The 72,089-nt window shown below is 42.6% G+C and overlaps 2 protein-coding genes across 4 annotated transcripts; one reads left to right on the forward strand and one right to left on the reverse strand.

Moving 5' to 3' along the window:
• The first annotated feature begins 6,910 nt into the window (after positions 1–6,910).
• Positions 6,911–13,093, forward strand: hvcn1 (hydrogen voltage-gated channel 1). Of its 2 annotated transcripts, none has more exons than XM_081611657.1 (6): positions 6,911–7,051; positions 8,718–8,930; positions 10,686–10,790; positions 10,877–11,108; positions 11,207–11,319; positions 12,771–13,093. In XM_081611657.1, exons 2-6 carry the CDS (start codon positions 8,757–8,759, stop codon positions 12,825–12,827), a joined length of 681 nt encoding a protein of 226 aa, XP_081467783.1. In that variant the 5' UTR covers positions 6,911–7,051; positions 8,718–8,756; the 3' UTR covers positions 12,828–13,093. The 2 variants fall into 2 exon arrangements, with proteins under 2 accessions (XP_081467783.1, XP_008417952.1); XM_008419730.2 differs by having other exon boundaries at positions 6,914–7,051; positions 8,715–8,930.
• tctn1 (tectonic family member 1) lies at positions 13,094–35,621 on the reverse strand. 2 transcript variants are annotated; one of them, XM_008419728.3, is made up of 14 exons: positions 35,250–35,618; positions 35,007–35,130; positions 34,477–34,610; positions 33,354–33,502; positions 31,631–31,733; positions 30,849–30,961; positions 28,637–28,657; positions 27,840–27,974; positions 27,109–27,237; positions 14,914–15,002; positions 14,644–14,781; positions 14,404–14,557; positions 13,558–13,689; positions 13,094–13,326 (listed from the first exon to the last, which is right to left on the reverse strand). In XM_008419728.3, exons 1-14 carry the CDS (start codon positions 35,497–35,499, stop codon positions 13,180–13,182), a joined length of 1,818 nt encoding a protein of 605 aa, XP_008417950.2. In that variant the 5' UTR covers positions 35,500–35,618; the 3' UTR covers positions 13,094–13,179. The 2 variants fall into 2 exon arrangements, 1 of the variants encoding a protein (XP_008417950.2); XR_014089279.1 differs by lacking the exon at positions 28,637–28,657 and having other exon boundaries at positions 14,404–14,781; positions 35,250–35,621.
• Positions 35,622–72,089: the final 36,468 nt, after the last annotated feature.

Raw genomic sequence — 72,089 nt, forward strand, 5'->3', positions numbered from 1 at the left:
TGTTAGTATATTAGAGAGCACCGTATCTGGAAGCACCACAATTACACCCTGAAACATGGGAGAGTAGAGATAAAAACCACAGAGAGAATATTGGAAGAAGCAGTCTCACTGCGCGCTGCTCTGTCTGGGATTGATACTTGCTTACCAGAAAGGTGACTGCAGCTTCTGGTGGTCCTCAGAATATATCTATGGCGGTCCAAGTCACTGGACCAAGCCTTAACCAAATATGTCATTTTCTTTTATCCATAAAGATTTTAATTTGTGCTCTGCAAGGTTGTTTTAATTCCTCTACATTTTAATTTGTCCACCATGACATCATATTAGTCCTAAAAAAAATTTTATTTCTCACTACTTGAAAGATTAATTTGTCCGCAGAAGCGTTGTCCCCATCCTTAGAGATGAATTTGTCCAGAAAAGCGTTTTCTCTTCTCAGTCCTAAGAGATTTTAGGTTTGACACCCAGCAGCATTACCTACCTTTAAAACCATTATCACCTGAGTTTAGACGTCTTGCTCAATGACATTTTAACATGTGGACTTGGCGGTTTTGAAATCCAGAGAACAGACAACCTCTTGTTATCTTTGAACGTTGGAATTAATTCCCGTTGTTACTGTCCCTGCAACTGTTGTTTCATACTTAAAAACGCCTCACTCCCTGGATGCCAGACCAGAATGGTTATAAATTTAAAACCACTGTTTCAATCCATTTATACCACAGCTCAGCCGATTATATTGTGTCTCCATTTGTGTTTTTTCATGTTTTATAAATTAAAACTGTCATTTTCTTGAGTCAAAAAGACTCAAGAAATTGTAACAGCAGGGGGGTGGGGGGCAATTTAATTTGTGGTCAGGGGGCCCAAGTTTCCTGGCGGCGCCCCTAGCTATTGCCGCAACAACTCTCATTGTAGTGTGGTGATCTGATTTCACCGTTTTAGCCTTATGAACTCCTAAATTATCATCTGCTACTTGGACTAAATGCAGGTTTGTTTTCCTGCTCTGTTCAGTGGACTTAATGCTATGTTGCTGTTAACCAACATAGTTTTAATCTGGTTTGTATCAATGTGTGGGATTAACCTCGCAGTAATCCTAGATTAAAACACTAATCACAGAATAGCACAAAGTAATCTGAGCCAAACTGAACAAACATTCAGGACTTGAACTTCTGTATAATCTCCACATCCAAGAATCAACATGTCAGGTTGAAAAACCTCTGGACCAAAGTAGAAATGTAGTGAAGTTTTTACTTTAATCTATGTGAGGAATGCCTGATCAGTCGAAACAAATGAAAGCTGAGCCAAACTCAAAGCATATAGAATTTTTTTTTCCACTTTGATACAAAGTAGGAAAATGTCGTTATAGTTATCACAGCTGTGAGAATCTAAAAACCAATCCAAAAAATGTTTGTACGAATTAAATATTAGCATTTTGCTGCATTAAATAATTGGATTAATTATTTTAGACCTGTCTATTAAAAAGCCCTCATGACATTAGTTGCACTTTATCGCCATCTAGAGGTCAGAGTGTGAAAGACATAAGGTCTTTGGGTGTCAAACTAATTTCTGGCCATATTATAATCAAGAATTTCCTCAAAGTTCCTGTTGTGGGAGAAAGTACTACTAAGAGTACCCATTAACACCCTGTTAAAATAATAAATATCTATCTCTGTATAAGGTAAGTATTACTAAGCAGGGGTGCCGCCAGGAATCGTGGGCCCCATGACAAAAAATTAGTTTGAGCCCCCCTGCGAAGCTGCTGTTACAATTTTTTGAGTGTATTTGACCCATAAAAAGTGTCACAATTTTAAAGGCTTGCATCTGCCTTGGTTTATTTGGTTCAATACTGATAATTAGCACAATATTTACTGCTCATGAATTTTACATCCAACAGTCCACATCCGGTATGCAAGTAGGTTGCTTACATTTTTTTCTGTTAGTTTTAGATACTGAAATGTCTCTCCGTATGAGCAACAGTCAAAAGCAACATGCAACTACACATGAAACAATCCAGACTTCTCAAAAATGCTATGTAGTTGCATTTTATTCAAGCTGCAGTACATAACTTTAATAAAAAATATGTTTTCTCCATGTTTGTTAAAGATGTCACCATGGCGTAGCAGTTTGTTATGAGACAGATAATCTGTGAAAACAATCAATCTCCTCCATCTCCTTCCTGAATTACTATTACTGGTTAAAGTAATGCACCATTCTGACCAAAACAACCAATCAGAACCAGTAGGATGCTCTTAGTGCTGTGAATTAGCCTCATTCATTCACTGCTAAATGTGCTAATGGTGGAGAAACAACTTATCATTACAAGAAACCGTTTATCTGCCCTCATTGGTAGCTATACTAACAGAACTGAGCATTCACAGTTTGAATCTGCGCAGCATGGCACAAATCGAGGGGGAGGAAGGATGAGCAGCACCACATGAGATTGAAACCTGGTTGGTTTCTAGCACTGGGAGAAGGCAGTGGAAATAGATTTTTCACAGATTATCTCTCATACCATACTGTCACAACATAATGACAGTTTTAGAAAATATGTGAAAAAAAAATTTATATAAAAGTGACATACCGCAGCTTTAATTTCACTCAGGAGAGTACGGGTCAGGAGGGAGGTGGGTTATAACTGCTGCTGACAGACTCACCTGTTGTTAAGTGGTAAAAGGTACAAGTTAAATATATGAATATGTTGGTAATTATTTTCCTTAATTCATTAAATGGGAGTGAAATGGAGGCAAACAGTAGTCTGTAGCTAAGCTATATGCTAAATTGTTGATAATCTCACAGTCTACCCACTTCTCATGGAGAAAAACTGTTATTAAAAAAACACTCTTGCCTTTCTCTCTCTCTCGCTCTCTCTCTATTTTTTCTGAAAATCTGATTTTATAACTTTTCTTAGCAGCATAGTAACTGCCACAGTCGTTCTTGTTTCCTACTGTCTGCTGCTACCAGCGTCACGCTCTCTCAAACCTCCAAGCAGGAACGAACCATTTCATACAGATCCAGGGGGGTTCAGGGCAAATATTAACGAGTGCTTCTTGATCTGGGAGTGGGAACATAAAATTTTTACTACTAAAAACAATCTTTGAAAATACAATATGATTAATTTTGTAATTGACAGAGCCCCGTTTTTTATTTATATTTTTATTTCCATGAACAAAAAATAAATAATTAAATTGTGGAGCAAAAAAAGGAACAAAAAATAAATAATTAAATTGTGGAGGGCCCCCTGTTGGTCAGGGCCCCTTGAATTGTCATCACTTTTCCCCCCTATACCGCGCCTCTGTTTCTAAGTAAAATTGAGCATCTTTTCATAGTGATAATTTGGCATTAAACAAATAAAACCCACTTTGATTTTATTAAAATAATGCTTAAGCACTATTGAATCTAGAGGAATAAAATGTTATTTGTTCGTTGTTTTTCCTCTAGTCTCCCGAATCCGGAGTTCCGCATGTACACAGTGGAAAACACACAGATAACAACCAGTCGCCATTCAACTTCAGACATATCTAGAGTTTTATTCAGACAATTAAATGCATAGAAAAACAGATCAGCATCACACCCAAATCATCAAGAAGTCCAAACCATAAAACAGACATTAATTACCAGAGAAAAGTAGAAAAATGAACAAAATACAAAAATAGGAGAAAAAGCAAAGGTAGGAGAAAAACAAAAGTGCCTTTGGGAACTGCTTGTGCGGCCGCAAAACAAAGCAATTCATTTTATTAATTTTAATTAATTTTATTAAGAGGTGTATTCCTAATTTTAATATGCATTGAAGGTGTGTCCTCTCCTAAACCTCTAAGCAGTTTCAAATTACTTGGACAGAATGGGAGACCTATTCAAAACCAAAGATAAAGAGAAAGATAGAACAAAGGTCACTCTTAAAAGTGAATGTTCTCATGCTCGTTACATCTGGAGTCATCTCCCAGTTCCTCCCTTTACATTTGAACTAAGACCTTAGTTGCCAGAAAGATTTATTTTTCACCTAGACCTTGTTCGTTCTCCTGCCTGAGCGATTCCATCCATCCATCCATCCATCTATTTTTTTCCGCTTATCCGGGGTTGGGTCGCGGGGGCAGCAGCTTCAGAAGGGAAGCCCAGACTTCCCTCTCCCCAGCCACTTCTTCCAGCTCCTCCGGAGGAATCCCAAGGCGTCCCCAGGCCAGTCGAGAGACATAGTCCCTCCAGCGTGTCCTGGGTTTTCCCCGAGGCTTCCTTCCGGTGGGACGTGCCCGGAACACCTCACCAGGGAGGCGTCCAGGAGGCATCCTGACCAGATGCCTGAGCCACCTCAACTGGCTCCTCTCGACGTGGAGGAGCAGCAGCTCTACTCTGAGTCCCTCCCAGATGACCGAGCTTCTCACCCTATCTCTAAGGGAGAGCCCAGCCACCCTGCGGAGGAAACCCATTTCGGCCGCTTGTACCCGTGATCTCGTTCTTTCGGTCATGACCCAAAGCTCATGATCATAGATGAGGGTGTGAAAGTAGATCGACCGGTAAATTGAGAGCTTCGCTTTTTGGCTGGGCTCTCTCTTCACCACGACGGACCGGTACAACGCCCGCTTCACGACAGACGCTGCCCCAATCCGCCTGTCGATCTCCTGCTCCCTTCTTCCCTCATTCGTGAACAAGATCCCCAGATACTTAAACTCCTCCACTCGAGGCAGGACGACCCCCCTGACCCCCTGATGTTGGTGGGATTGAGGAGGTCTTCGAAGTATTCTGCCCACCGGCCCACAACGTCCCAGTTGAGATCAGCAGCACACCATCCCCACTATAAACAGCGTTGGTGCTGCACTGCTTCCCCCTCCTGAGACGCCGGATGGTGGACCAGAATCGCCTCGAAGCCGTACGGAAGTCTGTCTCCATGGCCTCTCCAAACTCCTCCCACGCCCGAGTTTTTGCCTCAGCGACAACCCGAGCCGCATGCCGTTTCGTCCACCGGTACCCATCAGCTGCTTCTGGAGTCCCACAGGCCAAAAAGGCCTGATAGGACTCCTTCTTCAGCTTGACAGCATCCCTCACTGAAGGTGTCCACCAACGGGTTCGAGGGTTGCCGCAGCGACAGGCACCAACAACCTTGCGGCCGCAGCTCCGATAGGCCACCTCGGCAATGGAGGTACGGAACATGGTCCATTCTGACTCAATGTCCCACACCTCCCCCGGAACGTGTTCGAAGTTCTGCCGGAGATGAGAGTTGAAGCTACGTCTCACAGGGGACTCCGCCAAACGTTCCCAGCAGACCCTCACTACATGTTTGGGCCTGCCAGGTCTGACCGGCTTCCTCCCCCAACACCGGAGCCAACTCACCACCAGGTAGTGGTCAGTGGACAGCTTCGCACCTCTCTTCACCCGAGTGTCCAAGACATACGGCCGCAAATCTGATGAGATGATGACAAAGTCAGTCATCAAACTGCGGCCTAGGGCGTCCTGGTGCCAAGTTCACATATGGACGCCCTTATGCCTGAACATGGTGTTTGTGATGGACAATCCGTGATGAGCACAGAAGTCCAACAACAGAACACCACTCCAGTTCAGATCGGGGGGGCCATTCCTCCCAACCACGCCTCTCCAGGTCTCACTGTCATTGCCCACGTGAGCGTTGAAGTTCCCCAGTAGAACAAGGGAGTCCCCAGAAGGGGCACTCTCCAGTACCCCCTCTAAGGACTCCAAGAAGGGTGGGTAATCTGAACTACACTTCGGCGCGTAAGCACAAACAACAGTCAGAACCCGTCCCCCCCACCCGTAGGTGGAGGGAGACTACCCTCTCGTTCACAGGGGTGAACCCCAACGTACAGGCGCCCAGATGGGGGGCAACAAGTATGCCCACTCCAGCCCGGCTCCTCTCACTGTGGGCAACTCCAGAGTGGAAGTACGTCCAGCCCCTCTCAAGAAGACTGGTTCCAGAACCAGAGCCATGTGTCGAAGTGAGGCCGACTATTTCTAGCCGGAACCTCTCAGCCTCACACACTAGCTCCGGTTCCTTCCCCACCAGAGAGGTGACGTTCCATGTCCCAAGAGCCAGCTTCTGCAGCCGAGGATCAGACCGCCAGGGTCCCCTCCCTCGGCTGCCGCCCATAGCACAATGCACCTGACCCCTTTGGCCCCTCCGACAGGTGGTGAGCCCATCGGAAGGGGGACCCAAGTCCCACGGAGCCCGGGCACCAGGCGCTCGCCATCCTGCCCCACCTCCAGGCCTGGCTCCAGAGTGGGGCCCCGGTGACCCGCGTCCGGGCGAGGGAAAACCAAGTCCAAAGTTTGTGTCCACCATATGGAACGATTCCATAATATCCCAAATACTAGTTTTGTTTTCTCAAGATTTTAGTGTTTTTCTTACCTCATAGAAAACACCAAAGAATTTGACCTAGTACATAAACAGACAGAAGTTATCTCTCCCATCCTGTTTTTCCCCATTACTTTTGTTTTTGTGAACTGCCTAGCACAGCACATCTGTTTCCTCTGATAGGAGAAGACGTTCTATAGTGAAGGCCCTTTTTCAAAACCCTTTGTGATTTTATGTAAGTTAAGAAAATCAGTCGTTATTTTGAATTGAATCATCATCCAAATCTACCTAAATTAAAATCTACTCAAAATATTCATTCTCTAATATTTCACATGCACCAAGGTTAACTGTTGCTAAAATTCATATAATCAAACTTATGTCCCTAACTACATATAGTTAAGTTTAAAAACTAGCATATTTTAAATTTATTTTCCTAATAGCACACAGGCTGTTATCTCGAAGGTTCTGTTGATGTTGCCCCAGAATCGAGAGGGCAACATCAACACAGCAGAGCACAATACCGGATGACAGTGTGACAGGAGCAGCAGAGTCCTGCCCAGAAGTTTTCCTCCTCCTCCTCCTCCTCCTCGGTCCCTCACAGACACAGCTTCCGCTCCACTGAGTCGAGCCGAGCCGCCGCTGGTCGCTGCTCCTGTCAGTAATGCTGGCTCTGCAGAATCAGAGCCACACGGTTGTTTTGATCACGAGTTGCAGCCTCCTGCCAGCAGCGGACAGCGGAACAACCGATTCCTGCAAAGACATCAGGTAAGAAGTCTTCCCATTTTTCCTCAGTGCTGCTATCAGATGTGGCCGCTTCTCTCTCCCTACATCGTGGGGGGGAAAATCCTCTCAAAGCCGATCCGTCTGCAGGTTTCCAGTACTTGGAGGAGTGCGGAGGAGAAACTGCGTTTTTTCTTTGCACATTTAAACCCGCTTTAGAAATAACTTTTATTTATGACAGAGTTTTAGATTCTTTTAACTGAAAAGTAAAACTACTTAGGAATTTTGGAATTTTGTGGGGGTTTTTCCAACAGCAGAGACATGTCTATGAACTGTAATGAAAGCTCTTCAGTGTACAGGTCATGTGGCTGCTGCCCAGGGCGCCAATAAAAAGCTTTGGGTTGGGGGCGGGGGAGACTGTGGTGAGAAGAGGGAAATGTAAACACCAGATATAAATAACATTCTGTATATGACTGTATATGACTTAGTTGTGGACTTTAATTAGTCTCGTGAATTAGTTTTCAGTTGCATATTTGTAAGTGCAGTTGATAGGGGTAGGGCACACTGGGCTTTGAATAGGCCCACCCCACTTCCTGCTGCTTTATGAGGGACTAAAGAATGTTCTGGCCTCATACTTGCTACACCTGAGAAAATGTTTGTCAGTGAATTCAGGCCCGAAAGAACAAAATAGCTTTAATAGGGAAATGGAAAGAGAGGCTGGCCCAAGGTCCTTCATGATCAATCATTCGATTAAAATCAATAATTTATTCATCACAAAGGGAAATTGCATGTTGTTCCAACTCATGTAATCAAAATACCTCCAAATGGTGAAGTTTATTCATCTCATGTTGCAATCTGCAGCAAGTTGTTGTGGACAGTAATGCTGTTTCTGGTTCTGCTCTGCGTTCATGAAGTGTCCTTTTCAAGTCTATTTGAGCTTTTGAGATGTGAACTAGATGCTAACAATTACAAAAGCGATACATTGTAAAAGTAAAAAAGTGAGAGCCAAACTCCTTCCAGGTGCAGAGCATCCAGAACCAGAGGGAACAGCAACGCTTCAACCAAAAAATATTCTGAAGGAAAGTCTCCTATAAGAACAAATCAGAGCTAATGTATCAGAGCTGCTCCAACTCGCTGCCATCATCAGTTTTCCAAAATACATTCTAGAACGTGTAGCACGCCAGTGGAAATGAAAACGCTGTTTTCTGCAGCTGTACAGGCTCCTTCTGTTTTCTTTCAACATCAGAGTGAAATAGTGAAGTTGATTCATCTTATGTTGCAATCTGAAGGAAAGGAGAACTGAACTCTGATTGTCTAATGCAGGGGTGTCCAAAGTCGGTCCTTGAGGGCCGGCATCCTGCGTGTTTTAGTTCTCTCCCTGGTTTAACACACCTGCATCAAGTGATGGCTCATTAGAGGCCTAAGGAGAACATTGACTTGCTGAGGAGGTTGTTACTACCACCAGGAAGAGAACTAAAACATGTAGGATGCCGGCTCTCGAGGACCGACTTTGGACACCCCTGGTCTAATGTGTTCTGGTCCTTTTCATAAGGTGAAAAGGACCAGAACACCAGTTTTAAACTCTTTTGCTTTTAGCCTACAGAGAAACTCTCTGTAAGCTGCACATTTCAATATCATCTGAAGAGTGTCTGAAATATTAAAATGAAAATGATTCATTAGAATTTCTTTCTTTTTTTGTCCCCCACAGCAGAGCTGAGGTGGGCCGTCATCTTGTGTGTGGCCCGCTGCCATGTCTCGGTACCTGAGGCATTTCACGGCCGTGGGCGATGTACAGCCGGGTCAGTGGGTGGAAGAGGAGCTGCATGTAGACAGCGAGGAGTTGAGCCCAGCAACCGGCCAGTACCCAGCAGGACTCAACTTCAGGGCTTCACTGAAGAGGCTCTACACCTCAGATCGTTTCCAGGTAGACCCCACCTGCTGCACAACACTTCTAACACACACTTAGTTTACATACTTTAGAGCAACATTAGTTTTCCTTTCCTCTTTTTTCTTTCCTTTGGTTTGTTATTTTGTTTTTCCTTTTAACTCATGTGAAGCACTTCAAATTGCCTTGTTGCTGAAAATGTGCTATATAAATAATATTACCTTACCTCTACAAGAATTTGCATTTTGCACTATTGGATCTTAAGAAGGTTCTAAGTAGAGCTTCACAATGTTAAAGGAAAAAATAAGTGCAAGAGACAAGAACTTTTGAGCGGGGAATTAATTGAAAACTGCATTTACACTCAAACATGATTTTTTCAGCTGATCAAAAGTTTAAGACCATAGACTTTAAAAGCCAAAAGCTGTGCAAAAATCTGGATTCCATGTCATTTTCTGTCAAGTCTTTACACTGTCAAGACCTCCTGATGGCAAAAGCAAAAAAGCTCACTGACTTTGAACGTGGTAGGATTGTTGAGCTGCATAAGCAACGTGCCATCGCTGCTGAGGTTGGACGCAGTAAGACAGTCATTTTGCATCTTTTAAATGATCCTGAGGGTTATGGAACAAAAACATCAAGTGGTAGACCCAAAGAAATTTCACCAGCTCTGAGCCGCAGGATCCGATTGGCTGTCCGTCAAGACACGGGACGATCCTCTACCCAAATTAAGGCCATTATTGGTGCTGACTGCAGCCCAATAACCATCAGACGGCATCTGTGAGAGAAGGGCTTCAGAAACAAAAAACGTCTTCAAAGGCCACGTCTTCTTCAACACCACAAAATTGCCTGTTTGGACTTTGCAAGGGTGCACCAAACATGGGACATTGAAAGGTGAAAGAAAGTTGTCTTCTCTGATGAGAAAAAATGTAACCTTGATGGTCCTGATTCCTTCCAATATTACTGGCATGACAAAGAGATCCCACCCGAGATGTTTTCTACACGGCACAGTGGTGGGGGCGCCATCATGATTTGGGGTGCATTTTCCTTCAATGGAACAATGGAGCTTCAGGTTGTGCAGGGGCGTCAAACAGCAGCTGGCTATGTGGAGATGTTGCATCGGGCATCCCTCATGACTGAGGGCCCTCGTCTGTGTAGTAATGATTGGGTTTTTCAACAGGACAATGCTGCAGTTCACAATGCCCGCCTGATAAAGGAGTTCTTCCAAGAGAATAACATCACTCTTTTGGACCATCCTGCATGTTCCCTGGATCTAAACCCAATTGAGAACATTTGGGGATGGATGGCAAGCGAAGTTTACAAAAATGGACATCAGTTCCAGACAGTGGATGCCCTTCGTGAAGCCATCTTCAACACTTGGAGCAACGTTCCCACTAGCCTCCTGGAAACACTGGCATCAAGCCTAGACAATTGTTTGAAGCCATCAACAAGAATGGTGGAGCTACTCATTACTGAGTCCTTTTTTTTTGAAACTTTGATTTCTGTTTTGGGTTTTTTTTAGCTATGGTCTTAAACTTTTGATCAGCTGAAAAAAATCCTGTTTGAGTGTAAATGCAGTTTTCAATTAATTCCCAGCTCAAAGGTTTTTGTCTCTTACGCTGATTTCTTCTTTCAACATTGTGAAGCTCTACTTAGAACCTTCTTAAGATCCAATAGTGCAAAATGCAAATTCTTGCAGTTTTTTAACTGGTCTTAAGATTTTGATCAGGAGTGTGTATATATATATATATATAACATATTTGATGCAAGAACATTTCTCTCTGCTGTCTTTGCTTGTAGATCGCTGTGGTGTGTTTGGTTATCCTGGACGCCTTCTTCGTCATGGCGGAGCTGCTAATAGACCTGTCTGTCATTAAGCTAGAACATGGTCATCTTGCTCCTCAGGTGACACACAGTTTCACATCCAGACATTTCCCCAGGCTTCTTTTTGGAAACTGTATATCCCCGTGACTGCTGTGTTTCTCTGGCAGGTGTTCCACTACCTCAGCCTGGCCCTTCTTACCTTCTTCATGGTGGAGCTAGCTGGAAAGCTGTTTGTGTTTCGTCTTGAGTTCTTCTATCACAAGTTTGAGGTGTTTGATGCTTTGGTGGTGGTTGTATCATTTGTGCTGGACATCGTTGTCATCTTCCATGAGGATGCCTTTGCTGGAGTGGGTCTCCTCATCCTGCTGCGACTTTGGAGGGTAGCCAGAATTGTCAACGGTCAGTGACACTCCAATATCTATTTACTTGATACACAGTATATAGATGGACAGTGAGTGTTCTAAGAATAGAGCTTACCATGTTTGAATGGGCTGCAGGGATCTTGGTGTCGGTGAAAACTCGCGCAGACCAGAAGATCCACAAGCTGAAGGAGAGCTACGATCATCTTGTTGAAAGAGCAACAGAGCTACAGAAGCGCAATGATGAGCTGGTGAGCTTCTGAACCTTAATCTGATCAGTGTGGAGATCTTAAATGCCTATTCTCCATGGACGTGTCTTTAACTGCTTCTTCAACCAGTCAGCCGCTGCCAGATTTGTGTCCACTTTCAGAGATTAAGCGGCTCCAATCTGTTTTTTGTAACCATCTCAAGCCGGACTTAGCCAATTTGATTGGCAGTAGACTGCATTTGTTGTATTCCATGGATGAAACCATTGTAGTTGGAGAGATGTTGAGCTGTAAATTGATCATTTCATTGTGAAACGTTGAAGTCCAGACTTTTTAATTAATTGTGGTGGAAGAGTGCTTACAATTGGACTGGGCAACCCACGACAACCAAAAAATAAAGAGGCGCTTTGTAAAAACTGGCAGCACAAGGGTACACACGCAAAATAACATCATTGTGCAGCCTGCCTGCGTTCCTGTCCATGTTCACACCTATATAGTGAAGAACACACTGACAATGGAGACACACACAATCTGGGTGGAACCAAAACATTCATAGTGTTAATTGTTCAGCTCCTTTATCTCATGATGTATGGTTTAGGAAGCAAAACTGGGTAAGTGAATACCCACTTAAGCATAAGTCAAGCGGCATTTAGATAATCAGTTAGTGGTGATCCTGTATTGTAACAAATGATGACAGAAAGTCATGTTAGTTCATTCTATTAAGATGTATGAAGCCAGGCTTTCTAAACTCATTTGATCTGTTCAAGTCAGCTTTTTTACACGGTGCTAATTACAACAAATATCTTAAAACACGTAAAACAGATCAAATTTACCTCCGGAAACATACAAGCTAATCCAATTACTCTATATGGACAGATCCAAAGACTGTTAAATACATTCAAATATGATCCTAGTTGGCTAGATGGTGCAATCACATTCAGTTTACAGTGGGGGAAACACTTCCGCTAATCTGCTAATAGTGGAGGTAATTTTTCATTTAACACTTTTGCTAACTTTAAAGATGTTCTTTCTTATATTGACATAGGTACTTTATTGTCATTCAACAATAAAGTGAATGACACTGAAACTGTACATTTTATTCTGAAGTGGATGAAGACTGTCTACACAGCAGTTCTGTAACCCACAGCAGAGGAAATAAAAGCTTTTTCTGTGGCTTCTTTGAACTTCCTATTGCAAAGAAGAAACTTAGGAACAAAATAACATTGACTGTAGAGAAAAATATATAAGCTCAAAGTCAGTCTTTAAGAGTATTATAGAACATGTAATTTTTAATGTCAAGATTAAATCGGTGCTAAAGGGTTGCAGGTTTTCTGGGGCAGATATAATTAGAATTGAAGTTGGCAACTAACTAACCCAGTTAGTTAAAAAGTGCAAGTTTGTCTAGGAGAGAGGCCGGGTTGAACATAGAGAGATGGCAGTAGCTTCCTCAGGAAGTGAGGAAGCTCTAACAAAATACCATTTGTTTTCTGCGACAGGTACAAGATAACCAAAAGCTGCAGGCTCTGCTGAAGAAACATGGCATCGGATTCTAACACTATGAAGTCCGTGGTAACATTCTTCACAGACCTGATCGTTTACCAGTCTCATTTAATAGTATGCCTACTACAGGACATTTCTGTCTATCAATTAAAAGTCAAAGATGTTCAGTTTCATAGGCTTGTAAATATGTTCAGACTACTTCCGCCTGATAACTTGTACAGAAATCTATATTCCATCAAGTATTATGTTTTGTGAAAAGCAGCTTTAAATAAGTTGATTTTTGTATTTGATTGTAAAAATAAAATACTTTATTTCAAAATTGTCACACAGAAATCTTTATATACAGTATTTACACAATGACTGCCAGTTTTTGTAGAGAGAAGTGTCACATTCATACTGGATGGTTCAGACAAAAGGAAAGAAAAAGTCAAAGGGTAGTTTGGCATTAATGCTGGGTGCGGCTCGGTAACCAGGAACAGCTGCTGCAGATACAGGGATGAAGGCCACTGAGCTTCTGACTGGTACGATGCTGCTGCCACCAGACAGTCGAGCCTGTGGGAGAGGACAAACACACACTCAGGACAAATGACTTCCTCCTGGTCCCTTTGGGTCTAATTCCCCTATAGACAAAGTGGAAGCACCCACTTAGTATCATTCAGTCTCTATGAATGCTGACTTTCCTTTTTGGCTATTTGTAATATGTTACGGTGAAGCTCTTCAGCGGTCTTCAGACCTGTGCCTCACTGCATTATGGCATCCTTTGGAAGTATTGGTGAGTCTTACCAAACTGCTCTGGTTGGTTTCAATCATTTCTCTTATGGTCACAATCTGAGCCTGGGGGTTCACCAGGGATCCGTACTTGGTCCATTCTATTTCTAAATGAAGTGACAGTGGGATTTTGCAACTTTGCGCTTCCTGCAAATAATAGAAACAAAATGTGTCACCATCAAGCATCAAACAGCTTTATGGCTCAAAATAAAATACAAAAATCAGTCAGTCAGACACTTTCTCTTTCTAAAGTCCGAGGAGCAGCAAAGGAGGCCATCTGGCTCACCTGCTGAGATGTGGGAGCGCGTTCCACCGAGCCTGTGAAAGGCTTCCTGAACATACACTTAGTGCTCCTTTAATGGACCCCAACAGATGGACAACGCATAAAGTATGTGATGTTTCACATACTTTACTGTTCACATGTGATAACTTCACAGTGTCATGCATAATTAGCAATGCAGAAAATACACCTTTTGTTAAGGCACACAAAGGAAAAGGCAGACATTTTTTTTTATTTTACGTGTTGTGGACATGCTGTTTACACATAGTTGATTACACGTTAATTATGTGTTACATTTTGCAGTGTGAATATCACATTCTTTTATGCATTTCTTGCTCGTATACATGTAACATTATTGTGAATAATGTATGGAATTGCACGTAGTCAAATTTCCTGTCAACTTTGAACATATTTTAAAATAAAAGCACGGTGGGCCGCTGGTGCTCAGCTCCTCTACCACTGAGCTGAGCTAGATTAGCTAACCCTGGAAAAGACTTCTAAGTTTGTGTTGCACCTTGTGATCTTTACACAGGTTATTGGAACATCTGTACTATAATATGCACGTTTCAAACTGTTCTCACCGTGGGATTGATGTTGCTCTTGACTGGTACCCAGTCCAGGATATTTTCTAACGGGGTGTTTCCAAAGGAAGCCACATATTGTGGGGGACTTGGTCCTCTCAGAACATTCAAGAGCGACTGGGAGACAAGGGAGCAGTTGGTTATATCCTCCAGGCTGGAGTAACAAGAGGACAGAAGGTTAAAACATGGCAAGAGAACACCTTGGTGGGAATAGATGTGTTTGCTAGCAGGGTGCTTTGCCTTAGTGTGCAGCCTGACATGTAGTCCTGACCAAACAGGACAGGAGACCGCTGGTGAGGACCCTGCAAACAGTCCTGGTCTTCGGTACTCTGCAGCAGAGACAGAGTATCTCTGAGGTTGATACTTCTACTGATGCCAGTGGAGGGGATAGATAAGGATACATCCTGGATCAAATCGAGTCAGCAAGTTCATCCCTAAAAAAAACTTTAGATTTAAATTTCCAGAGATTTTCACTGTCATACGTGGCTTAGAAACCCAAAAGAAGGATATTCTGTTGCTCTGTCTCCTGACATGAGAGGCATTCCAACCACATAACCCGGGTTTCCACTGTAATGGACTGCAGGCTCCCCGCCATCTGCCTTTATACAAAGCACAGGAAAAAAACAAAAGCACTTTGATTTAGTGTCAGGAAAACATGTGCAGTTCATTTTCAATTTACAGAGAATTGAGTACAATTGTCACCAATTGTTTTCATTAGTCAACTCAACACCCACTTGGTAGGTTTTACACAAGCAGCAAAAACATAGAGTTTCATGATAGAATAAAAATAACTAACGAGTGACAAACCAATAAAATCTGCCCGGATTTCCTTCACTTTGGGAGATCTGCAATCAGCCGACAAGTGCAACTGATCTTATCTCCCTCTGCAAAGGTCTGAAATTCAACTACTGTCTCCATTTGCTCTGCTGTGAGAGAGGACTGACTGACAGACCTGCCCACCAGGACGTCTGCACATGTGCGGCTAACAACAGCCACCGCAGTAACTGTGGTTTTACCTTTTTGATGTTCTACTAATGTCAAAAAAACACTATTTTGAAATTGTGGTGTTTCAATATAAAATACAATTCAATTCCCACAAGAAATCCCATATGAATACTTTTGTTCATGCATTATGTCATTAAAACTGATGGCAGTGATGGATGTAAACAGTTACATGAGATGTTTTAATATTTCAGCCATGAGACTAGTGCTCATCCTCAGTCATCAGAGAAAATGTTAGCATCTTATTGAGGCGTTGCAACAACAAGCCCCTCATTATTGTAGCCGGTAGTTTTACAGAAGAGCTTTGGATTGAATAGTTTGGAAGGACAAACTCAACTTTTGATGAACTGTGAGAGCTCTGGTGGAGGCAGCTGCACCTTGTCCATCACTCAAAAAAATGAACTTAGGGGGTTATTACATATTACATACACACAAGAATATCATGTACTTTTAACACAATATTTTCATGTTTCAAACAAAAACATGATAAAATCATGTTGGATAAACAAGAAATTCAACAACTTAACTTTTCTGAAATTTAATCATGCTGAGAAAACATGATTCATTTTAGTCAGACTGATCTTGTGCTGAAGACGACTAGCGAGATCACGGAAGATCACACGAGACCACGCGAGATAATTGTTTCGCGTGCCGGGAAAACTCCAGCGGCAGTTATGAGAAGACAACATTTCCATTTATCTCGGATGATCTCGTGTGACTTCCCATGATCTCGCGTTTTTTTTATATATATATATATATATATATATATATATATATATATATATATATATATATATATATATATATATATATATATATATATATATATATATATATAATATATATATATATATATATATATATATATATATATATATATATATATATATATAGCTGACTGTATAGCTCAATAGGTAAGTCACCAGTCTTCCACCCGGGAGACCCGGGTTCGAGGCCAGGCTGGGGCTGGGGCAAAAAGTTACAACGGTGACATTGAGCTGTCAGTGTGGGTCCTTAGGCAAGACCCTTGGAGCTATATAGCCTACCTCATACCATGAGAGACACAAATAAGCATGACATGCCGGCTCAGACGTCGCCCGGTCAAACAAGGTCTGCGTCAGGTGCTGGGGAACCAGAGCACCCTGATGAAAAGTGGGCTACTGGAACAAGACGGAAATGGGCGAGAGATGAAAACATGGATCTGTTGGAATGCTACTACTCAAGTAATCCTAGTCAGAGGGGCTACATGCAAAGACTGTGGGAGGAATGGTTAGCTCGACATCCCCAGTCAACACTAACTGCCAAACAACTAGTAGCTCAGTGTTCCAACATCCGCAAACGGCAACTGCTGTCACAACTGGAGATTGACGAGGTACGGCACAAGTGCTACGGGAAGGAGCCAGGATGCCAGGTCAGAAGGGAGTCAACTACAACTCCCCGCCCAGAGACTGGGTATGTAGCCCCAGTAATGAACGAACCATCTGAGCTGAACGAGGCAGCAACTGACCTGAGAGAGAGAATCATGGCCCGAATGAACACCAGACGACCCCGACGCCAATTACAACGGCTGAGTGAAGTACCATCAGAAAGTCTCATTGAAGATGTGAATGCAGCATTGAGAACGATCCCTACCAACACCATAACAGAAACCAATGAGCTGATATACAACTCAGCATCAGTGATCCTTGAGATGCTTGGTTATAAGAGCAACCATGAGACCCAATACCCACCATGGAAAAGACGGTTAGAGGCTAAGATCAAGATAACAAGGAGGGAAGTGAGTCAACTGTCAGAGCTCCAAAGGGGTGCAATGAAAAGATCAGTACCCAAGAAGTACAGCCAGATGCCCATACCTGAAGCACTCGAAACTGCCAAACAAAGGCTCCAAGCCTTGGCCAGCCGCCTAAAGAGATACACGAGAGAGAATGAAGCCAGGAGGATTAACCGGCTCTTCGCCACCCAACCAGCTAAAGTGTACTCTCAATGGCAGGGTAATAACAACAGAGCAGACCCACCCAGGCTGGAGACTGAACAATACTGGAAAGGCATATGGGAAAGGGAGGCGTCCCACAACAGCAATGCACAGTGGCTAACCTCTCTACGAGAGGACCACAGCAACCTCCCTGAACAAGCCCCGGTAACCATCACTGTGGCAGATGTCCAAGACAGAGTCTCGGGTATGAAAAACTGGACAGCACCAGGACCTGACATGATCCATGCCTACTGGCTTAAGAAACTCACTGCCCTCCATGAGCGACTGGCAGCTCAACTGAACCAGCTGCTACAAAATGGGACTCACCCTGAATGGTTAACTGAAGGGCGCACAATCCTGATACAGAAGGAACCCTCGAAGGGTTCAGTCCCATCCAACTATCGGCCAATAACCTGTCTCTCTACAACATGGAAGCTCATGTCAGGCATCATAGCGGCTAAGATAAGCGGGCACATGGATACATACATGAGCAAGGCACAGAAGGGCATAGGCATAAATAGCAGAGGAGCCAAACACCAACTCCTTGTAGACCACACAGTTGCCCGAGACTGCAAAACCCGACACACCAACCTGTGTACCGCTTGGATTGATTACAAGAAAGCCTATGACTCAATGCCACACACTTGGATCATTGAATGCTTAGAGATGTACAACATCAATAGGACTCTAAGAGCCTTCATTGCAAACTCGATGGGGCTGTGGAAAACCACCCTTGAAGCCAACAGCAAACCACTTGCACAAGTGTCCATCAAATGCGGCACATACCAAGGAGATGCTCTGTCCCCACTGCTGTTCTGCATAGGCCTGAACCCTCTCAGCCAAATCATCAACAAGACTGGCTACGGATACCGACTCAAGAATGGGGCTACGATCAGTCACCTCCTCTACATGGATGACATCAAGCTGTACGCCAAGAGCGAGCGAGACATCGACTCACTGATCCACACCACCAGGATCTACAGCACTGACATTGGGATGTCATTCGGACTAGAGAAGTGTGGTCGGATGGTTACAAAGAGAGGGAAGGTCGCCCACACAGAAGGGGTCTCACTCCCAGAAGGAACAATAGCAGACATAGAGCACAGCTACAAGTACCTGGGAATACCACAAGCAAATGGCAACCTCGATGAGGTCACAAGGAAAGGAGCCACAGCCAAATACCTCCAACGAATAAGGCAAGTCCTGAGAAGCCAGCTCAATGGCAAGAACAAGATCCGTGCAATAAACAGCTATGCCTTACCAGTAATCAGATACCCTGCCGGAATAATTAGCTGGCCAATAGAAGAGATGAAGGCCACGGATGTTAAGACTAGGAAGCTACTAACCATGCATGGAGGGTTCCACCCCAAATCCAGCACCCTGAGACTGTACACGAGCCGTAAGGAAGGAGGCAGAGGACTAGTGAGTGTGAGAGCCACTGTCCAGGATGAAACATCCAAGATCCATAAATACATCAAGGACAAAGCCTCAACGGACGATGTGCTCAGCGAATGTCTCAGGCAATGGGGAACAGAGGATGAGGTGCTGGAAGTACCATCATGGGAGGACAAGCCCCTACATGGGATGTACCACCGACAAATAACTGAAGTGGCTGATGTCAGGAAAACCTACCAATGGCTGGAGAAAGCTGGACTCAAGGACAGCACAGAGGCTCTCATCCTGGCCGCCCAGGAACAGGCCCTAAACACCAGAGCAATAGAGGCTCAGATCTACCACACCAGACAAGACCCAAGGTGTAGGTTGTGCAAGGAGGCCCCTGAGACAGTCCAGCACATAATAGCAGGGTGCAAGATGCTGGCAGGGAAAGCGTACATGGAACGACATAACCAAGTGGCGGGCATAGTGTACAGGAACATCTGTGCAGAATATGGACTGGAAGCCCCAAGATCAAAGTGGGGAACACCCCCAAAAGTGGTGGAGAATGACCGAGCTAAGATCCTGTGGGACTTCCAGATCCAGACAGACAAGATGGTAATGGCGAACCAACCGGACATTGTGGTGGTGGATAAAGAACAGAGGAAAGCCGTTGTGGTGGATGTAGCAATACCAAGTGATTACAACATCAGGAAAAAGGAGCATGAGAAATTGGAGAAATACCAGGGCCTCAGGGAGGAACTGGAAAAGACCTGGAAGGTGAAGACCACAGTGGTGCCTGTAGTCATCGGGGCCCTCGGGCAGTCACCCCCAAACTGGAGCAGTGGCTCAAACAGATCCCAGGAACAACATCAGACATCTCAGTCCAGAAATGTGCAGTTCTAGGCACAGCCAAGATACTGCGCAGAACCCTCAAGCTCCAGGCCTCTGGTAGAGGACCCGAGCTCAGAGGATGAAACAGACCACCCGCGGAGGGTGAGAAGGGAATTTTTTTTTTTTTTTTATATATATATATATATATGTCAACTTTGTACCACCGACAAATAACTGAAGTGGCTGATGTCAGGAAAACCTACCAATGGCTGGAGAAAGCTGGACTCAAGGACAGCACAGAGGCACTATCCTGGCTGCCCAGGAACAGCTCAATAGGTAAGTCACCAGTCTTCCACCCGGGAGACCCGGGTTCGAGGCCAGGCTGGGGGCTGGGGCAAAAAGTTACAACGGTGACATTGAGCTGTCAGTGTGGGTCCTTAGGCAAGACCCTTGGAGCTATATAGCCTACCTCATACCATGAGAGACACAAATAAGCATGACATGCCGGCTCAGACGTCGCCCGGCCAAACAAGGTCTGCGTCAGGTGCTGGGGCACCCTGATGCACCCTGATGAAAAGTGGGCTACTGGAACAAGACGGAAATGGGCGAGAGGTGAAAACATGGATCTGTTGGAATGCTACTACTCAAGTAATCCTAGTCAGAGGGGCTACATGCAAAGCACTAACTGCCAAACAACTAGTAGCTCAGTGTTCCGAGGTACGGAGGTACGACACAAGCGCTACGGGAAGGAAGGGAGGTGCCAGGTCAGAAGGGAGTCAACTACAACTCCCCGCCCAGAGACTGGGTATGTAGCCCCAGTAATGAACGAACCATCTGAGCTGAACGAGGCAGCAACTGACCTGAGAGAGAGAATCATGGCCCGAATGAACACCAGACGACCCCGACGCCAATTACAACGGCTGAGTGAAGTACCATCAGAAAGTCTCATTGAAGATGTGAATGCAGCATTGAGAATGATCCCTACCAACACCATAACAGAAACCAATGAGCTGATATACAACTCAGCATCAGTGATCCTTGAGATGCTTGGTTATAAGAGCAACCATGAGACCCAATACCCACCATGGCTAAGATCAAGATAACAAGGAGGGAAGTGAGTCAACTGTCAGAACTCCAAAGGGGTGCAATGAAAAGATCAGTACCCAAGAAGTACAGCCAGATGCCCATACCTGAAGCACTCGAAACTGCCAAACAAAGGCTCCAAGCCTTGGCCAGCCGCCTAAAGAGATACACGAGAGAGAATGAAGCCAGGAGGATTAACCGGCTCTTCGCCACCCAACCAGTTAAAGTGTACTCTCAATGGCAGGGTAATAACAACAGAGCAGACCCACCCAGGCTGGAGACTGAACAATACTGGAAAGGCATATGGGAAAGGGAGGCGTCCCACAACAGCAATGCACAGTGGCTAACCTCTCTACGAGAGGACCACAGCAACCTCCCTGAACAAGCCCCGGTAACCATCACTGTGGCAGATGTCCAAGACAGAGTCTCGGGTATGAAAAACTGGACAGCACCAGGACCTGACATGATCCATGCCTACTGGCTTAAGAAACTCACGGCCCTCCATGAGCGACTGGCAGCTCAACTGAACCAGCTGCTACAAAATGGGACTCACCCTGAATGGTTAACTGAAGGGCGCACAAGCCTGATACAGAAGGAACCCTCGAAGGGTTCAATCCCATCCAACTATCGGCCAATAACCTGTCTCTCTACAACATGGAAGCTCATGTCAGGCATCATAGCGGCTAAGATAAGCGGGCACATGGATAAATACATGAGCAAGGCACAGAAGGGCATAGGCATAAATAGCAGAGGAGCCAAACACCAACTCCTTGTAGACCACACAGTTGCCCGAGACTGCAAAACCCGACACACCAACCTGTGTACCGCTTGGATTGATTACAAGAAAGCCTATGACTCAATGCCACACACTTGGATCATTGAATGCTTAGAGATGTACAACATCATTGCAAACTCGATGGGGCTGTGGAAAACCACCCTTGAAGCCAACTGCAAACCACTTGCACAAGTGTCCATCAAATGTGGCATATACCAAGGAGATGCTCTGTCCCCACTGCTGTTCTGCATAGGCCTGAACCCTCTCAGCCAAATCATCAACAAGACTGGCTACGGATACCGACTCAAGAATGGGGCCACGATCAGTCACCTCCTCTACATGGATGACATCAAGCTGTACGCCAAGAGCGAGCGAGACATCGACTCACTGATCCACACCACCAGGATCTACAGCACTGACATTGGGATGTCATTCGGACTAGAGAAGTGTGGTCGGATGGTTACAAAGAGAGGGAAGGTCGCCCACACAGAAGGGGTCTCACTTCCAGAAGGAACAATAGCAGACATAGAGCACAGCTACAAGTACCTGGGAATACAACAAGCAAATGGCAACCTCGATGAGGTCACAAGGAAAGGAGCCACAGCCAAATACCTCCAACGAATAAGGCAAGTCCTGAGAAGCCAGCTCAATGGCAAGAACAAGATCCGTGCAATAAACAGCTATGCCTTACCAGTAATCAGATACCCTGCCGGAATAATTAGCTGGCCAATGGAAGAGATGAAGGCCACGGATGTTAAGACTAGGAAGCTACTAACCATGCATGGAGGATTCCACCCCAAATCCAGCACCCTGAGACTGTACACGAGCCGTAAGGAAGGAGGCAGAGGACTAGTGAGTGTGAGAGCCACTGTCCAGGATGAAACATCCAAGATCCATAAATACATCAAGGACAAAGCCTCAACAGACGATGTGCTCAACGAATGTCTCAGGCAATGGGGAACAGAAGACAAGGTGCTGGAAGTACCATCATGGGAGGACAAGCCCCTACATGGGATGTACCACCGACAAATAACTGAAGTGGCTGATGTCAGGAAAACCTACCAATGGCTGGAGAAAGCTGGACTCAAGGACAGCAAAGAGGCACTATCCTGGCTGCCCAGGAACAGGCCCTAAACACCAGAGCAATAGAGGCTCAGATCTACCACACCAGACAAGACCCAAGGTGTAGGTTGTGCAAGGAGGCCCCTGAGACAGTCCAGCACATAATAGCAGGGTGCAAGATGCTGGCAGGGAAAGCATACATGGAACGACATAACCAAGTGGCGGGCATAGTGTACAGGAACATCTGTGCAGAATATGGACTGGAAGCCCCGAGATCAAAGTGGGGAACACCCCCAAAAGTGGTGGAGAATGACCGAGCTAAGATCCTGTGGGACTTCCAGATCCAGACAGACAAGATGGTAATGGCGAACCAACCGGACATTGTGGTGGTGGATAAAGAACAGAGGAAAGCCGTTGTGGTGGATGTAGCAATACCAAGTGATTACAACATCAGGAAAAAGGAGCATGAGAAATTGGAGAAATACCAGGGCCTCAGGGAGGAACTGGAAAAGACCTGGAAGGTGAAGACCACAGTGGTGCCTGTGGTCATTGGGGCCCTCGGGGCAGTCACCCCCAAACTGGAGCAGTGGCTCAAACAGATCCCAGGAACAACATCAGACATCTCAGTCCAGAAATGTGCAGTTCTAGGCACAGCCAAGATACTGCGCAGAACCCTCAAGCTCCCAGGCCTCTGGTAGAGGACCCGAGCTCAGAGGATGAAACAGACCACCCGCGGAGGGTGAGAAGGGAATTTTTATATATATATATATATATATATATATATATATATATATATATATATATACTGCTCAAAAAAATAAAGGGAACACTTAAACAACACAATATAACTCCAAGTAAATCAAACTTCTGTGAAATCAAACTGTCCACTTAGGAAGCAACACTGATATATATATATATATATATATGCGGAAGAAAATGGATGGATGGATATATATATATTCTATATATAATACATGCACAATGTTGCTATGTTTAGCCACGTTTCTATGTAATTTATGTACTTAAGTCAGTGGCTAACGTGCTAACAACACGTGAAGTGAAGGTTAGCAGTTAATTAATCAGCCTTTCTCTACCATTTGCTCAATTTTCTGCTTGTTCCATGCTTGTGTCAAAAAACTGAATTGAGGTGGTCATTGCATTTACAAAAAACATGTTTCAACAAAATAATTTTATGTTTCAAAGGCAAATGTGATAAAATCATGTCAGATAAACATAAAATTTTGTGTTAATAAAATGAATTCAAGTTGAGACAGAGTGATCTCCCGCCGAAGAGGGTCTAGAGAGATCAGGAGATTAGGAGATCACGCGAGATTACATTAAACTACAGATGTTTGTGCAAATCTAGCAATGTGCACTCAAAGGAAATACCATCCATCCCTTTTTCTTGCACCCTTGTCCCTCGCTGGGGTCGGGGGGGGTGCTGGTGCCCATCTCCAGCTAATGTTCTGGGTGAGAGGCGGGGTCCCCCTGGACAGGTTGCCAGTCTGTTGCAGGGCAACACAGAGACACACAGGACAAACAACCATGCACACACACACTCACACCTAGGGACAATTTGGGGAGGCCAATTAACCTGACAGTCATGTTTTTGGACTGTGGGAGGAGTACCCGGAGAAAACCCATGCATGCACAGGGAGAACATGCAAACTCCATGCAGAAAGACCGGGAATTGAACCCAGAACCTTCTTGCTGCAAGGCAACAGCTCTACCAACTGCGCCACTGTGCAGCCCCTAAAAGGCAATACCTGTTCTTAAATTATGTTTGTATGCTTTACTTAAGTCTCACTAAACTGTTTAGTCAACTCAAGTTATGTGAGTAATTTACATGTTTGTCCTGAGAAAGGTACAAGACTAAGTTATTTTGAGTAAACTGGATTTGAATATTTTCGTTACTGGAGTGAATGCGTCAGCACAGTAGTGCACATGCGCAGTAAAGTGCGGGAAGCTTCTAGAATGTTTGTGGACTTAAACATTGGAAGAAACAGAGCTTCGCTAAAGGTGAGTTATTCGTCTTCAGTATGTTTTCATATGGCATGTATGTCTTTACATATATTTACATATATATGGGTACAGGTTGATTTGAAATGAGAAGCTAGTGATCAGTTTGTGTGATCGGCAACAAGAGACCGTGATCAGTGATCACCGATCACCGATCAAACACTTTTTCACGGAAATTGGCAGTTACGATCGGTGGCCGATCGATCGGCACACCTCTAAATTTGGGTATTTTATTTGAAAGACATACGCTTGTTTATGTATTTATATTGAATAAAATGCCTAATTGTACACCCCCCAAAAATCAGTGGGGGTGTAATTTTGCTGACAGACAGGTCTGTCAGCAAAATTCCTCCAGAGGCAGGTCTGATTGTTACTGTTTTTGCAGAGTTAGGGTAGAATCCAGAGTAGAAAGTGGGATCTCTCGTGTTGCATTCAAGGCTGAAGAGGAGTCATTGACAATGTACACATGCACATGAGTCTTCTTCACACCTGTACAATAAACATCATGCTTTACAAAACCAGTTGTGTTTCGGTAGCAGGTTGAAAAATTACAGTTGCTCCTTTAATTGTACAATCATCAACATTCTAACCTGTCTTAGTCAGACAATAAATAAGGGTGCACAATTATTCTAGGCCACTTATTTTGAAAAATGTGATTTAGTTTGGCCCGGGGTCTTTCTGCATGGAGTTTGCATGTTCTCCCTGTGCATGGTGGGTTCTTTCTGGGTACTCCAGTTTCTTCCCACAGTCCAAAAACATGACTGTCAGGTTAATTGGCCTCTCTAAATTGGCCCTAGGTGTGAGTGTGTGGTTGTTTGTCTGTCTCTGTGTTGCCCTGCGACAGATTGGCGACCTGTCCAGGGTGACCCTGCCTCTCACCCAGAACGTTAGCTGGAGATGGGCACCAGCACCTCCCGACCCCATTAAGGGACAAGGGTGTACAGAAAATGGATGGATGGTGATTTAGTTTCTTCAGAATATGCTTGTGCTTTCTTTTATTGTTTTCCTACTTGTAGACCAAAGATGTTGTTGCTATGAGGCCTGCTACCCTGGGATGTCTCTCAGTTTTCCTCGACAACGATGGAGGAGAGTTCTACAAAGCCTCTTGTATGTATTATAATTATGTTTGTCAAAGGTTGTGCACAAGAAAATCAAAACTTTCACCTCATTCTTTTTTTAATTTGTACCTTTCTTATTATCCACAGGATTCAGATGCCATGGCAAACTTCATCCAGGTTCCTGTGGGGTTATTGACTGTTATGTTATGCTAAGTATATCATTTTGTTAAAATAAAACGCTGAATCTTGTAAATGTAATATCTGTGCCTGTTTTAGGATTAACTATTTTGAAGTTTCTTGTTACTAATTAAACACTGACATTAAAGGTTTTGTTTAAACTATTAATTGAAATTAGCTTAAATGGATGTTCAAATGTGTTGCCATCTGGCAAGAGTTTATACCTTTTGTAGTAAAGTGCCTGCACATGGTAAAGAGAATGGATAACAATTTTGAAAATACAGTTCTGTTGTACCCTTTCTTATTGTTGAGTGTTCTTTCTCCCCGTCACCCAGTGTGGTCTTAAAACACTTAATTTAGTAGCACTTAAAGATATGTCTTTGAATTAATGTAATTCAATCATGGAAAGGATTTCCACACGATTAAATAGCTTTCTTTCTGCATGAAGCATGTTTGTTGAGCTAACTTAATGTTAATCCATGGGTTAATCCAACCCATGGATTAATTTAACTTAATCCATGTGTTGGATCAACTTAATTAAGTAGTGTGAAGGTATCACTGTAAAATAAGTTGGTATCAACTAAATTTGCATCTTAATCAAGTATAGTCAATTATTTGGTCCAAAACATTGCACATTAGTTGGTCTGGCTCTATTAAATTACATTGGGTCCAACTAAAGTAAATGAGTTGAATCAACCTCAAAAGTTAAGTTGAACCAACACATTTTCTTTAAATTGGAGTTACAGAATTACATAGTGCTGAAACAAAGCAAAGTAATCAGGTGGAAATCCTTTCCATTATTTTTGTTAATTCAACAGTTATTTTTTTCAGTGATGGAGGTCAGTGGCTACAAATAATTGTAGCTAATTGGCTTATTTGTAGCCACATGGCCACATGGCTACAAATAGCCATGAGTATCAAATATACTCAAATATAGCTGAGTCATGAATAACTCATAACTCATGTTATTCAATGAAAAACCTTTCATTGAATAACAATGAGTTATTTTTTTTGAAATCACACTGTTTCCATGAACCAAACGTTGTTTTTTTTGTAATTCCAATTTGTGTAATTGTATGACCAGTGGAAACACAGCTATTGTTACCAACTTAGCAGCAACTTTGTTGTTATACTGTATTTAGCAACTTTTCAGCCAAAAATCAGTGATTGGCCAGAAAACTACAATTGGTGCACCCCTACAATTACTGTGAAATAAAAGTCTCTGATGTTGTTCAAAATGCGTATCAAATCGAAACACTTGCCATGAAAGCAGGTGTTAGTGAGATACTGCTGTATCTATAGAGAAGTGATGCTACAATGTTCTGTAGCGTAAAAAAGTGTATTATTACCTGGAATATAACCTGAAACTCCTGCTGCAGTGAGTTGTGAGTCCTGCTGGTGTTGACAAATCCAAGCACCAGAGACACTCTGGCATTTACTAGTTCACCACTTGAGTTATACTTAATCACATAAACAGCCTGAGGAGATAAAAAAAACTACAATTAGTCCATGTGTTAAAAACATTCATGTGTTTTAATGAAAATACGTAGAACATGTTCTTTTTAGAGGTTCAAGAATGTATTCTTGTCTGTAACATTTCAGCTCTAAAAAAACTCAACAATAAAGTGATCTTTGGGTCTGCTGATATGATTTACAGGATCATGTTAATACTGTCAAAATTTCAGCAAAGTCGTTAGAGGAAGATTCTCTGTTAGACTTCTGAGTCTAGCAGAAGTCTAGCAAATGTTCTAGACTTCTGCTAACACATTTGGTAGCAGAAGCAAAGCAGAGGTTCAGTAAAACCTTACTACTCCAACGGGGGTATTAGGCGGAGTATCTCTGAATGAGTTCTGAGTCTTTATAAATGGTTACGGATAAAAGCACGGTGGGCTTTGTGTTGCAGCAGATCCAAAGAAACGTCTGACTGAAGACACTCTCTGTTGTTGAGTCGGTTTGTAAATACATTATATTCTCGAAAGTCTTCACTCGTGTAGCTTCACACAGATGAATTTGAGCGGCCCAAGTTCTTGAGCCAACCTCTAACCAGCCATCAGAAATATACTGAACTGGACTGACTCACCTTCAGCACCATGTTAGCACAGCCGCTGGAGGTGGTGAGAACAGGAAGGAGGTTTTCTCCATTGCTGACAGTCAGCTCAGTTTGAGCACCCTTTATGGACTGTAATATGACTGAAGCCACATCCACATGAACAACCTGAGGGAAGACACCAGATTAACAACTTCATCTGTTATTAGCAGCAGATGGTTGATTTACGTCTTCTCTGAATCTGAAGCATGTTGTCAGTATTTGAACTTCACTGTAGCTGCTACAGCTGCCACAGTGAAGGCACTGTGGCCTTTAGGCTTTACGTTTAGAGCCTCGAAAAACCAGCAGTTTTATTAAATAAAAAAGGTTCTGTTAGGTACATCTGGACCAATCAGATCTCTCATGTATTATACAGACTAATTATTATCACATTTTTGTTCAAAACTTAAACTACTAACTTATCAGCTTAGGAAATCCTTTTTGTAGCTAAAACACAGATGCTGTTTGCTGTTTATCTCTTGATTATGTCAGCATGTCCATGAAATGGAAAGTAATGTATAACAGAACATGATCTAGATCATTTCCACATTGTGTAGCGGACGCATGAAACATTGCTGTGGATCTTCACACAGGAGGAACTGAATGGTCTTGTGACAAAAAGAGAGAAGCGTAGTCAAGCTCTACACTTCTCTTTTGCGCTTAAGTCTATCGTGCAGAATTTCTTAACAGTGTAGAAAGATGTGAATATCATTATTTATTCTGCCACATTTTTTAGTTTTTACTGTCTGAAATCAACTTTTCTCAAATAATAAAATAAAAATTACACTTACTGCTGCATCTGCGTTCCTCCCCTGTCAAAGACAAAATATTTTCTTTATAATTTGTCTTCATATTGCACTTCTCTCTTTATTAAACAACCACATTGTGACTTTGTCAGCTTCCTGCTGAAGGGCTAGCTAACTTCAGAACGTTTTTCTCTGAGGGGAATCTCGGTGCTCAGATATCAGATCCTACATCCAGACATGATCTAACTCAGTCTATCAACCTTCTCAGTGAAGGTTGTAGTGAAATAATTGGAGTCTTTAGCAAGATGTGGGGAGGAATCATATCTGTGTGCAGCTATGTGTAGCTTCACAGCAGACCAGACATGACACTCTGAGAGGTTTAAATTAAATCAGGCTTGCCTTTTAGTTAACATAAGGCATAACATTATGACCAGTTAAGTTAGTAACTGATGCCCATGATGGGATATTTTAGCGGGTGGAAGATTTCAGGCAGGAAGTGAACATTCTTGTGTTCAAGGTTATTGCTTTAGAACAGTGGTCCCCAAACTTTTTTCTGTGAGGGCCACATAACTTTTCCCTTCTCTGGTGGGGGGCCGGAGTCAGTTTGTAACAGAAAAAATGTTACACGGTTATCACCTGCGCTGCCAGAAATTGTTGACGGGAGGGTGGGAGGGTGCGCGTTACTCGACTGATTTTTACCCAAAAACCGTTAGTGAAACGGTCACTGAGACTGACTAGTATATATTCCATTGAGGGAAAGTAACTTTAACATAAAGGCTCGTTTTGAAGTATAAGCTGCTACTTACAGGCATTTCTTTGAAGAATTCGACCTGGAATGCGGTGTTCATAACAAACACGTGTGTTCATCTGCTCTACCGCTAGCAAACAACCGTACTGATAAAATAACATAAAAGTCAAGCAGTTCCCTAAAAGTCCAACAGATGGCAGCAATGCGCCATGCAAAACAAAACACCCACAGTTTACAGGGCACACTTCCTGCTAAGAAAAATCCACATATAAACCGGAAAATACAATATATGAAAAAAAATCTGAATGCTCTCTGGTATTGTTCAGGGGACCGGACCAAATGTGGAGGTGGGCCGGATCCGGCCCGCGGGCCGTAGTTTGGGAACCACTGCTTTAGAACTGCACCGACTGCAGTTTTCTACTCGATCACCAATCTTTAAAAACCCCGACCTGCCAATTCTGATTTTGGCAGATTTTTTTTTGTCTGAAAAGTCGCTAAATATAGCGACAGTTAATGATGCTTCTGTAGGCGTGACCAGGTGGGCAGGGCAGGTCTGTCAGTGGACAGTGGCTGATTTTCAGACCTTTGTGGAAGTAGATACGATTGACAGATAAGATTGGTTTCACATCTAAGTATCGTCTGACTGTCCAAAATTAAGGAAATTGAGGCTGATTTATCGACGCAACCTGTTAGAAGCAGGAAGAATAAACAAGAATTTGACCAAAGTGTGATGGCTGGGTGACCAGGTCAGTGCATCTCCAACTCTGCTGCTCTTGTGTGTTTTCCTGCTCTACAGGGTTAGTAGCAAAGGTTTCTTCGTGCACATGTGGTCTGATCCTACAGGTGAGTTCCCGTAGCTGTGATTGTAGAAAGGTTTAAGAATACATGCTTAGCGTTGGGTGGCAAAGTCAAAGACCCATTAGGGTCATTCATGCTCTCCAGGTGGAGACATCTACTTAAGATCTAGTAGCACAAAGCAAAGTGGTTCAGGGAGGTTTGAGGTGTTCACTTGGACTCCAAGTTCACGACGTCAATCCAACTCTGATCCATGGAGGAGTTACAGAACCTAAAGGAGGTCCTGCTAACGTCTCGGTGACAAATACCCAAGCACATCATCAGGGTCTGGGTCAGAACTGCTGGACCAACACACTATTTTAATAATGTTATATCTGATCGCTGAACTTTTCTTCAGTGTACTTCAAGAAAAAGAAGCAGGAACCTCCTGAGTTGTGGTGTGTGAATCACCCAGACAGCGTGGTAACTAGTGGAGAAGTGCTCTGTTACTTAACAAGACCTGAATACAGAAGGATGTTTCACAAAGGAGAACTTTGCAGAACACATTCCACTGTAAATAATACTCACCACAATTGCATGAACATAAACTTAGGGAACTTACAAAAGCTTGTGAATATATAGGAGTCTTTCGTCACACCAGTGTTGAAATTTCCATAACTAAATGGATTTGTTAGCATGCTGGAGTGGAGCTTTGTGCATTGTGTCCTGACTCACAGCTAACAGCTGGACGTTAGTGTAGGTGTCCATCCTGAGTGCCTGCAGGGAGCTACAGTCCCCATCCAGAGCCAAACGCTGGGAACATCGACTGGTTTGGTCCTTAAGGAACACTGGGGACGGAACCAGGAAAGAAATAATTAGTTTCTTATCTGCCTGAAATGAAATGGCAAAATGTGAAAACAAGTTTCAGTCAAAGAGAAGCAGGATCCTGAACCAGTTCACATACAGCTGCTGCTTGTTGCACAGGATTCTGTCATCTTGTAAACAGCCAATGAGTACTGTAAAAAGTTGACTTTTTATTTTAGTCTGTTTTAATCATAATAACAATTACTGTTTTTAACATGTGTCTATTTCTTTAACTCTTTTTCTGACGTTCACTGAAAATTTGTCCTCTAGAGGACAAAACAAAGGACCATTCTGTTCTATTCTATCCATCATCTTGAGCAGCAGCAGGAACCTGGAGCTTTTGGACTTTGGCTACTTTTTGCAGCCCACTGTTTACTTTATATCACCACAGTAACATGACTCAGCAATGAGTAACCTCTTGGGGCATTAACCTAAATATAGTAACATGATGGTTTTTGTTGCTGCTCAGCTGAAATGTTACTGGGTAACAAATATTTAGAATGTCAAAGAAACACTTTAGTTTTGTCAAGTCTGTATCTCTGTTTTCTTATTTACCAAAATCAAAGATTTGAAAAGTCAAAGTTTTCTGGTTCATTTTGATGAGATTACAAACCCAGTGTGTGTGTCAGAGTTAAATGTTAGCAATGGGTTACCTGCAGGGCTGCTGTTCACACAGTCAGCAGTGACACCAGGAGCTGGAAGATAGAAAATCCCTTTCTGTCCGCTTGGTTCTGCCGTAGCCAAAACATCCCCGAACTGAAACAACGAACCACCAGAACAGAATCAGAATATGCTAACACGTGGAGAAACCAGAACCCCAGAGAAAACGTTGAAACTGTGAAGGAGCTAGCACATGTGCTGAGCATGTGTTAGCTGCAGCTTCACTTTTACAGCTTTGTTTTGATCCAAGCGATCTCTCTGGAGAACTTCCACAATGGATCAGAAACCAACACAACCAACATTTTCAACATTTTGTCATAAAAAGTCCCTAAGACCACAATATCTTATTGAACTTTGATGTGAGACACCATAACTGAGAAGCAGAAGAAAAATGACAGTGTTTTTTTTTTTAATAAAGCTGCTCTCTGCCAGTTGCGAACAAATACAGGCTTTTAACAAAACAATCCAGGTTGAGTCAGACAGCATGGAGAGCCTCTGTCAATATCAATGTTTAAGTCTTGCTGCAGGCTGTTAATCGGATTTAGATCTGGGTTTTGAGTAGGCCATGAATATGCTTTAATCTATATCATCCCATCCAGTTCCTTGGTCTTCATGATGCCATTTGTTCAACCAACATTCCTCTGAGGCCTTCAGAGAACATTTGCTTTCATTTATACTAATGAGGTGACTTCTGTTGCACTCCTATATTCTGGAGAACCAGTGTGACAGGGCTGAACAGTTGCTAAATCAGCCTGCAACATGGTGTATGATTTTAAGTATGCACTGAATTGTACTATTTTATCCTATAAAATCCATTAAAGTTTGTGGTTTAAATGTGGCAAAAAGGGTAAAACTTCAATGCTTTCAATCAGAGGTGCAACGATTGCAGGTTTCTGGCTGATCACTGATCTTTAAAAAGTCTGACCTGTCAATTCTTGACCAATACCAACATTTTCAGTCTGAAAAGTCTCTAAATATGGCAACAGTGAGGGGACTACTGTTAACTGTAGACCGCCAGATGTAACCTGGTGGGCGGTCTGTCAGTCAAACCTCACACTGCACAGCAAAAGGAGACGGTGGCTGATTTCCACTCCTTTGCAGAGGTAGGTGAGATCAATGAATAAGATCAGGGGCACATGTAAGCATTGGACGATCTCCCAAGCTTAAGGAAATCAGGGCCAATTTATTGGCACATCCCTACTCTGAATACTTTTCCAAGTTTTCCAAATTAGCACTGGCAAAAGTATTCACTGTAATAAGATATTATCAGGTAATTGAAGCAGAAAAAATACTTTTACCTAGAAGTCAATTGTTTTCTACAAGACTCAAATTTGTTTGCCCATGCTGCGAATAATTATTTTTAAAAAGTTATTTACCAATAAAATGCATTATTATTATTATTATCATTAAAATGGCTCCTTCCCTAAACAGACTGATCGGACACAACACTTAGGCAACCAGACTAAACTTCAAGTGAATCCAAATTAATAAGAATTAATTAAGCCTTACTGATGTCTCCTTTTCAAGTTTTTGATTCTGATCATAGTGAATAAAGCATAACAGAGCATAACACTCCGTACAGTGAAGAACAATAAGCATTAGACATGCTTTGTTCTACTGGGTTTAAGTTTTCTTTGCAAAAAGTCTTGAAAAGTAAAGAAACTCTTTCATAAAGTTAAACATATTAATCTTATCAAGCTTTAAAACAAAACTAACCTGGTATCCAGATAAGGCCTGGACTTCTGCAGGCAGCCCCTCATCGACACCCTCAGAGTCAAATATAAAATTGACAAACTGACTGAAGAGGGAATCAAAGTTGCCAGCAGTTGGAAGAGACGGTGAGGGATGAGACAATCCATCGAAACCTAAACACAACAGTGGAGATGGATGTAAATGCTGGGGGGGAGGGGGGGTTATAAACTCTGAAGTTCTTCATATTGTGAGCTACACACTGCCCCCTTGTGGCACGAATCAGCCCTGCAGCACAACCAGTTATAACTGTCAGTCTTAATATGCATGTCATACTGTGTATCTTATTAAAGAAATTCAGATTAATTTATTTTGCAAAAAAGAAAACAAAATATAATTCTATTTTACAAAGCAACAATTCACCAAAAATTAGCAGGCTGAAGAAAAAGTTTATACTTCCCTACAGTATTAGACTCAGCTGCTTACAGTAATGAAAGATATCTGTTGTCTATAGATATGCATACAAAAGTAAACATACAGTTTTGTAAATATGCATGTATATACATACATACAAATACTCACAATTCATACATACATCTACAGTATATGTAATTTTACATTTTATGTAATTTCACATCTTACGGTTCTTTTAAATTTGAGATCATCATTCAGTTCATGCCACTGCCACTGCTGCCACTATGGCCCAGCAGGGGATGAAGCACAGACACAGCTGCAACATGCAGAACATGCAGGTGCAGATACTCCTCTGGGGGATTTTGATGAAAAATATTCTGATTATTCTTATTTACATACAAATATCCTTTATCAATGCAGAACACAGGACATTGACTTATAATCATCCCAAAATGAGCTGCAGCCAAACTGATTCTCCAAAGCTCTGCGTTTTTGCAAAACGAATATTGACTACGGTTTTATATGTTTTCTCTTAATCTACTTTATTTACCAAAATATTTCATGTGATATTTAGGAGTTATGATGTTTATTGTGTCCTCATAATAAAAGAGAAACTAAAAGTAAACATGTGGATTTAGTGAGCACTTAAAAGTGAGCTGAAACGCATGAACTCGTCATCTAAAGGAACCATGGTTCCCGTTTCTTCAGAGCAACCTGAACGTAAACAGCTGCTTACGGTTCTGGGACCAGACACAGAAAATGTTGTAGTTGATCTCTCTCTGAACAGACGATTGCAGCTCTAAGTAGCCATATACACCGGTCGTTAAACTGTAGCCGGCTACATCCTGGCTGCACAGCTGCTTGCTGCCACTGCAAGGGAAGGAAAGATGACAGGATGAAATATATATGTGTGTGTGTGTGTGTGTGTAGGGCAAAAGGGGGTGTGAGGGGGGTTCTTGACTTAAATTTAAACAATTTTAACCATTTTAGTCCATTTGTAAAAGACAAATAAAAATCACATATTTTTTATTTGTCTTCATTTTTACACCAGTCAGTTTTCAATTACTGCAAGAAACACTGAGTGCAATGGATGAATGGACAACTTTAAGACAAGAGCCGAATAAACCGCAAATACTTTTTTCAATGTCCCATGGAAAACACAAGGAAACTCCATGTTAGTCCATCATGGGTGTTATTGCTCATTCCTGGACACTGAATGACCCTTTGGGTTCGTTCCTGGACACCTCCCCTCCCTTCCTCTCTCACCTTCTCACGGCAGTGAACGTGCAGCTGGTGAACAGAGCCACGTCATCCATGTTACACTCCCGGTCACAGCAGCAGTTCATGTCACACACAGCCGTGTTCTCGTCACAGGGACACAACCTGTCAGCTGACATGCACACCGAGCCAGATATCAGGTCACAAAAACGTTGTTAGCAGATTATTACAGCATTAGAGTGCTAGCTAGTCCAGCTGAGTTGTGTCGGTAACCATGTATAAACAGCTTACCACCGACCACCGAGAGGGGGAGGCTACCGGAGTCAGGCAGAGGCTGAGGGGCCTCAGGAAGAAGCTTCGTGAGGTTTACTGACGGCTCTGTGGGAGTGCAGTTATCCTGATTGTATATGTTTGTAGAATTCTCTTTCCAGGACGCGGTGCTGTTGCTCGTTGCACTCATAGCGGAAGTAACCAAAATAACTTTGATAAATAAACAGAAGATGGTCAAATTAGACCAAACTGTACAAACTGAGACACCCATCTTTGTTTACCGTTGCTATGGTTCTTCTTCTTCCTCTAAGTTGGTTTGCAGGTGGGTTTCTGTCTTCAATAAAATATTATTACTGCCACCAATGGGCAGTTAGCAGAACTGCAGCTTAGCAACTGAAGTACAGGATGAGTATGGGGGAATTCAGACTGAAAATGTGTGCTCTCGAATTATGGCAGAAAAATTCTCTCCATATAAAGGAACCGTAAATGTTCGACAACCAGCGTTCACTGCCATATCGAATTTCAAAGCTGAAATTACAAACTGACGTAAGTTTATTAGATCATACATGTGTAATATGAATATCACATTTTTAAAATAACAATTACAACTATAATTGTAAATACTCATACTCAAAATAATAATAATAAATACATGCAGGTTCATTATATCGCTATGACATATATATATAAGAATCATTATATCGCTATGACATGCTCCATCCTTGATCAGCTTTACATAAAAAAACAGATAGTTCTCAACAACACAGTTCTTAGTTCAAATCTAAACCAGAGTAGATTTCATGATCTCTTTGTGCAGTGGTCCCCAAACTACGGATCCGGCCCGTCTCCACATTTGGTCCGGCCCCCTGAACAATACCAGAGAGCATTCAGATTTTCATATATTGTATTTTCCGGTTTATATGTGGATTTTTCTTCATCCACCAGGGGGCTCTTTAGCAGGAAGTGTGTCCTGTAAACTGTGGGTGTTTTGTTTTGCATGGCGCATTGCTGCCATCTGTTGGACTTTTAGGGAACTGCTTCACGGAGAGCCATTTCAGCCAAAATTAAATAAATAAATAAATGGGTGAAATAAATAAAAAATGAGTAAAATAAATCAAAAAATGAAGAAAATGAGTGAAATAAACAAAAAATTTGTTAAATAAATAATTTAGCTTTTTCATTAACCCAATTTTTCATTTATTTATTTTTCATATTATCAATTTCCTTTTTTCATTAATCTATTTTTCATTTACCGATTTTTCATTAATCTATTTTTCATTTAACCATTTTTTAATTTAGCTTTTTCATTAACCCAATTTTTCATTTATTTATTTTTCATATTATCAATTTCTCAACTTCTCTTTTTCATTTATCTATTTTTCATTTATCCCTTTATCCATTTACCCATTTTTCATTAATCTATTTTTCATTTAACCACTTTTCAATTTTCTTATTTATCACATTCTATTTCCCCGCAAAACTTGGAAAAAATAAATGCAAATGAGGAGAGGCACGTCATCAGGCTACAACTTCCCCAATTGGTTGGTTAGCGTCACACCCATACTTTGCTTCAAGAAAGATGGCGACCAACTAACGGGTTATCAATAAGCTGAAGCTCATTAACTTCATTAGAAAATCGTGTTATTACTCCTGACTTTAGTTCTCGTGTGGCCGCTCAGACAGAACGTGTTTCAGTTGGCGGCTCTCATGGAATCAGAGCTTCACCGTCGGGAGTTTTTATAGTTTGGACGAAGCGGCCGCTGAAGTTGGCTTACGAATTAAGGTTCGGGACACCTTCGTAGCTACCAGCTGTGATCCAACTATAAGGAGCAACTTTACTGTACATCAGGGGTCCCCAAACTTTTTCCTGTGAGGGCCACATAACGTTTTCCTTCTCTGGTCGGGGGCCGGAGTCTGAGTTTGTAATAGAAAAAGTGAGATGATTGCAGGAGTGCCTAAATGTAAGAATGTATTGTTTTCCAGAAAGCAAAATCAAATAACCCTCTCTGGGTTCTTTGCAGAACAAAAGTCAGGAAATAAATAATAACACTATTAATGAAATAAATAACCAAATAATCCTCTCTGGGTTCTTCACAGAAAAAATCCAGGAAGGATTATAGTCCGTATTTTCCTAACTATGAGCTGCACCGGACTATAAACCACAACCCCAAAGTTTTTTTTTAACCAGTAAACACATATAAACCTCAGGTATCTCTGCCGCTCCAGGTTTTCCACAACGATGCAGCAGCAGCAGAGGGGGGCAGACAGTCAAAATTTGAGTCATAACAGGTCAATTGAATATCACATTTATTACATTTATTATCCCACAGGTATTTCCAAAACTAATTCAATAAACAAGTTACTTATTTTATCATATGTTAACATAAATGCTCATTTTGAGCATTTATGTTAACATAAATGCAGTATAAACAGGCAGTATAAACTGCCTGCTACTTACAGGCAGTTTATACTGCCTGTAAGTAGCAGTATAAACTGCTACTTACAGGCATTGCTTCGAAGAACTCGACCTGAATGCGGCGTTCATAACAGACACATGTGTTCATCTGCTCTACGGTTACCAACCGTACTGATTACATAACATAAAAGTTGAGCAGTTCCCTAAAAGTCCAACAGATGGCAGCAATGCGCCATGCAAAACAAAACACCCACAGTTTACAAGACACACTATCTGCTAAAGAGCCCCCTGGTGGTTGAAGAAAAATCTACATATAAACCGGAAAATACAATAAATGAAAAAAAATCTGAATGCTTTCTGGTATTGTTCAGGGGGCCGGACCAAATGTGGCGGCGGGCCGGATCCGGCCCGCGGGCCGTAGTTTGGGGACCACTGCTGTACATCGTAAGTGAACTGCAATATCCAGAGGCAGCTCTATGGAGCATCGAGCTGAAAGAATGAGAGTGGCAAGCATTGGAGATCTGCATCGGAGGCCATCTTTCAGACATGCACCGCTGCTGTCCGTCCAGGATCCTCCGGTTGCCCAGACGTTACACGGTAAGCTACTAACGCTGATGTTTGTTTTCCAACTACAGTCATATCTAATATCTAATCAATAGGGCTCAATTACGATCGTGAAAGGTTTTGAGTTGATCTCAAACTGAACGCTGACAAACTGAACGTCTCCAGGATGTTGAGACCAGCACGTCCTCTGATCCAATACATCTTATTAAGGATAAAATCAACAAAACGTGTTCAAAGTAATGGCCCAACAAAATGAATAATCGCAGTAATTATTGTTTAAACAAGGCGTGTGCATTTCGGTACCATTACAAAAATAGAAAGGGACTCAATACCCTGCTGAGCAGAGCAAAGTTTAAATTGGCTAATCAGCCACCGCTGTGTTCATGAGAGGAGATGCTTGTTAACCGAGAAATAAATATGAAGCCTGAAAACCTAATATCTTAACGGACTGAATCCGTTGTGTTTTTAGCTAATATATGCTGGGTTTGTGGGGCGCAAGCTGTTGCCACGGCAACAGGTTGATTAAACGACAGTAAAAAGGTAGGAGAGGTTTAGTCGATCGCCGTTATTTTACCTTTGTAAACAGACAACCTGAATACAGTGACCTTTAGTGAAGGTACAGAATGGAGAATGGATAAAAGCTGAACTCCTGCTACAATCTTTGCCTCTCTTGGTTACATCCCTGAGGTGTGCCAAGTGTGGCCCACATGCATATGGATATAAAGTAAATATGACTATTAATTTAAGTAGTTCTTTGTGGATGTATAACTTGCCCACCTTAGTTTTCCTGTTTTTGGTCAACACTTGTGCCTCAACATTTGGTTACTGTTCCTTAGAACAAGTAAAAAGTAGCTGAATAAGAAATTAAACAAGAGTAAAGAAGCATTTGGTAAAAAGTGTATCAGTACTGAGTAACTGATCAAGTTATCAATTATTTCATATCTTTAAAAAATTACACAATTAGAGGGCCCAAAATATTATGTTCAGTGGAAATTTAGGTTTTTTAAAGACAAAATAATTTTTTTTTTTAAATAATAGTGATGCTTCAAAAAGTTCAGCATAGTAAGAGTATTCCTAAAAGTTCATTTGAGTTTCAAAAAGTTACTCAACTATATTTGAGTAAATGTAATTAGTCACTCCTAAACTCTGCCGTTCTGATGGAATAGGAGAAGGAACTGTTAAGGAAATAAATTAATCTTTATATTAAACATTGTTTCAATTAACAAATTAATCATAACACCCAGAACATATTCTGTTATGTTTATTCAAGGGTGAAGGAACAGAATGACTGGAGATTCTGGCAGAGAGGGACCACGGCTGACACGGCGAACAGTGAGGAGAACCGTCTGCACTGTGAGCAGCACCAGAATTCCTGATGGATCTCCTTCAGGAAGAACCATAGAGATGGCCGACCTCCACACAGAAGAGTTTACCCAAACATCAGAGGAAAAATGAATGCTGGTGCTCAAACAGAGCAGCCTCTTTTCTTAAACCCAACACACACAGGGAGTTGTGGCCTTGATTAAAAACCTGCTAACTTCAATTTAACTGAAACACAGAACATCCAGAAATGTGATGAACTTCAGCTATAGAGTGAAAATGACACAGTGAGATGAAAACATTTGTCTATATCACTCAATACAGGACATTAACATTTTACATTTTAAAGTGTTTGTTCCAGAGGATCTGATACAAACGATAGCATTAGCTCATCCATCAGACATTTACTGAGGCCTGAAACATGCAGGGCAGATTGACCTGAGGACTAACTGGTTGAAGCATTTCACTGACGCTTCAGATTGCAGATTTCCAATTGAAGGCGTCCGTAAATGAACACAATCATTATTCAATAAACCAAACTGTGTAAAATAACTGAAATAACTGTTAGGGTTGCTATTAAGAACCCAATATGTCACGGGTCCAAAACTTTCAATCTGTATTCTATTTTTGTAGCTTTGTTCTATTAAGATTGTTTCGTTTATTTTAAGCCACAAACGATTCATTTTATTGTCTCTGGGACGTGAAAACATGAGATTTGATTAAATTAGAAGGAACACAGATTTCATAATAAAACATTTTGTTTATTCAAAACAGTAAAATACAGACGGTTCATGCATATCAATGGTATAAGAACAGCCAAATTTTTTTAAATGAATGTGTCACCAGTGCATTTGGCCAGGTGTTCCTGTTCCAGAAAGGTCTCTGGTCATCCTGAAGCTGTGAGCCCACTGGGAGTCTGAAGGGAAACACTGAGACCAGAGGCCTGCAGGATGGTCTGCATCTGAAAACGTACATGATGGAAACATTAATGAATGTACTGCGCCAAAAAGCTGTACTTTTGACCTGGTTATGGTAGAACTGAACTTTGGTTTGATGACCTAAATATGAGAAACTTCAGACTGACAGGAGTTAGGTTAAAGCCACATCTTGTGAAGTTGGTATATTTTTCCTCCAACAGGATTCAGAGGAATCACAACAAACCAGAAGTTGGACTAGAATATATTTCAATGTCATTTGTGAATGTCAGCTTCTCATTTTCAACAGTGGAGCTTTAAAAGTTGAAAGGTTATTTTGGAAAGAGTTTTTATCGCATCAATATTTCCACTAAATAAATAACATGTTTGATACAGGAAAAGCCTCTCAGACTCAAAGCAAGATGCCAGAGCGCACAAAACTTTAAAAAAATATTAATTTAATTTCACATAATTATCGCGGTAGAAGCCATTTGTTAATGAAATAGTTGCAGACGAACGAGGTAGTTAGTCCAAGTTTGTCGTTTATTGAACGTTCAGAAACTACAGCAGCTGTGATGCATCCCAGCAAAGGTAAACAAAAGGTAAAACAGGGCGATCTACTCTAAACGTCTCCTAACTTTTTAATGTCATTTAATCAACCTGTTGCTGTGGCAACCGCTTGCGCCCCACAAACCTAGCAGAGATTAGTTAAAAACACAAAAGATTCAGTCCGTTAAGATATCAGGTTTTCAGGCTTCATATTTACTGCTCTGCTCATCAGAGTCTTTGAGTCACACACCACAACTCAGGAGGTTCCTGCTTCTTTTTCTTGAAGTACACTGAAGAAAAGTTCAGCAATCAGATATAACATTATTAAAATAGTGTGTTGGTCCAGCAGCTCTGACCCAGACCTCAAGGTCTGGGTCAGAGCTGCTGGACCAACACACTATTTTAATAATGCACATCATCAGTGATGTGCTTGGGTATTTGTCACCGAGACGTTAGCAGGACCTCCTTTAGGTTCTGTAACTCCTCCATGGATCAGAGTTGGATTGACGTCGTGAACTTGGAGTCCAAGTGAACACCTCAAACCTCCCTGAACCACTTTGCTTTGTGCTACTAGATCTTAAGTAGATGTCTCCACCTGGAGAGCATGAATGACCCTAATGGGTCTTTGACTTTGCCACCCAACGCTAAGCATGTATTCTTAAACCTTTCTACAATCACAGCTACGGGAACTCACCTGTAGGATCAGACCACATGTGCACGAAGAAACCTTTGCTACTAACCCTGTAGAGCAGGAAAACACACAAGAGCAGCAGAGTTGGAGATGCACTGACCTGGTCACCCAGCCATCACACTTTGGTCAAATTCTTGTTTATTCTTCCTGCTTCTAACAGGTTGCGTCGATAAATCAGCCTCAATTTCCTTAATTTTGGACAGTCAGACGATACTTAGATGTGAAACCAATCTTATCTGTCAATCGTATCTACTTCCACAAAGGTCTGAAAATCAGCCACTGTCCACTGACAGACCTGCCCTGCCCACCTGGTCACGCCTACAGAAGCATCATTAACTGTCGCTGTATTTATTGACTTTTCAGACGAAAAAAAAATCTGCCAAAATCAGAATTGGCAGGTCGGGGTTTTTAAAGATTGGTGATCGAGTAGAAAACTGCAGTCGGTGCAGTTCTAAAGCAGTGGTTCCCAAACTACAGCCCGGATCCGGCCCACCTCCACATTTGGTCCGGCCCCCTGAACAATACCAGAGAGCATTCAGATTTTTTTTCATATATTGTATTTTCCAGTTTATATGTGGATTTTTCTTAGCAGGAAGTGTGCCCTGTAAACTGTGGGTGTTTTGTTTTGCATGGCGCATTGCTGCCATCTGTTGGACTTTTAGGGAACTGCTTGACTTTTATGTTATTTAATCAGTACGGTTGTTTGCTAGCGGTAGAGCAGATGAACACACGTGTTTGTTATGAACACCGCATTCCAGGTCGAATTCTTCGAAGAAATGCCTGTAAGTAGCAGCTTATACTTCAAAACGAGCCTTTATGTTAAAGTTACTTTCCCTCAATGGAATATATACTAGTCAGTCTCAGTGACCGTTTCACTAATGGTTTTCGGGTAAAAATCAATCGAGTAACGCGCACTCCCCGCCCCCTGTCAAAAATTTATAACTGTGTAACATTTTTTCTGTTACAAACTGACTCCGGCCCCCCACCAGAGAAGTGAAAAGTTATGTGGCCCTCACAGAAAAAAGTTTGGGGACCACTGTCTTTGTGCCTGTGTGAGTTTAATCTGGCTAGTCTGGTTTCTCCTTAGGGGAGCCGACTTCATAAAGGATATAGAAAAAAACTAGGTTTCATGAGCAATTAATAATTAATTAATTAATACGCCTAACATAAAGTTAAGTTTGCATTATATTGCAGTTGTGACAGCAGCTCAAACAGACACTTTGCCACAGGACACTTTCCCTCTGGATCCTTTACTTTCTTAAAATATAACTATTTTATCCACAAGATGGCGATACAGGACATCTAGTTAAAACAAGTTGTCTGACTTTCCTGGCTTTTCTAAAGACAAAATCCTTCCCATCACTGGGCGGGCTAGGAAAGATTCACAACAGGTAACAAATTTAGCAGCAGATGAAACAATCATGCTACATTTCATTTTGTTCATTTTGATCTGAGCTCAGCTAGAGGACAGTAAAACATGCCACCTGGAATCAGTTAATTATGTTGTTTTTTTAAAATAAAGTATAATTTTAACATTTTAAAAAATCAGAAGGGCAACTTAAACTAAAAATGTAAATATCTTTACTGTCAAAGGTTTTTTCATCCACCATGGGCTTTAGATGAGGAATAACCTTTTAACCAAAAATTTTAATATGAAAATTGTTTAAGAGAAATTAAGTTTTTTCATTGTTTCTCTTTTCTCAAGAGCTTTTAGAGGAACTTAATAAATTTGATAATTTAAACAGGAAAACCATTATATATTCGAGATAAACATATAACATCTTAATGTGGGCCAACAGGGGGAGACAGACTTGTAAGGATGGTAATGGTCAGAGGGTGTGTGTATTTGGTCATGATCAATGAACAACAAACACACAGGTTATTACAAGGTCACACCCTCACTTGTGTCGTGTGAGAGAGGCTGTGTGGCTCTGAGGGGAAAGAAGTCTAATTAGAGCATTAATTAGGAAGCAAACGGCTTATTGAATAAATCCTGAGCTCATTAAGGGAACACACAGCAGGCCGGCCTTCTCTTCTCGGGTTTCCTCTCCTAAGGAACAGATTTTGTTTCACATCACCACGGGTCATTTCCAAAGGAAAGAGCTGAGAGAACTGAAATTGTATTCCTCTACCTGCTGCTGTGTTTATTTAAGGAATCATTCAAATGGGAAACAACCAAAGAGTGTCAAAGGTTTCACACCCTTAAACTTTTCTGCATTTTGTGACGTGACAAACACAAAGTTTAATGTATTTATTAGGATTTCATAAGAGAGACTGAGTCAAAGTAGGCTTAAGCATATTTGTGAAGTGGAAGTGTTGTGTTTGTTCCAATAATGTTGTACTACTGTAATTCCTTACTAGGTGAGGGCCGAACAAAATCAGTCTGAGAGCCAAAAATGGCACCGCAGGCCACACTTTGGACACCCCAACGATCAGGGTACTGTGTTTTATCACTACATCCCAGTGATAACTGACAGAACGTGGATGGACCTTTAGTATTCAAATAAAGCATTATTATTTGAAAACTGCGTTTCAAATGCTGGAAGGTCCACTCCAGTGTTTTAAAGCTGAATGGTTGCCACAGAGATTCAAGGATTTCTCAAACATGTATGGAAGAATCAAAGCAATGTTTTTAATGGGAAAATAACACTATTACATTAAGTAGAGCTAAAAGAAAGTCGATTTTACATCATTATATTGCCCCTTTACTGAGTCTAATATTTCCACCTAGTGGATGTTTGAGGAACTACAGAGTTAAAGACCAAGAGAAACTGTTGACCACAGAGGGTGGAAACTAAAACCTGTTTCAGACAGGTTTTAGTTTCAGTTCTTTCCTCTTCTTAAACAAAGCATGATCCAGCTGCATTTTGTTGCATTTTTCACGTTGTTCAGGCCTTTCTAAGCCTGTAAGTTAACAAAGTATGTATAAGTGCAGTGTATCATGTAGCAGCGCTACAGAGCAGCACCTCTGCTCCTCTAATCCTCTCATCCTGCACATCTATGAGTCTCTGGCTCCATCTATCTGCTGCTTAATCTCTCCATCTCTCATCAGGTCGTTGTCTCTGCTGTGTCCCACCCGGCTCATATCGTGTCTTTCACAGGTACACAGGGATGTAGCCAAAACCAGGAGCCCTACTGAATCTTATGGGACTTTGTTTTTATAAACACGTGTTGCTTAGTGCAGTAAACAACTTCCTGATTTTTAGTGATGAACAACAAAGCCAAAGCTTTTTCACAAGTATATACAATAAAATAATATGCAGCATAACAAAGAACAAGCAGAGATTTGAATATTGATGTTTTCTGGAGATTTTCTATCCTCCTCGCTCCACCTTCATTGCTCAGTCTGTCATCTCTTTGTCTTGATAACATCATGTTATCTTCTCTTCAAATTAAAACACCCGTCACATGCCCATCACTCACACATACTTGCGTGTGTGTGAGTGCGTGTGTGGGTGTGTGTGTAGGTCATAGTGCATTGTCCCACTGTCTATTTTCAAGGGCCACAGCAGGTTGTCCCAATCAAACAATATTGAGAATAACATACTGTGCAGTAAGTCCAAAATTACAACATAAAATAATAATAATACATTAAATAATATTCAAATAGCTATATGCTGCAATCCAAAGTCTGTGCAGCTGAATATGATAATTAAAACATGTGAATCTGTGCATTCAAACAACAGATTGTTTACAATGAGTGACAACCAACCTGCATGAACAACAGAAATGTACAAATACTAGGGGTGTAGAGTGATACAATAATTTCACAATACGATATGATATACAATATTCTGGTCACGATACAATATGTATCACAATATTTGTTGAACGATTCGATACGATACAATTCGATACGATACAATTCGATACGATTCGGTGCATTTTTACAATTTTATGAAAGATTTTAGAAGGACAGAGTGATTTTAGTGACGTTTTGTGTTCCATAGACTTGAATTAAGTTAACTGAAAACTGATTAAAAGCACCAATTACACAATACCTGACTGATTGGACAGTCTAACAGTCTGCAGCTGGACAAAATGAATCAAAGATGCAGTGAGAGAATTAGTTTCTGTCATTTAATTCATGTGGATTTGACATAAAACTCAAAAGTTTAAACGGTAATCCAGGAGCATAGTGGGGAGATTATCAGCCTCTGTAGACTCTCAATATGCAAATAATTGCACTTATGTTTTTTCTTTTGGACACTGTGGCAGTGGCGGAGCCAGAGGGGGGGAACCGGGGGGCCAGTGCCCCCCCTGTCATCTGATTGCCCCCCCCCAGTGGCTCCCCCTGATGATTGACATGTAACAGCACCAGGTTATTCCTGTACATTATTTGGAATCATTCTAAGTCAACCTAATATCTAAAGAAGAAAAACAATAATAAATATATGAAAAGAAAATGTATAAAACTTTATATAAGTCCATGTGACATAAATAAATAGATTTTTATCAGGCGCGATACCAGCCTCCTTTATACTCATAAAAACAAGCTGAAATTGCTCTCCTGGGTGTTTCAGTTGCTGCACTGTGGTTCAACTCAAAGGCTAAAGCACTTCATACCTGGTGGTGATGGTAAAACACCAATAAGTTATTTATTAATCCTCTGCAAAAAAGAGAAAAAACTGAAGAGGGGCCGACAATGTTCGTAATTTGGAGCAGAGGTCACGCTAGAGTTTTTTTGTTGTCCGTCAAAGAAAAAAATCATTTTATTTCCAATTTGTAGTCATCAAATGAAACATTTATTATTTCTCTGTGAGAACGTTTTTGAAATCAGGTAACATTTCACGAACTGACGTGATTAGAAGACGACAGAACTCTGATTGATAGAGATTTTTTGGTATTATCATTTTGTTGTTACTTTAGTTCATATTCAGTCTAATGTTAGTCAGTTTAAAGTGTTCTCTTCTTTAGTGTGTGTGGACTGACCTGGAGGTCACAACTACCTGTTCATCTTCATGTGAAACAGTTTGACTGAGATTTGAACCGGGCTCAGACCGTAGATCAGATATCGCATCTGGAACTGGGTTGCTAGTTGTTTAGGTAAATTGTTTTACGACCTTTGCTGTGTTTGGGTAAAATGTTTTACGACCTCTGCTGTTTTTCCTCTGCTGTCTATCTTGCCTATCCTCCCTCTTTGAAGTTTGATAATAAAAGACAAGCTGTACCCAAAGATCTTCAGAACGCTCTGTGAACGGCTCGGAGAAGCAGTTGACAGAGTTTTTCTCCTTTTGCAAAAGCTTGGTCATAAAATTCATATACGTTGTCTGTGGTTCTTTTATGTAGGTTCTAGGAAAATACCTATCACTGATCGTTTCCTATTCCCGCAGCGGGAGAAAAACCCAGCAGAAGCGGGACGCTCCAAAGCCTCTGGTCCGTTAAAGCGTCCAGTTCAGAGATGACAGATATTGTTCTTAGTATGATTAATAATGAGCTCCACGATGTTATCTGTGCGTAAAGTTGAAACTGTCTGCACACCAAGTGTCAGCTGTGCGCTTGATCACAGTCTGGACAGAAACCAGCGGACTGCTCTCTGTTCTTTTCAAGACGAGGATGAGGAGGGAATCTGACATATTAACTCAGTTAAGTTTTTATTGGTTTTGTTTTTAAAACACCATTAACGTAAGCAGTGTAACTATATATTGTATATTTGGCGTTTGTCGTCTCATGTGTGATTAATTGGAGCGTAACGGTGGAGCATTTATGCGCATTTATTGCCCAGCGCACTGCGCTTGTTTCTGCCTAACGGATCTGCACTTTAATTTCTTTCCTCTCTCAACAGTCAGCTGTTATTCCTCTACTTAAACTACAATAAGTAGATCACATTCTCTTTAGGTTTTATCTGTGTGCTCCAAATTCATTAAATGTAAACTCATTAGAAGCCCGAACCACCATATGGCAAATAATTCTGGTCCGACCAGAACTATTTTTACCTGTCAAATTACCTGTCAAAGCAGAGCTTCCTAACCAAGGTGTAACTCTTCAACACGCTGTCAGCTCCCAGTCAGAAACACACATTTAGTTCATTGTCCATGAGATGATATTCAGAAAGGATCTTTTATTTGATTGATTTTAGTTTCCTCTGTGATGAACTCTTTGCATAAAGTCTATCATGTCTCCATGTGCGGCAGTCAAAGGTGTTAATTATAACATGTCAAATGACAGAGGGGCTTAAAAAATAACCAAATATTCAGTTTGGTTATTTAAAAAAAAAAAAAAATAAATAAATAAATATATATATATATATATATATATATATATATATATATATATATATATATATATATATATGGATCCATATTCTGCACAGATGTTCCTGTACACTATGCCCGCCACTTGGTTATGTCGTTCCATGTACGCTTTCCCTGCCAGCATCTTGCACCCTGCTATTATGTGCTGGACTGTCTCAGGGGCCTCCTTGCACAACCTACACCTTGGGTCTTCTCTGGTGTGGTAGATCTGAGCCTCTATTGCTCTGGTGTTTAGGGCCTGTTCCTGGGCGGCCAGGATGAGAGCCTCTGTGCTGTCCTTCAGTCCAGCTTTCTCCAGCCATTGGTAGGTTTTTCTGACATCAGCCACTTCAGTTATTTGTCGGTGGTACATCCCATGTAGGGGCTTGTCCTCCCATGATGGTACTTCCAGCACCTTGTCTTCTGTTCCCCATTGCCTGAGACATTCGCTGAGCACATCGTCCGTTGAGGCTTTGTCCTTGATGTATTTATGGATCTTGGATGTTTCATCCTGGATCCATATATATATATATGGATATATGCAGAATATGGACTGGAAGCCCCGAGATCAAAGTGGGGAACACCCCCAAAAGTGGTGGAGAATGACCGAGCTAAGATCCTGTGGGACTTCCAGATCCAGACAGACAAGATGGTAATGGCGAACCAACCGGACATTGTGGTGGTGGATAAACAACAGAGGAAAGCCGTTGTGGTGGATGTAGCAATACCAAGTGATTACAACATCAGGAAAAAGGAGCATGAGAAATTGGAGAAGTACCAGGGCCTCAGGGAGGAACTGGAAAAGACCTGGAAGGTGAAGACCACAGTGGTGCCTGTGGTCATCGGGGCCCTCGGGGCAGTCACCCCCAAACTGGAGCAGTGGCTCAAACAGATCCCAGGAACAACATCAGACATCTCAGTCCAGAAATGTGCAGTTCTAGGTACAGCCAAGATACTGCGCAGAACCCTCAAGCTCCCAGGCCTCTGGTAGAGGACCCGAGCTCAGAGGATGAAGCAGACCACCCGCGGAGGGTGAGAAGGGAATTTTTTTTTTTTTTATATATATATATATATATATATATATATATATATATATATATATATATATATATATATATATATATATATATATATATCCATCCATTTTCTTTCACCCTTGTCCCTCAGTGGGGTCGGGAGGGTTGCTGGTGCCCATCTCCAGCCAACGTTTCGGGCAAGGGGCGGGGTACACCCTGGACAGGTTGCCAGTCTGTCGCAGGGCAACACAGAGACACACAGGACACACAACCATGCACACACACACTCACACCTAGGGGCAATTTGGAGAGGCCAATTAACCTGACAGTCATGTTTTTGGACTGTGGGAGGAAACCGGAGTACCCGGAGAAAACCCACCATGCACAGGGAGAACATGCAAACTCCATGCAGAAAGACCCCAGGCCGGGAACTCTGCGTTGTGTCTTAAGGGTTTTTGTCGGAAGGAAACGAGACAGGAATCTGACACACACGGCGGTTGAAATCGTGGTTGGGACCGTTTATTCGAACCACCCGACAGCGCAGCGGCTTCGCCTTTAGAATTCAGAGCAAATACTGCGTATCAACATGTTTCATTAACGCAGTTATTTTTGATTTACAGATACAGCATACATCAAAAAATAAGAAAAAGACAAAATGATACAAAACTTACTACTTGAACATTAAAAGTAACATTTGGCTACATTGAGGAGCTGGCGGTCAGCATTGCCTACCTTTAGAATTCATAGCAAATACTGACCGTTGTACCACCAACACACAGTAACGAACGCCAAGTACGGCGTTCTTCAAAGGACACATTTTACAACGTTCCACAACCCAAAGAGCAGATTCAACACTTTGGTGACATGCGCCACCACATTCAAGCACTGTCCTATATATATATATATATATATATATATATAGATGTGCACACACACATTTTAAATTTTGTTGATCGGGTCCAGCTGGCTCTCACTAAACTGTTCTTACTGTATTTTGTAAAGAGTGCTCTTTTTAATATTTTTATTATTATTTTTAATTTGCAATGAATTCCCCTCAATATTCTGCTGTTACCTGGTCCCATGATGAGGTAATTTTTTTCCTCCGCTTACTCGCTGATGAACAAGTACAGAATGAACTAGATCAGTCAACGAGGAAAGAGAAAGATTTCCACCGCAACTCTGAGGAAAAGGCTTCGGCCGCTGCATCAAAACCATTGTTTAGTTTAAAAAATAATGATGTCAGGTACAGCTTTGATGCCGCCCTCACAAACACAACAGGGCTGCAGTATGGGTGGAACCGGACCGAAGCGTGCCGTACCGTACCGTTCCGTTCCTTGCGGTGCGAAAACGGCTTAAGTTTTCCCCCCCAAATGTCCCAAAATATATCACCGTAAGTGACCCAAAACTTTCCAGCATTTTCAATACTTTGGGTCAAAATCCTTGTCAACCAAAAGACATTAAATCCAACGACGCTGATTGGCCAAATATTTATTATTTTCCCCTAGCAAATATTAGCTGGGGCAAAATTCAGCAGCACATCAGAAGAAAAATGACAGAATTCTGTCAGGGAAAATTTACTGTTGAATAAGTGAGTTGGTGGAAATGTCGACCAATATTTTACTGTATTGTTTTACATCTGAAATCACGATCTCTCAAATAAAGTCTGTTCATACAACAGACTTTATTGTATTAACAGGGACAAAATTGACATTTTTCTAAGCTTGTTGAACTTGAGGAATGTACCTCGTGACGTTGTACTCGGGTCTCCAGCAAAAGATGTCTTTTGTTAAAAGACATTTTCAAAAGACATCTTTTGTCCTGTTTTAGGTGTTACTTGCACAATGCTAAACTTTTGATTACTTGATAAATAGCCTGTTAGACTTTATATGATTTTTTCCCCAACACATCTCACTAATTGTCCTGAGATATTTTGTAATTGGTAATACATACTTTTTTTAAGTAAAATCCTAAATCGTATTATAGCTTTATATGTCTGTGTGGAAAGCCTTTTTCATAAACTCAAATGTCTTTCTAGGACAAGCTGTCTCTCTGTCGCTCACACACATACACATACACACACGCAGACACACCCATCCACCCACCCACCCACACACACACACAATTTGTTATGTATTGATAATTTCAATAAGTACGTAATCAGTCACACTACATCGTGTTGATCAATTCAGAGGTGAATGGCGCACATCGCTGATTATTATCCAAACAAAATCAACTCAAAGTTGTCATCTGCCTTTAACATGCATATGGTGTAGAAACAGAAATTTATTCCACCTTTGCTCTATCCAATGTGAATGATCCATCACAACAAAGACCTTGGCTTTGCCAGATTCCCTTTCGGTTATTACAGGTTATTACTGCGGACGAAAATACGAAAACCCGACCTCTGATTTATCCTGAGCAACTGTGTGTGCAGAGCTCAGCTCATTTCAATCACAAAAGACAGCATCTTGATTTACACTGGCCACTGTTTAATAGAGCTAGCCATGGCCAAATTTAAACTAGCCAGATTAATCAACTTAACATTCAATACTCTCCATTCAGCTGGGAAGCGGAAAGCACAAACAGCTTCTCAATATGAATTTTCCGGAAGATTTCTTTATTGATCGACAGACAGATGATTTGTGAGATACATTGTGTGGGGATCAATGGGTTGCCGGTCAATAGCTCATAGGAAGAAATTAAGTGTGGTGACGTGAAGGCCAGAAAGTCAAGTTTGCATTTAGTCTGGCATAACACGTTTCAACATGAAGATATACAGGCTGTGTCTGGCAGGCCGGCGGATTTGCACCAGCAACCTTTCAGTAAAGCAGCAGGGTTACCAGCAGCCAATGGGCTTTATTAAGCTACAAAGACAGAGAGCCTGAAGAGACAAGAGGGTGGCCAGTGACTTTTACAGCAATCAAGCTCAAGTTTCTCTTCTACACACACTCACCCCAAACACTAACCCTATTTTACTGGAGTTCCAGATTACTGCTCTGCAAGACCTCCGTCTGCGATGTGCTGGTGTGTGTGTGTCTGTGTGTGTGTACTTGTGTATATGCTACAAATAGAGGACCAATTTCACCATTTTCACCAACAATTTTAGGCGATCTGTGGAAAATGAGGAAATTTTTTTGCAATTCCACTGAACTGTACTCCTTAGGTTTAGATATGTGATGTGAAGTATGTTTAGGTTAATGTTAGGGCTAGGAGCAGACCAGTACTGGTTAAAGTTAAGGGAAAAATGTTTGGGTTAGACATAAATGCACTTACTAAAATTAAGTGCATACAAAGTCCTCAGTTGGGTGGAAGTACAAGGTGCGTGCGTGTACAGTTTCCTTGCTGTGTATGTGTTTCTCTTTCCTGGTGAACACCATATCTATAAATGGCTGTGTGAAAGACCAGCGAGGTTAGAGGAGTGTCAAAGCCAAGCGGATGATGAATGGCAATAGTTTAGTCTGTCATTACAGAGCAGTGTTTTATGTAGAGATCAACCCTAAAGGAGGAGAGCCGGCAGGAGGAGAGGCTAATTCTATTTAGCTCTAACTGCAGGGCCTGCTGGTGTCCCTCAGGGACAGTTGGGCTTATTATGTCCCCCAATCAAAATGCAAAGCATTATTTACATTATTTACAGATGCCTGTCCTTCAGCATTTATATGTTTGGATTTCTTAATGCAAAATTTCACCAGATACATTTTCACACCTCACTAAGTTATTGTAGTATCATTGTCCATTCTGAACACATAGTGTTTTAAGCGTTTTCTGTTACATTCAGAAAATGTCCAAAACATTCCGATGGACCAAGAAAGACATCAAAGCATCAGGGCAGAGAAATGTAAAACAATTTCCTTTATATTATATCTCACAAATAACATGCAAAGGATGGGCTTTAGGTTCACACATTTCTTGTTCTTTTTTTTTTGTTTGTTTTAACGTGCTCAATTATGAGCTAAGCATTCAAGACTTTATTGAAATTATCAACATAGAGAGAGTTTTACATAAAGGGGATCTGCTTTCTTTTTAGATGTTAGAAGAATTCAGAGTTCAGCAACATGATCAGTTCATGGGTCAGTCCCTCCAGGATTTCAGGACAGGTTTTGAGATTTTTTGCAATAAAAATAACGAAAATCAATAAAAGATAGTGCCACTTTAGAAATATTTGCAAATAATTTTGTAAATATTTTTCCCCATTAAACCCCTCTTAAAATCTACATATGGAAAAAAAATAATAAGGTGACAAGACTGGTATATATATATATATATATATATATATATATATATATATATATTCTTTTTTTCTTTAAAGAACTTAAACTGCAGGATTTGTGTTATTTGCCATAAAGTAAGGCTGACGCAGGAGCAGTAGAAGTAAAAAATACTGTCCTCTGGAGGTAGGAGTATGCAGTCACTTAAACCTAATGTTTTTGGCCATTTTTGCGGAAAACGCACAATTGTGCACTAGAGTGAAAAATATGATGAGATCTTTTGATTTTGCAGATATTTCTGTGATTGTGGAATTGCAAAAAACTGGAGGGACCGATAGGGATAACTATGAAACACAAGTATGTCATCAATTTCCACACAGTGTAAATAAATCAATTCAAATGGTATCACCTTTGTTTTACGGAACAATAATTTATTATCCATAAAACACAACATTATAGATCACAAACCAACTGCCAGAGTACTACAGAATATCACTGTATAGCTAAAGATGAAGAAAGTTTAGTCATTGTTCTAACTCAACAATCCATCATCAGATGACATAATTTAAAAATCACATTTCTGTGAAATCCAGAGGTGTTCATGATGACAACATCTCTCACTTCTGGTTACTGATGGCTTAACACAGACTAACACACAATGTACAGGTAGAGCAGACTAACCGGAACACACCAATCACAAAAAGAACAATGCTAAACAATTCACTGAAATGATCAACAACAAACATCAATCCTACCCATAATCCCTCACTGAGGTCACATGACAAACCGCCAAACACAGCAGAACAATGCAAATATATGAACTCTGGTTTAATAATCAACATTTTCCATCATCTTCATTGATCTACACATTAAACAATGTTCACTAAAGAGCCAATCTTTAGGAAAGTTGGGTTTCCTCCCTCACATCAATACTGCAGTTAACTCCTGATGTTTGTGTTGTCAGGATTTATTCATAAGTTATTTTGTTGACATAGGTTTTCGGTTTAGTTTAGGATCATGAAGTGTAAGATCTCTTTAAAGTGTGACTCAAAGAATACAATTTGTGTTTTGTCCGAAGTTGAAGAACTATAACTGCTCTTTTGTATTTCAGTGATTCTTGAGAATAGGGACAAAACAGGTCCTATGGATAAAGCATAAAATTTGAATAAAATATACGCAAAATATAATTTTTTTTAAATATCTGACTAAACTAACCTGGGTCATGTGAGCACAACAATGTATATTTTCTTGGTGTTTGCAGAATATTTTTTTTATTTTAAACATTGTATAAGGTGGCTGGTGTCTTTAAAATCCCTTGTCCAGAAGCAGAACTCAAAACGTTTTAATAGTTTAAAACAATGAAAGAAATACTAAAATTATATATTATGACAATTAAGTATAAGTACTCCATCCATCCATCCATCCATTTTCTTCCGCTTATCTGGGGTCGGGTTGCGGGGGCAGCAGCTTCAGAAGGGAGGTCCAGACTTCCTTCTCCCCAGCCACTTCTTCCAGCTCCTCCGGGGGAATCCCAAGGTGTTCCCAGGGCAGCCGAGAGACATAATCCCTCCAGCGTGTCCTGGGTCTTCCCCGAGGCCTGCTCCCAGTGGGACGAGCCCGGAACACCTCACAATGGAGACGTCCAGGAGGTATCCTTACCAGATGCCCGAGCCACCTCAACTGGCTCCTCTCGACGTGGAGGAGCAGCGGCTCTACTTTGAGTCCCTCCCGGATGACCGAGCTTCTCACCCTATCTCTAAGGGAGAGCCCAGCCACCCTGCGGAGGAACCCCATTTCGGCCACTTGTACCCGTGATCTCGTTCTTTCGGTCATGACCCAAAGCTCATGACCATAGACGAGGGAGGGAACGTAGATCGACCGGTAAATCGAGAGCTTCGCTTTTTGGCTCAGCTCTCTCTTCACCACGACGGACCGGTACAACGCCCGCTTCACGGCAGATGCTGTCCCAATCCGCCTGTCGATCTCCCGCTCCTTTCTTTCCCCATTCGTGAACAAGATCCCCAGATACTTAAACTCCTCCACTTGAGGCAGGACGACCCCCGTGACCCGGAAAAGGAACTCTACCCTTTTCCGGCTCAAGACCATGGCCTTGGATTTGGAGGCACTGAGCCTCCAAGTCCACAAAACACATGTAGACTGGTTGGGCGAACTCCCATGCACCCTCCAGGACCCTGCTGAGGATGTAGAGCTGGTCCAGTGTTCCACGACCAGGACGAAAACCACACTGCTCTTCCTGAATCCGAGGTTCGACTATCCGACGGACCCTCCTCTCCAGGACCCCTGAATAGACCTTACCAGGGAGGCTTAAGAGTGTGACCCCCTGTAATTGGAGTACACCCTCCGGTCCCCCTTTTTAAACAGGGGGACCACCACCCCAGTCTGCCAATCCAGGGGAACTGCCCCCGATGTCCATGCGATATTGCAGAGTCGCGTGAGCCAACACAACCCTGCAACATCCAGAGCCTTAAGGAATTCCGGGCGGACCTCATCTACCCCCGGGGCCCTGCCACAGAGGAGCTTTTTGACCACCTCGGCGACCTCATCGCCAGAGATTGGAGAGCCCGACCCAGAGTCCCCAGGCTCAGCTTCCTCAACAGAAGGCATGTTGGTGGGATTGAGGAGGTCTTCGAAGTATTCCGCCCACCGGCCCACAACGTCCCGAGTTGAGGTCAGCAGCACACCATCCCCACTATAAACAGTGTTGGTGCTGCACTGCTTCCCCCTCCTGAGAAGCCTGAAGGTGGACCAGAATCGCCTCGAAGCAGTACGGAAGTCTGTCTCCATGGCCGTTCCTCCCAACAACGCCTCTCCAGGTCTCACTGTCATTGCCCACGTGAGCGTTGAAGTCCCCCAGTAGAACAAGGAGTCCCCAAGAGGGGCACTCTCTATTACCCCCTCTAAGGACTCCAAGAAGGGTGGGTAATCTGAACTGCTGTTCGGCCCGTAAGCACAAACAACAGTCAGAACCCAACCCCCCACCTGTAGGCGGAGGGAGGCTACCCTCTCATTCACTGGGGTGAACCCCAACGTACAGGCGCCCAGATAGGGGGCAACAAGTATGCCCACTCTAGCCCGGCGCCTCTCACCGTGGGCAACTCCAGAGTGGAAGAACGTCCAGCCCCTCTCAAGGAGACTGGTTCCAGAACCAGAGCCATGTGTCGAGGTGAGGCCGACTATTTCTAGCCAGTACCTCTCAGCCTCGCACACTAGCTCTGGTTCCTTCCCCACCAGAGAGGTGACGTTCCACGTCCCAAGAGCCAGCTTCTGCAGCCGAGGATCCAACCGCCAGGGTCCCCTCCCTCTACTGCCGCCCGTAACACAATGCACCCGACCCCTTTGGCCCTTCCGACAGGTGGTGAGCCCATCGAAAGGGGGACCCACGTTTCCTCTACGGGCTGAGCCCGGCCGGGCTCCATGGGTAAAAGCCCGGCCACCAGGCGCTCACCATCGTGCCCCACCTCCAGGCCTGGCTCCAGAGTGGGGCCCCGGTGACCTACGTCCGGGCTAGGGAAAACCAAGTCCAAAGTTTGTGTCCATCATAAGGGGTCTTCGGGCTGCGCTTTGTCTGGTTCCTTACCTAGGACCTGTCTGCCTTGGGTGACCCTACCAGGGGCATAAAGCCCCAGACAGCATAGCTCCTAGGATCATTGGGACACTCAAAACCCTCCACCACAATAAGGTGGCAGCCCAAGTAGTCATATTAATAATTATAAAAGTATCAATAAATTGAATTAAAAAGGATTTTTATATATTTTCCAACTCCATTGAAATTTGTCCCTAGCTTTTGTCAACACCGACAGACATGAAAAGAATTTAAGAAAATCAGGCATTATTTGGGGGGCACCAGAACTTCTGAGGACCCCATGACCACTTCCTTTCTCTTCCTTTGCATAGAGGGCTAATTAGCTCTGGTTAGCTTAAGTTATTCTTTAGTTTTTTCTTCTGTTTTATTCCTAAGTTGCTTGTCACAACCATGATGTGTCAACACCATAACTGACAATTTACAAAACTTTGATCAAATTTGTGAAATAAATGTTTAATTTAGGTATACTGTAAAGATTTCATGGACCTGATGAGCTACAATATGGCCTCCTTCAGAATAACAACATATAAATTGAGGTAGTTTGGCATTTTGTCAGCTCCATCAGAGTTTTTGTGACTCTTTCAGTGAAATTGTTGATAAATCTCACTTAAATGTGCAATTAATTCATTTTAATGTATTTTACATAAATTGCATTACTTCAAATGTATCATGTTTTTCTTTTTGCTCACTAGTTTGTCACCACCTTCAGCTCTGTGTCAACTCCATCATGCACTATCAACTCCGTCAGATGGACTTTTTGTTGTTTTTTGTTTTAAATAATATTTTTTTTTGTTTCTTGAGAAGCATTTGTATGCAAAAATGAGTAAAAATATCACTAATAGGTTCATCAAAAAAAAAATTTATTATTTATTTTGTCAGATGGTAATGACAAAGTTCTGGGTCAGGTCGATTAAAAATGTAATTTTAAAAAAAATGTTGCAATTGAGAGCCTGCACCTTAGCATCTTGACATTTCCAAAACATAATTTGTCATATTTGCATAAATAAGATTGAGAAATAATTTTTTAAAAATTGGGGAAAATTAAACCCCATTTTGTCTCTGTTCTCAAGAATCACTGATTTGTGAAAGACTGTAAAATTGCAAAACTCTAGGATTTTTTTCTCTACAACAGTTACAAGCTGCAAACATTTCCGCACCAAAAATTCATTCATAAAAACATTTCATTATAGATAACCACTTAAGTTACTTCACAGGCTAAGCTTCTGAGCATGCTCAATGTCTTCTTAAAGGACATCCTCTCTTTGGTCACTTTGGATGATTGGGCATGACTGACCCTGACTACGTACACACCCATAGTCTGTCAGGAGGGCTGGCAGGGCACTGCTGGGACAGCCTGGATGTTTTAGTAATCTCCACCAATCAGCTGCCTGCTAGTGTGTGTAATAAAGAGAGAGAGTGTGAGACAAACAGAGAGGGAAGGATTTGCTCTAGTTGCTTTAAATTACAGCCTGCTCGCTTAAGGTGAGCAACCCCTCACCCGCACACTGTCACACAAACACACGCACACACACACACACACCAACAATAGGCAATGAATGCTATGTCACCCACGTAAAACAAGAACACTCCCTGGTGTGTACCCAGCAGCCTTGGCTGGGCTCTTTGAGGCAGAAATATGGAAGGCGGCAGGGTCCTGCTGGCTGACCAACCTTGTTATTAAGTCAGGAAGGCAAACACAAGCAGTCACATGAGTTAAAGTGGCCACTGCAGCAACCTGTCACCATTCCGGTTGTTTCACTCAAGGGCCACACATTGTGACACTTCAGTTTGTTGCAGCACCAAAACAGGTTGAGCCAGTGGTTTCCAGCAGTACCCTGAGGGTTCAGGGCTGTATGCAAACATGAAACCTGGCAACCCAGAGCAGCTGCTGAGGGAAACACCAACAAGAAACAGGAGCATGACAGAAACGACTCACACACAAGCAACAGTAAGAGTCTTGGCTCTGCTGAAGTGAACAAAGGTTTTCTATTAGTTTTAGATTACTGAAATGTCTCCCCATGAGCAACAGTCAAAAGCAATGGGCAACTACAAATAAAGCAATCCAGACTTCTCAAAAATGCTATGTAGTTGCATCTATTCAAGCTGCAGTACATAACTTTAATAAAATATATGTTTTCTCCATATTTGTTAAAGCTGTCACGATGTCGTAGCAGTTTGTTATGAGACAGATAATCTGTGAAAACAATCAATCTCCTCCACCTCCTTCCTGAATTACTATTACTGGTTAAAGTAATGCACCGTTCTGACCAAAACAACCAATCAGAACTAGTAGGATGCTCTTAGCTCTGTCAATCATCCTCATTCACTCACTGCTAAATGTGCTAATGGTGGAGAAACAACTTATCATTACAAGAAACCATTTATCTGTCATCATTGGTAGCTATGCTAACTAAACTGAGCATTCACAGTTTGAATCTGCACTGCTCTGTGCTACGCTAGCTGCAGCACGGCACAAATTGAGGGGGAGGAAGGATGAGCAGCACCACATGAGATTGTGATTGGCAGCACTAAAACTCTCCTGCCACTGACTAGTTGTTTCTAGCACTGGGAGAAGGCAGATTATCTCTCATACGATACTGTCACAGTATAATGACAGTTTTAAAAAATATGTGAAAAAAATATTTACATAAAAGGGACATCCTGCAGCTTCAATTTCACTCAGGAGAGGATGGGTCAGAAGGGATGTGGTAATAGATACAAGGGACAAGTTAAATATATGAACATGCTGGTAATTTTCCTTAATTCATTAAATGCTAGTGAAATGAAGGCAAACAGTAGTTTGTAGCTAAGCTAATTATGCTAAATGGTTGATAATCTCACACAGTCTACTCACCTCTCGATGAAAAACTGGGTTATAAATTAACACACTTGCCTTTTTCTCTCCCTCTCTGTTTTCTTTTTTTTTTTTAAACCTGATTTTATAACTTTTCTTAGCAGCACAGTAACCATAGACATATACGTAGACAACCTCATGGAGCGCTGAGTCGTACGTAACAGCGTCTGCCATCTTCTATGTGGCAGCAGGGCGATCAGAGCTCCTTAAGTCTTGTGCTTTGTCATTAAACCGCTTTATGAAACAAACTGGATTCATTAAGATCATCTTCCCCAGGTAAGGATGAAAGATCAAAATTACTTGACATGCAGCCAGAAATTTGCTTCTAAACAACTGAAAAATATTTCCTATGTAGCTAAATTGGCCCGAAGTAACCGCTGATTGTTAGCGTAGCAGCTAACGTTTTCATACTGTTTTCTAATGTGAGAGAGCTGATGAGAAACCGTTGTTAGAGGAGAAGTTCATTAAAGACCAGAGGATTTAGTGAGGAAAAATCAGTCAGGATCAGAGCTGGAGCTGCTGTTCTTCAGTCTCTGTTTCCAGCTCAGCTTCACCATGTCGGTATTTAGCTAAAAAGATGCTACGAGTCAGAGCCCAACATGCTGAAAATGTCTTTTCCTGAATGTAAAGGAAACATATATGTATTTTCTATTTCACTTTTGGATAATTTCTCTTTTATCCTTGGCTTTAGCCTGTGAACCAGGACATCTCAGAAGTCATTGGAGTTCTCCCAGTGTGACCAGCAGACTGAAGCCCTGCCTGTGGCCAGTGTTTCCAGTATAAGAAATAACTTGGTTATGTCATTCCATGTATGCTTTCCCTGCCAGTATCTTGCACCCTGCTGTTATGTGCTGGACTGTCTCAGGGGCCTCCTTGCACAACCTACACCTTGGGTCTTGTCTGTTGTGGTAGATCTGAGCCTCCATTGCTCTGGTGTTTAGGGCCTGTTCCTGTGCAGCCAGGATGAGTGCCTCTGTGCTGACCTTGAGTCCAGCTTTTTCCAGCCATTGGTAGGATTTCCTGATATCAGCCACTTCAGTTATTTGTCGGTGGTACATCCCATGTAGGGGCTTGTCCTCCCATGATGGTCCCTCCAGCACCTCGCCCTCTGTTTCCCATTGTCCAAGACATTCAACAGTGGCTCTCACACTTGCTAGTCCTCTGCCTCCTTCCTTACGGCTCATGTACAGTCTCAGGGTGCTGGATTTGGGGTGGAACCCTCCATGCATGGTTAGTAGCTTCCGAGTCTTAACATCCGTGGTCTTTATCTCCTCCATTGGCCAGCTAATTATTCCTGCAGGGTATCTGATTAATGGTAAGGCATAGCTGTTTATTGCACTGATCTTGTTCTTGTTATTGAGCTGGCTTCTCAGGACTTGCCTTATTCGTTGGAGGTATTTGGCTGTGGCTCCTTTCCTTGTGACCTCATCGAGGTTGCCATTTGCTTGTGGTATTCCCAGGTACTTGTAACTGTCCTCAATGTCTTTATAATATACATCCTTGGTAAATCCCACATTTGATGGACACTTGTGCAAGTGGTTTGCAGTTGGCTTCAAGGGTGGTTTTTCACAGCCCCATCGAGTTTGCAATGAAGGCTCTTAGAGTCCTATTGATGTTGTACATCTCTAAGCATTCAATGATCCAAGTGTGTGGCATTGAGTCATAGGCTTTCTTGTAATCAATCCAAGCTGTGCACAGGTTGGTGGGTTGGGTTTTGAAGTCTTGGGCAACTGTGTGGTCTACAAGGAGTTGGTGTTTGGCTCCTCTGCTATTTATGCCTATGCCCTTCTGTGCCTTGCTCATGTATTTATCCATGTGCCCGCTTATCTTAGCCGCTATGATGCCTGACATGAGCTTCCATGTTGTAGAGAGACAGGTTATTGGCCGATAGTTGGGTGGGACTGAACCCTTCGAGGGATCCTCTGGATCAGGATTGTGCACCCTTCAGTTAACCATTCAGAGTGAGTCCCATTTTGTAGTAGCTGGTTAAGTTGAGTTGCCAGTCGCTCATGGAGGGCAGTGAGTTTCTTCAGCCAGTCAGGACCAGTCAGGTCCTGGTGCTGTCCAGTTTTTCATACTTGAGACGCTTTCTTGGACATCTGCCAAAGTGATGGTTACCGGGGCTTGTTCAGGGAGGTTGCTGTGGTCCTCTCGTAGAGAGGTTAGCCACTGTGCATTGCTGTTGTGGGATGCCTCCCTTTTCCATATGCCTTTCCAGTATTGTTCAGTCTCCAGCCTTGGTGGGTCTGCTCTGTTGTTAGTACCCTGCCATTGGGAGTACACTTTAGCTGGTTGGGTGGAGAAGAGCTGGTTAATCCTCCTGGCTTCATTCTCTCTTGTGTATCTCTAGGCGGCTGGCCAAGGCTTGAAGCAGTGGTCCCCAAACTACGGCCTGTGGGCCGGATCCGGCCCGCCTCCACATTTGGTCCGGCCCCCTGAACAATACCAGAGAGCATTTAGATTTTTTTTCATATACCGTATTTTCCGGACTACAAGCCGTTAATATGAGGATTTTTCTTCAACCACCAGGGGGTTCTTTAGCAGGAAGTGAATCATTGGAAGTCTGGTTACTTGCGACATATCACGCAACTGAGAGTCCGGTGGATATCGGAGATCAAAATGAGTAAGAAACAGATCAGATGTCTTTGAAACAGATCAGATGTCTTTGTAAAGTTTCTTTACAAAGGGGAAAAGATCCAGAGAAGAGACAGGAGAATGGATTTATCCAGGACGGGTAGGTGAGTCCCACATTACAAACAGCTCTGCGTAACATGCGACGACCGGCTGCTAATGAGGCAATGAAGCTTCAAGCTGCTTTGCCACGTGGAGACCAAGCAGACTGTGCTCAGCAACACAGCTCGGGGGTTATTGTCTCTCATCATTCCCTGATGGGACCGTCTGGTTGCAGAGAAACAAGCTCAGGGCTCCCGTTAGTCGTGAGTTAAAATTTTCACGAAAGTAAAATGTTCTTTTTGTGGCGTTTCTGTATCTTATTTCAATGGGATATATAAACGTTACCATAGCGACCAGAGTCAGAGCGTTTGGGCAGTGGTCAAGAGGAGAGGAGTGGAGCTTCGGCCGATTCTCCAAACCTCTGTGACCATAGAGCTGATAAAAGTACAACAAGTTCGACTGGTTCGTGTTCAGCCACACGGCACGAACCGATTACAGTCACGAACATCCCGATTCCAGAGGATAATCCAGTAAAACCCCCCAACATAGCGGAAATTTAGAATAACCAAACACAGATGACGATGTAGAAGCAATAGCGATAGTTTGTGGAGTCATTTTAGAGATAAAAGATGTAACAAAAAGAAAAGGCGGTGGATGAAAGACGACGGTAAGCAGCCGCTCTACTTGCTGCACTATGATTTGGAGGTGAATATGTTTTTTTATAGTTAACATTTTTAACTGAATAAACATAATAAACATATAAACCTTTTAGATTTAATAATAAACATTTCCACATATGATCTCCGATATCCACCGGACTCTCAGTTGCGCGATATGTCAGCTGTTTGGGATTCCCCTACGTCACCGCGCTTTTTGATTGGCTACCTGTCACATTCAACAGGTTGTATTCTCGTTCCCAGTCAGGGAAAACCCCACAGGCTGCGATAAAAGGGCCAAGACAACCCAATTAGGGCATATTCAGTATTTAGTGGGAACGGCAACATGCAGAAGCCTTATCTGACTGTTCATCCCCTCCCCTTCTCACGGGCCACAACAAGTCTTGACCGGTCCAAGTCTTGACCGGTCCGCGATAATAAACATGACCGGTCCACGGTAATAAAAAGGTTGGGACCACTGATTTAGCACATACTAGTAGCAGGCACGAAGGATCAGCACTTTTACTGTTACAGTTACCGTTCGGAAACTACAATAATCAGTTGTGTTAAATCTAATCTTGGCAACTTTTTCTTTTTCACCCGTAATAAATGTAATATTCAACTGACCTGTTATGACTCAAATTTTGGGTGTCCGCCCCCCTCTGCTGCTGCTGCATTGTTGTGGAAAACCTAGAGCGGTAGAGATATATGAGGCTTAGATGTTTATGTTTATTGGTTTAAAAAAAAAAAAAAACTTTGGGGTTGTGGCTTATAGTCCGGTGCGGCTCATAGTTCGGAAAATACGGACTATAATCCTTCCTGGATTTTTTTCTGTGAAGAACCCAGAAAGGATTATTTGATTGTGTTTTCTGGAAAATGATATATTTTTTTACATTTAGGCACTCCTGCAATCGTCTTTTTCTGTTTCACTTTTTCTTTTACAAACTGACTCCGGCCCCCCACCAGAGAAGGAAAAAGTTATGTGGCCCTCACAGGAAAAAGTTTGGGGACCACTGGCTTGAAGCCTTTGTTTGGCGGTTTCGAGTGCTTCAGGTATGGACATCTGGCTGTACTTCTCAGGTACTGATCTTTTCATTGCACCCCTTTTGAGCTATGACAGTTGGCTCACTTCCCTCCTTGTGATTTTATCCTTTAACTGTCTTTTCCATGGTGGGTATTAGGTCTAATGGTCGCTCTTATAGTCAAGCATCTCAAGGATCACTGATGCTGAGTTGTATATCAGCTCATTGGTTTCTGTTATGGTGTTGGTAGGGATAGTTCTCAATGCCGAATTCACATCTTCAATGAGACTTTCTGATGGTACTTAGTGTTGACTGGGGATGTCGAACTAACCATTCCTCCGACATTCTTTGCATGTAGCCTCTCTGCCTAGGGTCACTTGAGTAGTAGCATTCCGACAGATCCATGTTTTCACCTCTCGCCCATTTCCATCTTGTTCCAGTAGCCCACCAAGGTGCTCTGACCCCAGCCTGGATTCGAACCCGGGCTGGGGTCATATATATATATATATATATATATATATATATATATATATATATATATATATATATATATATATATATATATATATATATTAGAGTATATTATATATTATATAATAATATAATATATTATTGTATATATAATAATATTATAATAATATATTATAATATTCCAATCAGTGTTGTGGATCCTATAACAATCACATTGGAGTTGGAGGAGAAAGTTAACAAAGGTATCAATGTTTTCTTAGAAAACAGAGTTGATTACACAATTGATTTCCTAGTCTATATAAACTACCTGACTGAAGTCACCAATTTCTCATCTTGTGCACATTTTTAATCATTGATACACAATCAACACATAAACTATTCAGATATAATATATAATATTCATTGAAATGTTTGTCAGCATGTCCATATATATATAATGTACAAATATCTGCTGATTATGATTATTACAGAACACTGTCTGAAGCCACCCATTCCACACACATATCAAACAATCAATAAAATTTTATCTGTATAGCACATTTCAGCATCAAGCCATTTAAAGTGCTTTACATCATAAAAAAAAACATACAACGTCATAGAACACACAGTGAACAATTGAGGCATTACATTTTGTCAAGTGCCATGATCACCCATCAGATTGTTGATTACTGTTTAATTTAATATGTTTCAGAAGCAGCTCTAACCAGCTGGGTTTTCAGTCTAGATTTAAAGGAACTCCGTGTTTTGGCTGTTTTGCAGTTTCCTGGAAGTTTATTGCAGATTTGTGGTGCATAGAACTGAATTCTGCTTTTCCATGTTTGGTTCTGGTTCTGAATGCAGAGCAGAACCAGAAGACCTGAAACCTGTTAAAACACTACTGCAGTAATTGATACGATTAAAGATAAACACATGGATGAGTTTCTCTAGATCTCTCTGAGACATCAGTCCTTTCATCCCGGAAATGTTCTTCAGCTTATAGAAGACCAACTTTGTAACTGTCTTTATGTGGCTCTGATGGTTCAGGTCACAGATCAGCACTACACCCAGGATTCGGGCCTCATCGCTGGTTTTTAATTGTAATAACTGAAGCTGTGTGTTAACCCTAGATCATTCCTCTTTGGGTCCAAGATAATAACTTCAGTTTTGTTTCTTTTCAGCTGGAGAAAGTTTCGGCACATCCACACATTTATCTGCTCTAAGCATCTGGTCAGTGTATGAATGGCTTCGGGTCACCTGGTTAATGTCTCTACATTATATATCTGTGTGGCTATGGTACAAAAAAGGTTAAAACATTTAGGGAGGAAACAGCAGTTACTGAAGGAATCTTATCTTTAGTGCAGGTTTAGAATTGTATGTAAATGACTCAATAAGATTGTCGTGTTCACTTTGCTGCTCTATTCAAAAGAATAGAGCAGCAAAAGTGATCATCTTCACCTTTTGTGTGTTGCCCTCCAACATGGCAACAGCAGGGTGCATCACCTGAGAACCTTCTTGATTGGCCCAATGTATTTCCCCCCCAGTTCTTGGTGTGTGTGGTTTCAGTGGCTGCTTTGTGTCCAGATTCACTGTGGGTCAGTGTAATGTTGTGGGTTCAAGCGCAGCACTCAGCTCTCAGCTGGATGTCATCCCCACTGCACCTGCTGGGCTTCAGCACAGCTAACCTCGGCCTACGGAGGGGCTGCAGGGTCAATATGGTGTTTTACCAACAGGAAAGTGATTCTGCGCAGCTGTCAACATCCATCAGCCTCAATCATGCACACCACATGCAAACACACATGGGTCAGCCGCCACGGCACACACACACAGCCCTGAGAACACAGGCATGGTGGGTTTGGCTACTCATAAAGCCGTAAACAACAGAAAATGGTATGTGGCTGGAAAAGTGTCAGCTCAATTGGATTCTGCAAACACTCCTCTGTTTTTCTACAGCTCCTTTATTTTCTCTGTCCATGTTGATATGTCTTCTATCTTCTCTGCACGCCTAGAGGTTTTTACTCCATCTAAAGGCTATCTGTATGGTCGATGCTTATGGCTCTGTGTTTTTCCCCTTTTACTCACCAGTTTTCTCCCTCAGACTCTAATCATTATCTGTCCTTCCTCTGCCGAGAATATAAAAGGTTAGTGCAGTCCCAGATTTAGTAAAGTAATTCAATTAATACAATGTGAAACGGACATTACTTATCTGAATTTTACACATAGGCAGCAATAATTCAAATGCTTTAGCAAAGAACAGACAGTTCAGTGCAAGCCCAAATTTATTAAAACATAAAGAAATTGTATTATTGAGAAGAAATGAAATAGGATGACAGATACCTGCAATAAGGAAAAAATCAATTTAAATTGTTAGCATAATAAAATCAGAAATGGAAAAAACTTTCTAAACAATTACTAAGCATGAGCTTCCTGACACTTTACATCCAGTGTGGTAGGATCTCACTCACAGATAAGTGAAATAGGAGCAAGCACTGTAATCAAATCAAGTAAAAAACAAGAAAATGAATGACTAAACTCACTTTTTATGTTCAATCAAAGACCGCTGAGTAAAAGCAATTCACACTGAAATTGTGAATTTGAATTGAAGAACAAAAAGTCTAAACACCAGCATTTTCCAGATAACCAACAAATCCTGATGGAGCAAACAGTATTAAACCACCATCTGGTGACTCTTTTCATGCTGGTTAATAATATTAGACCTGCTGATCCATCAAAATGGACCATTTTGCACCCCCACCTATGGAAAGTTCAGCATTTGTGATATCACCTATTTGTAGGTTTTTCTGTCAATGTAATGTTATATGTCCTGAAAATTAGTAGATTTTTATGTTGAGCATATTCAAAATACTGGATAGAAAAGTTGCGGCTGCACAGTGGCACAGTTGCTAGAGATGTTGCCTTGCAGCAAGAAGGTTCTGGGTTCGATTCCCGGCCCCGGTCTTTCTGCATGGAGTATGCATGTTCTCCCTGTGCATTTCTCCGGGTACTCCAGTTTCCTCCCACAGTCCAAAGACATGACTGTCAGGTTAACTGGCCTCTCCAAATTGCCCCTAGGTGTGAGTGTGTGGGCCAAAGGGGAGGGGCCAAAGGGGTCGGGTGCATTGTGCTATGGGCGGCAGCCGAGGGAGGGGACCCTGGCGGTCTGATCCTCGGCTGCAGAAGCTGGCTCTTGGGACGTGGAACGTCACCTCTCTGGTGGGGAAGGAACCGGAGCTAGTGTGCGAGGCTGAGAGGTTCCAGCTAGAAATAGTTGGCCTCACCTCGACACATGTCTCTGGTTCTGGAACCAGTCTCCTTGAGAGGGGCTGGACGTACTTCCACTCTGGAGTTGCCCACGGTGAGAGGCGCCGGAATGGAGTGGGCATACTTGTTGCCCCCTATCTGGGCGCCTGTACGTTGGGGTTCACCCCGGTGGATGAGAGGGTAGCCTCCCTCCGCCTACGGGTGGGGGGACGGGTTCTGACTGTTGTTTGTGCTTACGGGCCGAACGGCAGTTCAGATTACCCACCCTTCTTGGAGTCCTTAGAGGGGGTAATAGAGAGTGCCCCTCCTGGGGACTCCTTGTTCTACTGGGGGACTTCAACGCTCACGTGGGCAATGACAGTGAGACCTGGAGAGGCGTGGTTGGGAGGAACGGCCCCCCCAATCTGAACTCGAGTGGTGTTCTGTTGTTGGACTTCTGTGCTCGTCACGGATTGTCCATCACGAACACCATGTTCAGGCATAAGGGCGTCCATATGTGCACTTGGCACCAGGATGCCCTAGGACGCAGTTCGATGATTGACTTTGTCATCGTCTCATCGGATTTGCGGCCGTATGTCATGGACACTCGGGTGAAGAGAGGTGCGGAGCTGTCCACTGACCACTACCTGGTGGTGAGTTGGATCCGGTGGTGAGGGAGGAAGCAGGTCAGACCTGGCAGGCCCAAACGTGTAGTGAGGGTCTGCTGGGAACGTCTGGCGGAGTCCCCTGTGAGACGAAGCTTCAACTCTCATCTCCGGCAGAACTTCGAGCACATCCTGTGGGAGGTTGGGGACATTGAGTCTGAGTGGACCATGTTCCGTACCTCCATTGCCGAGGCGGCTTATCGGAGCTGCAGCCGCAAGGTTGTTGGTGCCTGTCGCGGCGGCAATTCTCGAACCCGTTGGTGGACACCTTCGGTGAGGGATGCTGTCAAGCTGAAGAAGGAGTCCTATTGGGCCTTTTTGGCCTGTGGGACTCCAGAAGCAGCTGATGGGTGCCGGCGGGATAAACGGCAAGCGGCTCTATTCAGGGGTCCTGGAGAGGAGGGTCCGTCGGATAGTCGAACCTCGGATTCAGGAAGAGCAGTGTGGTTTTCGTCCTGGTCGTGGAACACTGGACCAGCTCTACACCCTCAGCAGGGTCCTGGAGGGTGCATGGGAGTTCGCCCAACCAGTCTACATGTGTTTTGTGGACTTGGAGAAGGTGTTCGACCGTGTCCCTCTAGCGGCCTTGTGGGGGGTACTCCAGGAGCATGGGGTACCGGGCCCTTTGATACGGGCTGTCAGGTCCCTGTATGACCGGTTTCAGAGTCTGGTCCGCATTGCCGGCAGTAAGTCGGGCTCATTTCCGGTGAGAGTCGGACTCCGCCAAGGCTGCCCTTTGTCACCGATTCTGTTCATTACTTTTATGGACAGAATTTCTAGGCTCAGCCGAGGTGTTGAGGGGATCGATTTTGGTGGCCTTAGGATCGCATCTCTGCTTTTTGCGGATGATGTGGTCCTGTTGGCTTCATTGGAACGTGATCTGCAGCTCTCACTGGAGCGGTTTGCCGCCGAGTGTGAAGCGGCTGGGATGAGGCTCAGTGCCTCCAAATCCGAGGCCATGGTCTTGAGCCGGAAAAGGGTAGAGTGCCTTCTCCGGGTCAGGGGGGTCGTCCTGCCTCAAGTGGAGGAGTTTAAGTATCTGGGGATCTTGTTCACGAATGAGGGAAGAAGGGAGCGGGAGGTCGACAGGCGGATTGGTGCAGCGTCTGCCATGAAGCGGGCGCTGTACCGGTCCATCGTGGTGAAGAGAGAGCTGAGTCACAAAGCAAAGCTCTCGATTTACCGGTCAATCTACGTTCCCACCCTCATCTATGGTCATGAGCTTTGGGTCATGACCAAAAGAACGAGATCACGGATACAAGCGGCCGAAATGGGTTTCCTCCGCAGGGTGGCTGGGCTCTCCCTTAGAGATAGGGTGAGAAGCTCGGTCGAGGTGGCTCGGGCATCTGGTCAGGATGCCTCCTGGATGCCTCCCTTGTGAGGTGTTCCGGGCACGTCTCACCGGGAGGAGGCCCCGGGGAAGACCCAGGACACGCTGGAGGGACTATGTCTCTAGGCTGGCCTGGGAACGCCTTAGGATTCCTCCGGAGGAGCTGGAAGAAGTGACTGGGGAGAGGGAAGTCTGGGCCTCCCTTCTGAAGCTGCTGCCCCCGCGACCCGACCCCGGATAAGCGGAAGAAAATGGATGGATGGATGGATGGATGTGAGTGTGTGTGTGCATGGTTGTTTGTCCTGTGTGTCTCTATGTTGCCCTGCGACAGACTGGCAACCTGTCCAGGGTGAACCCCGCCTCTCGCCCGAAACGTTAGCTGGAGATAGGCACCAGCAGCCCTCCCGACCCCATTACGGGACAAGGGTGCAAGAAAATGGCTGGATGGATTAAGAGATAAGTCAGAATAGGAAGCTTAAATACCTGGTCTGGATGCTACTTGACAACTAGAGTGGATTCAGCGACCACTCAAAGCATTTAATAGAGTTTTAACCAAAACAATCTTTCTAATACAGTGTTTTTAAATGAATATGTTGCCACTTATTGGTAACGCAGACATGAAGTCTTTGAAAATGGCGGCTCCAAACCAAGACAAACAGCAGTTTCATGTCTGTTCATGCAGCCATCCAATAACATGTAGCGTCAGAAAAATGAGCTTTTATCTGACTGAGGCCACATTTTAAAGGGACAGCATTATGTAGAATCGACTTTTTTGAGCTTTCCATGATGTTATAATGTTATTTCCTCATCAAACCTTACCTGGAGTGTTGTCTTGATCCTTTCATGCATGCGTGAGAAAACGTTTTATCTCCCATGACAATCATTCGGCTGTGCAAAACACCTGGGTGAATCTAGCACCGCCTGTGAAGATGAAACTCCTCCTCAGAGCTGCAGTTTCCAAGCTTCCGCCTCAGCACTCCCCAGTGACTCCCTCACTCAGCTCCTTCAGACTAGCCAGCACCAATCAGCAAACCCCTAGTGGAACTGAGCATCTGCTGCGCTCATTATAGCAGCTACTTCACGTTGAAATGCGGGTGAAAAAATATTTAAAGGGCTAATAGAAGAGCCATGTTGCTTTGACTTCCTGGAGGCGGAGTTTCAGAAACAGTAGGAGTTTTTTAAAGAGACAGAGACCCAATTTCAAGACGTCAAATTTCTTTTCAGGCATGTCTGATATATAAAGAATTTAATGACAACTGAAGGTAACACAGTTACTTGATTGTGCTATAAGATAATTCTATGTGGTTGGAAAACACATAATACTGGCCCTTTAAGATGGCTATGAAAAAACCCACCAGTGTCTTCCCATTTGTGACTGTCAAACAAGAACTACACTGTATGTATTTGAATGGAACTATAAATGACTGGTGGTATATTTCTCCATGCTGAATTCCTCAGGATTCATTAGTCATGTAACCGATGCTGAAAAGTTTTCTGTGTATTTGAGATCATGTCGTGTTCCAGCTCCTTCAGACCTCACTTTATTCTCTCTTATCAGGGCAGCTCCTGATGAGACATATGGATCAGATTTCTCATTGACTTTGCATGTACAGTATTTTTATAGTACTGCTGTCTGATATATAAAGAATTTAATCTATGTTGTCTAATAGGATGAGTTGGAGTTTGTGTGTGTTTGTGATTTAGATGTTGAGCCCTATATTCTCTCTGCCATTTTCATTGCTTTATCTCCTGCACACATATACGCACACCTGACACTTCTATCCAGGTTAATAGATAGTATTTTAAATCATATTACCTCTATTACAAACTGCTTTATTGTCCCACTACATCTGTCAACCTACCAAGAGGCTATGATGTGTGTGAGTACGTGTGTGAAGCAGAGACATGGAGCTTTTTCCCCTGCTCCGATGCTATCTGCTTATGGGGAATTGAAGCCTGGCTGGAGGAGAGTGTTGGAGCTAAAAGATTGAGCAGCAGGACATAGATCAAAGAGCAGGAAGAAAGGGCCAAAGGCCTAACAACATATCGTGAGACATAAAGAGGGACAGAAAGTGAGAGAATGAGGGACATGAAGTGGTGCTGTGATCAGTGGGATTGACCCCACTTTGTCAGAGCTGTGTGTGCCACAGAGATAATGAGAGAGAATGATAGCGTGATAATAATTTTTTGCTGAAAGTGATTTTTTTTTCCGCATAATTCATCTTTTGGCAAAAAATGACTTAGGTGATTATTTTACAAAGGTGATGGTACACTGTTGTAGATATTTGAATATATTCTGTGGTTAGCCGCTGTAGCTGCAGACAAGAGGTGGCACTGAGACTTTTAGTGTTTTGTACAAAAAATACCTCCCTGGCCACTTAAGGTAGAAATTTGAGTAGATTAATACATTCAGGCTTTATGGTTCCATGTGCTGTTGATGAAATGATTGTAGAGTGGGTGGT

The sequence above is a fragment of the Poecilia reticulata genome, chromosome 10, assembly GCF_904066995.2.
Source record: "Poecilia reticulata chromosome 10, P_reticulata-male-v2, whole genome shotgun sequence".
Lineage (NCBI taxonomy): Eukaryota > Metazoa > Chordata > Actinopteri > Cyprinodontiformes > Poeciliidae > Poecilia > Poecilia reticulata.

Bases quoted from the DNA above. Each gene is read 5' to 3' on its own strand.
- hvcn1 (XM_081611657.1), top strand. From the start codon at position 8,757: ATGTCTCGGTACCTGAGGCATTTCACGGCCGTGGGCGATGTACAGCCG. The intron at 11,109-11,206 runs GTCAGTGACACT...AATGGGCTGCAG, and splicing joins GGTAGCCAGAATTGTCAACG to GGATCTTGGTGTCGGTGAAA. The intron at 11,320-12,770 runs GTGAGCTTCTGA...TTTCTGCGACAG, and splicing joins AGAAGCGCAATGATGAGCTG to GTACAAGATAACCAAAAGCT.
- tctn1 (XM_008419728.3), bottom strand. From the start codon at position 35,499: ATGGGTGTCTCAGTTTGTACAGTTTGGTCTAATTTGACCATCTTCTGT. The intron at 30,962-31,630 runs GTAACCCATTGC...TTCCGTCCCCAG, and splicing joins TGTGAACAGCAGCCCTGCAG to TGTTCCTTAAGGACCAAACC. The intron at 28,658-30,848 runs GTGAGTCAGGAC...TGTCTTTGACAG, and splicing joins CTAACGTCCAGCTGTTAGCT to GGGAGGAACGCAGATGCAGC.